This window comes from Hydra vulgaris, chromosome 01, assembly GCF_038396675.1.
Source record: "Hydra vulgaris chromosome 01, alternate assembly HydraT2T_AEP".
Classification (NCBI taxonomy): domain Eukaryota; kingdom Metazoa; phylum Cnidaria; class Hydrozoa; order Anthoathecata; family Hydridae; genus Hydra; species Hydra vulgaris.
The window spans coordinates 38,413,853-38,485,941 of NC_088920.1; the positions used below are offsets into that span (position 1 = coordinate 38,413,853).

At 28.2% G+C, this 72,089-nt stretch overlaps 4 protein-coding genes across 6 annotated transcripts in view; all 4 read left to right on the forward strand.

Annotated features, from left to right (window-relative positions):
• Positions 1-608, forward strand: part of LOC100211470 (A-kinase anchor protein 14) — a 14,046-nt gene extending 13,438 nt beyond the window's left edge. Inside the window, exon 4 of the mRNA XM_065788107.1 lies at positions 284-608. Within this exon, the coding sequence (XP_065644179.1) occupies positions 284-371 (88 nt within the window). The 3' untranslated portion in view covers positions 372-608. The remainder of the gene's footprint in view (positions 1-283) is intronic.
• A 14,436-nt stretch (positions 609-15,044) lies between these two features.
• LOC124810221 (low choriolytic enzyme) lies at positions 15,045-46,679 on the forward strand. 3 transcript variants are annotated; one of them, XR_010635835.1, is made up of 7 exons: positions 15,045-15,194; positions 15,273-15,425; positions 21,748-21,871; positions 24,686-24,864; positions 32,063-32,150; positions 44,619-44,729; positions 46,061-46,553. XR_010635835.1 is itself a non-coding variant. In XM_065788109.1 (6 exons), exons 1-6 carry the CDS (start codon positions 15,134-15,136, stop codon positions 46,554-46,556), a joined length of 1,101 nt encoding a protein of 366 aa, XP_065644181.1. In that variant the 5' UTR covers positions 15,045-15,133; the 3' UTR covers positions 46,557-46,679. The 3 variants fall into 3 exon arrangements, 2 of the variants coding, with proteins under 2 accessions (XP_065644181.1, XP_065644182.1); XM_065788109.1 differs by lacking the exon at positions 44,619-44,729 and having other exon boundaries at positions 46,061-46,679; XM_065788110.1 differs by lacking the exons at positions 44,619-44,729; positions 46,061-46,553 and adding an exon at positions 43,709-44,380.
• Positions 46,680-70,543: 23,864 nt separating this feature from the next.
• On the forward strand, positions 70,544-71,284 carry LOC136074384 (uncharacterized). Its single transcript, XM_065786696.1, has one exon. It carries the CDS (start codon positions 70,544-70,546, stop codon positions 71,282-71,284), a length of 741 nt encoding a protein of 246 aa, XP_065642768.1.
• Positions 71,285-71,311: 27 nt separating this feature from the next.
• LOC136074385 (homeobox-like protein HDP1) overlaps positions 71,312-72,089 on the forward strand; it is an 846-nt gene continuing 68 nt past the window's right edge. The window contains exon 1 of the mRNA XM_065786697.1: positions 71,312-72,089. This exon is cut by the window's right edge and continues 68 nt beyond it. Within this exon, the coding sequence (XP_065642769.1) occupies positions 71,312-72,089 (778 nt within the window).

The window sequence follows — 72,089 nt, forward strand, 5'->3', positions numbered from 1 at the left end:
TATTGATAAACGTGTAGTAATGTATTATTTTCTACCTTTTAAGGTAGAAAGTTATACCTTTAAAATCATTATTTTTAATATAATTTTCTACCTTAGAAGGTAGAATATTATACTTTACTAAGGGTATATCACATATTCTACACTAAATAAAAGAAATTTCTTCCTTTTTTTTTAGAGTGTAATAGTAAAAAAGATATTAAAATAATATTTACGACGGGCCTATGATAGTTTTAAATTTTGTTTTAAGAAATGAATAACAATAATGAAATATTTTTTATTTTAGACCTGGAGATCCATTATCATTTTGTGAGAAATGGCTAAATGACATCATTGAATCAAAAGTTTTACTCATGGATGCAATAAAGTTTTAACTATATTGTTCGATTATTTGGTACGCAAAAACTTAGCACAATTTTACGTTGTTTTTCAGAACCTATAGATTATTTTGCAATCTGAAGAGCTTCAAAAAAAGTTTCTTGCTTCATACGGAGAGAATACCAAAATTTTTTATAGAGGACCGGTATATGACTTGATGTATGTACACTATCTGCATGTTTAATGCGGTAGTGTTGTAGTAGTAGAGCGCTCGCCTAATAGGCGAGAAGTTTCGAGTTCGATCCCCAACACGTCCCTGGTAGTCCTGCGCTCAACTTATTTCTCCGCGCAGTGGCCTTGTTCGTCAAGGTTCGTGTTTCGGAGTTAAAGAGTTGAGAGAAGGTTGTAACCATAACTAAAAGTAGCCTTCATGGCCTTGGGGAGGTGAATTAAAATAAAAAAAGATAAAAATGTTTAATCTAATTAAGTAAGTCAATGTATGTACACACCCTGCATGTTTTTTTCTATTTAAAGTTATCAGCAATACATTAATAACAAAAACCAGATAAAAATTTTATTTTCTACTTTTCATATTAAAATTATTTACTGGTCATTTTAATAAATCTGCTGATCATTCTATTTAATTTACTGTTAGTTTCATCCGTTTTACCGGGCAAAAATAATCCAATTAGCTAAATCTGCTAATAATTTGATAAAATTTAACACAAAAAAGTAGTTGACATCAATAAAAGCAGATGATAAATATGTTTTGTTAGGCGACCCATTGATAACCAAGAAAATATTAAGAACACAGGTAGTTTTTTTTAAATTCGGGCGATGACTTTTTAACTTTTTTTCTCAAAAACCGCTGTCTGGCCCACCGGGAAATTTCCCGGTGCGTCTCTCCCTATCCTTGGCGCCTCCTCCACGTCACAATATTATTAATATATTTTATACATGAATAATAACTACAAAATCATTTGGTGTTATCGCTTCAGGTGCAAATTCAAGATCCTTCATTTTATGACAATGCAATTAAAGTATCGTGTATATCACAAACTTGATAGCAATTGGCTTTGACACTTCTTAATTTTGCTTTTAAAAGCGTGTCACAGAGTTTCTTTAAATACAAAAGTGTTTGCATTAATTTAAATTATTTTCTTCTTTTTGAAATTATTTCAAGGGGAAATAACGCACGCTATATATATAAATATATATATATATATATATATATATATATATATATATATATATATATATATATATATATACATATATATATATATGTGTGTGTGTGTATATATACATATAAATTTATATATATATACACACTCACACACATTTAAACGAATGCTTGCAGCAGTCATTTTCATTAGAAAGCAAGCTCTTTCGTACAGAGGTAATCGGTATCAATCTCCCCACAGTTTGCACCATAAATCTATTGATCGGGAACTTTTAGGAACTAATATTTTCAATTCAAGAAAATCAATAGAGAAAAAAATGTTTGGTACGCAAAGGGAAGGGAAGCTCGCGTGGACATGGAGGTTTGGTAACAATGTTATCAAAGATCACAATCAACAATATTCTAGCTTCTAGAATTATATAGCCAAGTAAATTGGTGATTAGAAATTAAATGTTCAAATAGTAGTCAAGATAAGTCGGTGATTGATCAAAAGACGATAATCTAGCAGTATGTACATGAAGAGGACGTGAAAGAGCGATTGTTGCTGTAAAAAAATTTATTGATGCAAAAGGTCTAGAACTATACCAACTATTGAAATCAGGGCTTGAACGCAATGATTTAAAAATGGAAAAAATTGTCGGCGAATCCTTTGATGAAGCATGCGTGGTGATCATGGAGTTTAAAGTTACATTAACGATGTTTTACCAAATGCTGTATACATTTGGTTTTACGTGCCCGTCCTAAACTTTTCCACAGCAGATATTGTGATAAACCTATAAGCTATCAATAATATAATTGAATTTTTGCATAGTACAGCAACGCACTTCGGCAATTTTTGCAAACGAATGAATATTTGAACGGATGTTCTCGTTGGACAAGAATTGTCCAACTAGATCTGTAAAACTGAAAAAGATGCAAAAAATCGGTGAAACACACTGGTGGTCAAAACAGGTGGCGCTTGAACGAATTCTTAGAACTTATGATGCTCTAAAACGGGAATCTATGCTCGTTTGCAAGTTTTTAGTAGTATAAAGATGTTTTCAAGATTCAATACAAAATCAACTTCGAAGTCACATAGCTGTATGACAAATGGTGTCGATTCGATGTGCCTCTTGTAGCCTTTCTTCTACGTGGGTACACCATTTTGCGACAAGCTTTCGAATATTTGCAAACATAAGGTCTTGACTATTTGAGTGCTCCGAATATAATGGAGTTAGCAAAACATAAGCTACAGACTATCTTTCAAACATGTTCATTCGAAGACGATTGCATTTGTTGAAGAAACCAAAACCCTCCTTGATGCGAGTGAATTTAATTCATATATTAAAATAGAGTTACATGTAGATCGAGTTTATTAAAAAAAACGTATGGCAGGGGAACTTGCCTTTGATAACATACTAGAGAATCTTTTTGATTGTTTCAGAGTGAAAGTTTTCCGTAAAGTAATTGATCAGATTACCACTTGCATAAATGAGTGTTTTTCAGTTAACATGGAAATCATTAGAGACACTGCATATTTAGATCTCAGATGTTTTAAAGAAATTGTTGAAAATGGAATTACAGAAAGCAGTCTTGTAAAGATTTCTCAGCTATCTAATCTTTGTTCTGACAGATTGCGGTCTAAATTGCATAGCTTTGCAATAAAATTTGATGGGCTCTCAAAAACACTAAGAGATAAACTTTCAGCGAGTTCTAGTGACGGTGATTCAAAAGAATTAAACACAGTCTCAGAGTTGGATTTTATAAAAGCTACTGAAAATGAGAATGACACAGATTTTATAAAATTTTGAACGTTGTGTCGGGTTTTGTAAAAAATGTTTAAAATGTTGCAAAAGCATTTTATTCAAGTATTCCTTAAATGCAACCGCTTATTCAAATCTTTTTCTGGCTTACAAATATCTATTAACACTTTCATTCTTACAAGTGACCTGTAAACGGGAATATAGTAAATTAAAAATTGTCAAAACTAGACTGCGTATCTACTAAGGTAGATAGCAACAAGCTTGAGATAGTTATGTTGATGTTGACCGAGACGGACATTTTGAATTCAATTGCAGTTGACGACGTAATTGGCTATTATTATTATAATATATAAACTATTTCATGCATAAGTAACATGACAGACTAAATTATATTTTAAGCCTGAATGAACTTTGAAATTTTGAAGTGAAACATTATTTTACCTATTCATATTCAAATTGAAAAAAATCTTCATATGGATAAATATTGTAACTTATAATAGATAATTATCCCTACCCAAACCATTTTTTACCTCTTTTCCGCCCTTGTAGCACCCCTCCCTCTTCTATTCCCGGTAGAATTTGTAGCTCCATTCCGTGTCTGACTTTACGATGTGTTACAGGAATTCAACCTGTGGGTTGAATTCCTGTAACACATTGTGATTGTTGTTGCCGATACAACAAGTACAACTGGTAAGAAAACAGGCGTTGTTTTTCAGCTGCTTAAAATGTTCAAAAAGAAACCACAAACCTAAGTTCATCAGTTGCCAACATCATGTGCTGAAATTTCATGGACGGTGAGCTTAATGTGTTTCAATCAGTCAATTTTTAAAAAAATTTGAAAAATGATAATTTAGAAACCATAAGAAATTAGAGTTTCATTTTAGAAAAACGTTCCGTGCACATAAAATGAAGGGGCTCTACCAAAATCACTGCTACATTTTAGTAAAAGTTGTAATTTTTGATTTTTTTGGAAAATTTGGAAGGTTGGCAAATGAAATCAAATGGAAAAATGTCAATAAATTGTTAAGTACTTAGTTTTTGGCATAAATTTTGCTACAGACACTCCGTCATTATATGTTGAACATGTCCTGAATATTTGAAGCAAAAAAGTATAGCGATTAAAAAGTTATTATTTTTTAATAATTACTATATGCACAAAAAAAGTGAATGCTGAAACAATAAAAATTTTATAAATAAAAAAAAATATCAAAAACTTCCAGATGAGTAGGGTTTGTAAGTTTCCAGTTGTTGCTCTTCTTCTTACCAACCCATATTAAAGACTTTTAAATGCATTCTTCTGCTTTTTTTTCTATAGTGTCTTTTTTATTCATACTGGTAATGCGTTTTTGATCCCTACAAAATGAGGACACTGCAAATTTTCCACCATTCTCAAGGTTTCATTACTCTCTGAACACCAGCAGTTCCCTCATTAAAGTACAACACAGCTGAGTTCTCTCTCAATTCAAACAAAACTTTGTGAATAAAAATGTTTTTTGGGGATCTGGATCTTATAAAACTGTTGATTCCCTCATTAGAATTCTGTGTTTGACAATGAGTGCATTTTTTCAAAAGGTTGTCATCACTTAATTTTTCAAACTCTTTCTTAATAATATCGTATATTCATACTGGTAATTTAACTTTTGTTGTGTAATTGCTATTACCTGCAGAGTTTCCCTTCTTCCATTTACAGCAGCTATCAGGACCCACTGGACATGATACGTGGCAATGAAACTGATCCGGAAAATTAGTGCAATGGTAAAGAACTGCGCAAATGTTCTTTTTCTTTTGGTATACCTTTTCATTTTCACTTAATGAATTATTAGCTGCAGCCTGTCGAATAGCCATACCAAAATAGTTTTGTATTCTATTAACTGCACATTCTGTCAATTTTCCTTTTCCAGTTAACCGACTACCAAGATGTTTATCTTTTATTTGGTTAGGTAGTCTTGTACCAATTTGCTTCTGGATGTAACCAACACACTCTAATTTTTCCGGTTTGATTTGAAACTTTCCATATGGATTACTGTTAAGAACATCATTGAATGCAGAGGAATCCTTATCTCCCAAAAAATATTTAAAATCAAATCATTTTTTTCTACAGAGCAATTAAATATCTTTACAACTCCAGCACTTTTTATTGCCCCTGACAATGCTGTATGATTACGTACAAAAAGTGTTTGCAATTCGTGCAAAGTCCACTAAAGCTTGCCCAGGAAAAAATTTTTTATAGAATTTCTATAAACTTTTAGAACATATGATCTATAGAAATTCTATAGAATTCTATAAAATTTCTATAGAATCTCTGTTAATTTCTATAAAAAATTCCAATAGAACTTATTTTATAGAAAATAAAGTTTTATAGCAATTTCTATAGAAATTAGTTGACATTCTATAGAAATTTTATAGAATTCTATAGAATTTCTATAGACCATATGTTCCAAAAGTTTATAGAAATTCTATTGAACTTTTTTTCCTGGGTGTCCTTTGCCAATATCACGGAAAGCTATAACCATTCTAAAGTTTATCAAAATAGTTTCTGCCTTTGTTTGGTACAGCTTTTTAAACATTATCAGATGTACATGTGCAATACTGAAATTTACATTTGTTACATTTAAAATTCAACTGTGATAAAATCCACTTTATTTATTGTCATCATCTGTAACAACAATGCAACTGTTACATTCTAGACAACTGCCAATATTATAAACAACTTTTTTTAAAACAGAGACGTTTATTTAAATGTCATAATTTTCTGCATTACTATTATTATCAACTTTTGTTAAAGTAACTTTGTGGGCACTAACTGAAAAAGGCTCAAAACACCTACAAAAAAACAACAAAAACGAAACACCTACCCTAGAAGTTCTAGGGTAGGTGTTTTGTTCCACTGGTTGCCACGAAAGGCTCGTTTTCTTTTTAAACTTATTCTTTTTTTGCTTTCTTACTATATATTATTCTAATATTTTAAAATATATAATAAAACTGATAAATTGTACTAAGTAATATAAATAATACGAAGCTTTTCAAACACAACAATAAATTATCACAAGATAAATTATTTGATGAATCATACAAAAATAGCAACTTCTATACACTGTTTTATTTCATATCTCTGTCAAACTATGCTGGCTACTAAACTAATGCGTAACTAACTAAATTTGACAAAAAGAATAAAACGAAGGCCAAGAGACAGGGGAAACAAAAACCAAAGTTTGTGTTGCTAAGGGCCGTTGCTATGGTCAAATTGTCTGATTAAGTGTAAATAAAGTAGAATATCTCAAAAAACATACAGCTATGTTGAATTACTTAATTAAATCAAAAAAATCTCAAAAACCAAAATTTTTTTTTTTTTGGTTTTTTATTACAATATTTATGATACAGATACAAAATAATATAAAAAAAGAAAAACTAGATATCGTTGAGAAATAAAGAATAAAAATAAATATAAAGAACGCGGATACTCAATGGAGACCATCAGGTCTTGTTACAGAGAAACTGCTATTGAAAAAATAAAAACTTTTTTTTTTTAATGGTTTCTTCCTTTTGTTATGGTGTTTACGGCTTGCATCAATCAAATTACTGTGTCTTCCGAACAGCTCATGCGAAGATTATTTATTGTCCATAATTTTTTAGATAAATATCTTGCGCGCACTGAATCTAATTTGTCGAAAATAATCACTGAATCTTATTAATCGATATATATTATTCACTATATATCACTGAATATAATCAATATAATCTCATTTCCAAACTGAATATAATAACAGATTTCCAGATTTTTCAAACGGTTGTGCAAAAGGACATATGATGGTCAGACGATGTGTTTAAGCCAAATTACCAAATTTCCGTTTACGCTTCTGACAACAAAATCGCCAAGCCACTGCCAATTATATAAATTGCCGTTTACGCTTCGGAAGACAAAAACCCCAAGCCACTGCCAAAGGATGGTTCACTTCCACACGTAGCCTACATACATATATTGGCAGATACGCATACATCCATTATTTTTTATTTCCTTATTCTTATATATATATTTTTAATACTTTTGTCTTTTTTTTATTTATCTATTTTTTCAATGTTTTTATTCTTGTTATTTATTTATTTTTGTTCAATTTCATTCTATTACAAAATTAAATTTAATAATAAAAGTATATAAAGTTCGTAATATAATATCATAAATTAAGATAAAAATAAACTTATAATATTACAATAGCAGTGTTCTAAAACTTAAAAACTAAAACATGTTAAATAATGCGCCAGTTCAAGCGAAGCTCTGCCATTATCATTATTGCGCAAAAAAAAGTCCTGGAACGAATTTAGAAGGGTAAATATTTAATTTCTCAGTTGCGAATTAGTAATAAAATATATAAGACGAAAGTTTACTGTGCTGTTATGTACCAATAGTTCCTATAAGCTAGAAAAATTGAAAGATAAAACGTGTTTTCAACACGAAGGGAAGATACTATCCGAGTGTGGATGTGAGGCACCATTTCGAATGTATTATTTCCCAAGTTTTAAAAGAAATAGCTTAAAAAGAGAACAATAGATTAGTCAGCTTAGACGAGAAGGAAATAAAAAAGGAAGTGCATGGAAACCCGGAACTGCAGATAGAGTATGCTCCAATCATTTTGTCGATAAAATTCCAACTGTTATGAACCCTAATCCAACAATAAATATGGGTTTTGATCAACCTGAACAAAAAAAAACTAGAATAACTTTAATAAAGCACCCAATCAATTCTTTACCATGTTCTAGCAAAATGCAACCTGTAGAATCTTTGTTGACTGAAATAAATATTGTCACAGAGTTTTCAAGTGTTAGTTTTAATGCAGATTTTATCACCTATATTATCAGACTATACGTATTCATTGAGCATACCACATCTTAACAAATGTACTTTATGTGAATACAAATCTTCACTTATCACCTCTTATGTGAGTAAAGTAAATACCCTTACTAATCAGTTTAAAAAATTGAAATTAAAACAAACAGTCAAGCCTAAACAAAATAAAGTTGTATGTTTGCTGTCAGCAACTATCCAAAATGTAAACTCAACAAATCATACAATAAAGCGTTGCATGTATGACGTCAGCAACTATCCAAAATGTGAAAAAATCGTTAAACTTATTTTACTGCTTTTTAAAAAATCTTTTTTTAAAAAAGCAGCTAGTTATTAGCTTAAAACTAAATTCTCAAAGTATATTACACTAAACCGCTGACCATAAAATATTGCTTAGAAAGCTCAAATACTAGATAATCAATAGCAATATGCTAAAATGGTTTCATATTTACTTATCAAATTTGACTCTGAAGCAGCCGTGGCGCAGTGGTAATGCACTTGCCTCAGAAAAAAAGAATCCGTGGTTCAAACTCCACCTCTGGGCAAGTTTTGCGACATCGGTCATCAAAGTTGATGACCGATGGCCTTCAAAGTGACTATGTTGAAATAACCTGTGATGTTTCACAAGGCTCTATTCTAGGTCCTCTTATGTTTTTTAAATAATATTAATGACTTAAGTAAAGCAGCTAATCTTTGGAGTATTATCACGGCCTACTTAATAACAGGCCTGAAAGACGCGCGCAAAAAAAAAAAAAAAAAACTGTAGGCGGATAATTTGAAAACAAATATGTCGATTTTAACAATTTTGTAAACAAATAAGTTGAGTTAAAATTTAAAGTTCGCTATACTAGCTGCTAAGTTGCTTGTTTTCAAATGTTGAGAGCTGTTTATTTTAAAATCTTTTTACAATAAGATAACATTTCTTAATCGATTAATTAAAAAAAACACTTTTCTTTTATAATATAAATGATTTCTTTTCAAATTTCACAAATTTCTCAAAACATATTTTACATACATTTATATTTCTGCTCCGCTGTGATCATTTTTGTGACAATTTAAGTACTTTTAAAGCTGGTTCTTTTGTCGACCGAGGTGAGTAAAGCTTGCTATAGTTGTTAAATAATATGTTAGATAGTATTTTTTCATGAAGCTTATCTATGTTTTCAAATCCATAAAATTCTGCTATCATCATTGTTATGTTTATAAAACTTATCCTACAAACTGATAACATGATGTGATAAAAAAATACGTAGCAATAAATCACCCATTGACACATATTGTCTCCAGGTATCTTCAAGCCTTCTCTGTTGATTTCTTTAGTAAATTCCCCAAATTCTTCGTAATAGAACTGTGTATCATACTCATCTACATCATTTCTACTGATGTATCCTGCAACATAAACTAAGGCCATTTTTACAGACTTAGACAAGGCTAACTCCATATTTGAAAGATTATGAAACACATTAAAGGCATTGTCATCATTTAGCGAAAATCCACATTTCAAACAAGCATGTTCACAACTTGTTTGAATTCCATCAAAATCTGTGTTTAAATCAAGAAGAAGTTTTATTTTCTTAATGTTTACTTTTTGTAAAACTTGTTGAACATTAATAAAATATGTTCCACCAGAACCTTGACGTAGCTTACTAAACATTTTTTACTTACTAAACAATGGGATCACTTGAAAAATTTCCTAGACATACATATTCGTGTGAAGTGCTGAGGAGATGCTTAGTTAACTCAACCAGTCCTCTACTTGTGTATGCAAGAGCAAGAGCAGTATCCTTGGTAAGTTGTTTTACTCTTTGTCCTTGTTTTTTAGGAACCATTTTTCAAACATACTTGCTATATCAAGTAAAAATTCTAATCGTTGATCGTTAGGGTCATCAAAGACAGCCCTTTTTAAGTCTTTAGTTTTAACATCTTTGAACTGACTTTTTACATTTAGGATTTTAAAAAAGTCTGCAACTTTTTCTATAAAATCAACAGTTCCACCTGAATCCTGCATTTCTGCATGAATTTTTAATGCAGTTAATGTTTCAACACAAAAAATCTTAAGACATAAAGCAACATTCTGTCGTTCTATAGGTTTTGGTCGGATAGAAACTTCATTAAGCCTTGATAGTTTCACAATAGAATTATTTTCTAACTCAACCAGTTTCTTCAAGTCAACCCACTTTGCAGTTTTTTCAAGGCCGCAGTCAAAATACTTTAACTCTTGCATTTTTTCAGTTAACCAATTGTTTCTAAGAGATTTGATTAAATGTACATAATAGTACATAGAGCAAAAAAATGTTTTCAGTTGTGCGCCATGGAGAAATCAAATTGAATTTTTTAAAGAATGATTGATTTACTCTTTTATTATCACATAAAATTGCAACAATAATGTTGTTACATGAACCAATCAAATTTAACAGATCAACAACTTGTTCATATTGAAAATCAGCACTTAAACAATACACTGGCAATGCTTTGTACAAAAACTTCTTTCCTCCAACTAATGAGCAAATCATAAAACTCAAAACAGTGGTTGCAAAATGTTCTGGAGTATTTACTGCTTTTCCAAATAAGTTACCCCCTTGATACATTAGTTGTGGTTTTACATAAACTTCATCGATTATAATAATTACATTTTTTTGACGAGGATCTTCTAGTTGCATAAAATATTTGTTGAGGAAATCAAAATCCTCTAGCTTACTAACCTTAGATATAAGTTTACCAAGTGTTACAATACTTGGCATTTCATAGTCATCTCTAATACGACTGTAAAGAGATCTTGAAATTGAAAAATATTCAAAAGCCCTACACACTAAAAATTAAAGGTAGAAATTTTTAGTTAAGGTAGGATATGTGATATACCCTTAGTAAGGTATAATTTTCTACCTTATAAGATAGAAAATTATACCTTTAAGTTAGAAAATTGTATGAGAAATAATTGTTTTTAATATAATTTTCTACCCTAAAAGGTAGAAAATTATACCTTACTAAGGGTATATCACATATCCTACCCTAAGGTAGAAATTTCTACCTTTTTTTTTTAGTGTGTACTTAGAATTTCTGGAGAATATTTTTTATTACCAACAAATGTTAATGCATGCATGCAAACAACTTATTGTAGGACAATGTTTTTTTTATGATCCATTTCAAAAGAATGTAAATATCTAATAGCTTCTAAAATTTGTAAGTAAGATGTAATTTTATGTATTTGATTACTGCACAGTGGTTTAATAGAGCATCTAGATTCAAAATGAAAACCTTCAAATCGCATATCCATTTTAACTTTTAAAAGAAACTTTGGAATAGCAGCGGTATCAATATAATCCTTACTTTGGACTATTAAACCATCATCCACTGTAAAAGATGTTACTGGAAATGGAATAATGCTTACTTTTAGGTAAAGATCATCAAAACAACTAATTTCATACAAATCCAAGTGAGCTGAAATTTCATCAGGTTTCATGTTACGCGTAGATGGTAGTGATTTTGTCGTTGTTCTTTTTGTTGGTGGAGGTGTAGGAAGTTAACTTTGAAATACACAGATGAAAATAGTTGGTGGATTTAAGGGACGAATTTTACTATGAATGTGACAAGTTTCATAATTAACTGGCCAATGATTTTCACAAATGAATGTATTTGGACTATTCGGAATGTTTTCTCTTGGAATAGATCTAATCCATCTTTCTCTTTCTTGAAAATTACGGTTTTTGTTTGGTAATCGAAAAAGTTTAACTTTATGTTCTTTATCATAGTTACCTCTACAACCAGTTACACAACATTTAAAGGGCATGCTATAGTAATTTTTGTTTTAAAAGATTACATTTTGCTAAATATACAAAATACAAATAAAATAATATTAATTATTAAATAATTACAAGCAATTGATTTTAAATATACATTGTATAGTATATCATATGATATATAGATATAATGCAGTAATTTATTTACATAATATGATCATATTATGTAAATACATTACTGATTATGTCTATATACATAACTGATTTATATATATATATATATATATATATATATATATATACATATATATATATATATATATATATATATATATATATATATATACATATATATATATATATATATATATATATATATACATATATTTATATATACATATATATATATATATATATATATATATATATATATATATATATATATATATATATATATATATATACATATATATATATATATATATATATATATATATATATATATATATATATATATATATATACATATATTTATATATACATATATATATATATATATATATATATATATATATATATATATATATATATATATAAACACTAAAAAAATATATAAACACTAAAAAAAACACAAAAACTTTCTCCGTTTTTGTTTTTACAAACATCCGCCTACAGTTTTTTTTTTTTTTTTGCACGTCTTTCAAGCTTGTTATTAAGTAGGCCATGAGTATTATGTTTGCTGATGATACAAATTTGTTCTTATCGAACAGTACAATCAATGAACTGTTATTCTGATATGAATAAAGAACTTAAATGCGTATCTGAGTGATTTAAATGTAGAAAATTGACCTTAAACTTTGATAAAACCAAATACATTATGTTTCACCCTATATCAAATAACGTTTTTTTACCAACAACCCTGCAAAAAATTCTTATTGATTAATTTGAAATAAAAAAGGAACTTTTTTCAAGAAAGTCAATAAATTATTTGAAGAAAAACATTTTATTCCAACTCTATTACTCGTTTATACATAGCTATAGTAATTATGCAAATATTGCTTAGGGAAGTGCAAGCAAAAGTAAGTTGCGTACTCTTTATCATCGCCAGGAACACGCAATGCACTTGTTTTGAAAATCGTCTTTTGCATTCAAAGTTTTTATTTATAAGTATTAAAGTACTTAATATTTATGAAGCGAAAAATATTATGTTTTATGTTTCAATGTAAAATCAATCCGTCATTACAAATTTTTAAAACTTAATTACCTTAAAAACAAAAAATAATTATACACTACGAGGTGATGACTTACTCTATGAACCTTTTTGTCGAACAAAGTTCAATCAGTTCTGTATTGTAATCGTGCACCTAATCTCTGGAACAAAATCGTTTCCCCTAATTTTGATTTATCAATTACTTTCCCGGTCTTTAAAAAGAAATTGAAGAAATTCATTTTCTTTAATAAGAATATTTTGAAATTAAAAATAAGAAACTTATATAAACACGCTCTTTGGTTTTTGTATTTTGTCATTTTTATTTATATACATAATTATTGTTGGATTAAGTTATATTTTATTACAACGTTTTATGGCTCTGGCGACAAGATCATTAGATCTTTTATCAGATACCAAGTTTTTATTTAAACTAATCTACTTCTTTCTTTTTTGTTATTTTTATTTAAATTTGTGTTGATATGGTGATTTTATTAATTATTATAATTTTTTAAAAGTATAAAAATTTAAATATTTGTAAATCTAAAACTTTATATAATAAAAAAAAAGAAAATGTATAATAATATATATATACAAAATTTATGTATGTATGTGTGTATATACGTATGAGTGTAAGTGCGTGTAATTATATTTGAATGCGTATACATATAAATAAGAAATAAATAAAAAAATTATCAGACCGGAACACACTTGTCAAAACAGCAATTTTTCAGTATCTACGTATAAATTATCTAGTATCTTCTTTGTTTGTCAAGAATTTGAGATGATTTAAAAGAAGAAAAAGAGCTTGAATTTTTTAAAACTGAAGATTTGGATAAATTCATAACAGCCGAAAAAACGGAAAATTAGAACAAATTAATAAATCGATATTTTTCTGTTAAAGCTTTCATCGATATGAAATCCAAAACGAAACTCAGTTGATAGACGTTAAGGACTATGATGCTGGAGTTAAAAAAAATAGTTTAAAATTACAAACAATACTCGAAAGAAGCAATAGAAGTTAATTAACACACAAAACTCGAAACACACAAAACTCGAAAAAAAGTATTAAATAGATCCTTTTACTAAAACACTTACTAATTAAAAATTCCGTTAATAAAAATGATAAACTCTACTTTACTCACGTAAAATATGTCACTGAATTTCGACAAGTAAAGTTACTCAATTTCTGCAAGTATTATTTATAAAACGACGCCACAAATTTCGAAAAGAATGGTCGAAAGAACAGTAATTACCGAAAGCAAGTTATAAAGATAAAAATGTAAACAATATTATTGAATATATTAAATTAAAAAAATTAAAAAATTAAAAAAAATTTATATATATAACACAAATTTTTGTTTGTTTATTGCATAAAATGGACGTTAAAGTACAGTATTTTCGGAACTTCAAAAATTAAAATCCAACAAATATAAATAATTGTATGAAGGACGGAGAGGGGGTTAGTTTTTCAGGGTCATAACGTTTGAACATCATTTGTGAATTTTTTTTTTGTTTATAACCGTTTTTTAATTGCGTACGAATTCAAACAAAAAAAAAGTTCAACAAATCTCGAAACTTGTAAAGTCAACCATTAAAAAAACCTGTTTTCGTCTAAATTTATTGATTAAACTTTCTTTCATAGTCTGAGAAACCTAAAATTAAGTTGTGATTTCTCTCTCAGTTACTTCCTCTCACAAGAAAAGTAAGAAATACTTATGTAACAAAGAATTCAAAAAATTTTGAATTGTTGACGTTGCTGTTTCACATACAAATCAGATACGATGTAGAACAGTAAACTATTTTTCAAAATGTAATTTTATTTACCGTAATAATCGCAACATGTTCTTGCTTATTGGATCTGTTTTAACATGTTCTTGCTTATTGGATCTGTTTAAGTTAGAAACAAATTTATTTTAGCTTTTTTTTTTTAATCAATTGAAATTAATAGATTTAGGATTAAAGCATTAAAAGAAAATAAGTACTCTATAGTTATAATATTTTATAATAAAATAGTAAAATAATAACAAATATGTTTTTGTTAACAACATTTTAAAATGATCACAGTCGAATAAGTATTTGAATATCTGATAAAAAATTATTTGTAATATGATTGATACAAGAAGAAAAAGATTGTTTTGTTTGACTTTTTTGGCATGCTTGTTTCACGGTATGTAGTTAAGTAATCGCAATTCTTATATGTAATAATGGTGATAACAAAATATATATATATATATTTTTAAAACAGTTGAACATTATGAAAGTAAAAAAATTCAAATTACAACTCAAGTAAGCCTCTTAAAAGACTCAATCCTTCGAAATGAATCAAGTGACTGGTTTGGTGCGAGAGAATGGCCGGATGGGATTGTACCGTATAAGTTTGATACAAACAATACTCTTCGTAAGTTTTGAAATAAATAAAATAGTATAAAATTGATTTTAATTTCTAAGAAGTTTACTTTTTTTACTTTGGAGTTTTTTTTGTACAGTTTCACAATATAATCTACAAGGTTGTTCAAAAAAGTTTCATAATTGGAATAAAAAATAATAACGTGCAGTTTAATTTGTTAATTCGGGATTTTTTTGTGGATCTAACTCGGTGACACGGATTATGTATCATTTTTTAAAAAATTTTGGTGTATCCAAAAATTTTTTTGGTCTATGCAAAAATATTGTTAAACATTTATATTAAAGTTTCATAGTTTATACAAATAGTATATAAACCTAAAGGGTTTTAGTCACTTCGAGTGAGAATCACTTTCAACCTTATAAAATTGCTGATAAATTAAGAAAATAACAAATTAAATTCGAAAATAATAAATATTGCAATGAAATGTTTAATTTACAAACATCATAAAAAGGAACGTTTTATTTATCTAAACTTTTCATTTCAATTAAAAAACAAAAATTATGTAAATAAAAAATTACAACATGCGAAATAACAAAACTTCCGCCCAGATATACGTATATTTATTTACTTAAGACAGTAAAATTAACATATTTTAAAATTTACATTAATATATATATATATATATATATATATATATATATATATATATATATATATATATATATATATATATATATATATATATATATATATATATATATATATATATATATAATGCATTACGTTTTAATATATAATACGTTTATAATATATAATACATTACGTTTGTAAAATTTACATTAATGGTTTTTAAATTAATAAAAAAACCATTATACAGATTACAATTAATAAGATTACAAACTGCGATTAATAGATTGGTACCTAATAGGGTACAACAAATTACAGAATGCGTTAATTTTGAAGTATAGTTTGAGGCAGAGATTAATTTTGAAGTATAGTTTTTTGACCTTTTCAATAAGTTTAGTGTTACTTTGCAGTATGGACTCCAGACTGAGGACGCATATTTTAAAACAAACTAAAAACGCATATTTTAAAACAAACAATAAAATTAATAATAAAAAAAGTATTAAAACTGTTTTTATGATTAATGCTATGATAATGTTGTATGTTCAATTGAGATTGGTCTGGAAAATATCTTATGTGGATGTATATATAGAACAAGTGCTGGTGATATATCAAGTTGCCAGAAAATAACTAAATCTATTCGACATGCTTATAAAGCTCGGAAAAATGGTAAATAAACGGGAATTCTAATCTGTTGAGATTTCAATTTTTCAAATATAAAATAGTTCAATGATAGTTCATGTAAACTTGAAAATGATTCAGATTTGATTGCCTCAGAATTTATAGAATTTTTAAGCGATTTCTTTATATATCAAAATGTCTCGTTGCCAACATTTCAAGTTAGCTTTGGGTTTGACACAAATTTATTAGACTTGGTCCTCACAGAAAAAAGAAATTGGGTTTTTTCTTTGAATCACTTACCTCCCCTCGGTGGAATTGAACATGGACACCATATAATTAATTTCAAGTGTTTTTATAAAAACAACAATATTGATCAAAAACCAAAAATCAAAACAAAATTATTATATATTAAAGGAAATTATAAAGAACTTTCAAAATACTTTACAAGTTTTGATTGGGAAAATGAGTTTAAAGATTTAAATGCTAGTCAAGCTTATAAAAAATGACTAAACATATATCATACTGGATGAGGTAAATTTATTCCAATTATTAGTTACAATACAAGTAAAAAATATGCTCCATGGATGACTAAAGAACTTCGAAAATTAGTTAAGTTAAAAAAAAGGTTATGGTACAAATGCAGACATTCGAGATTTAAACAAACTGACATGGTAAATAACTATAAAACATTGAACAAAAATGTAAAAAAAAGAGTCAATAAAGATATAAGAACTAATAAAGATATAACTCCAAGAACAACCCTAAAACTGTTTATGCATATGTAAAACTGTTTATGCATATTTAAAACTGTTTATGCATATTTAAAAGTGTTTATGCATATTTAAATAGTAAAATAGTTATAAAAGATTCAATTAAAGCACTCAAAACCTTTGATGGTTCAAACAAATGAAGTAAATATTGCAAATTGTTTAAATGTGTATTTTGTTTCAGTATTTTTAAAAGATGATTATTTTAAATGAGGTATTAGACCATGTATTTTTTCCTTAAAAGTCTAATTTTTATTGTAGCGATCCAAGTTTTAATGACACTGATGTTGAATATCAGTTAGTAAACCTTAATGTTAATAAAACTATCGGTGTTGACAAAGTTCATCCTCGTTTTCTTAAAGAATGTTCAAAATCACTTTCTCATCCTTTATCACTGACCTTTAAAATTTCATTTTATAGAGGTGTTATACCAAATGAATGGTTAACTGCACACATAACTCTACAATTCAAGAAAGGAGATAACTTATATTCTTTAAATTATCGACCAATATCAATAACATCAATAGTATGCAAGGCTATGGAGAAAATTATTCACAATGTTATGATGAACCATTTGACTTTAAATAAGTTAATAGCAAGTGAACAGCATGGATTTATTAATGGTAAAAATTGTTGCTCCAATTTATTAGAGACTTTAGATTTTATAACATGAAAAATTGAAATTGGTAATAATGTTGATATAATATTTTTGGACTTTGCAAAAGCGTTTGATTCAGTCCAATATCCTACAATGGTGTAAATCATTTCTCAGTAATAGGAAACAACGAATAGTTCTGGGTGAGTTTGTTTCAGATTGGCAGGAAGTCACAAATGGAGTTCCCCAAGGTTCTGTCCTCGGTCCACTCCTGTTTATCATATTTATAAATAACTTAAAAGTAAACATACTAAATAAACTAGAACTATTTGCAGATGATACAAAAATAATGTCAGTAATTAATAATGAAGTAACAACAATGCTCTTCAAAAAGACTTAAATAAGTTAATAGACTGGTCGAATAAGTGGTCTGTTAAATTCAACAGAGAAAAGTGTAAAACAATGCACATTGGTAATTCGAATCTTCAATTTAGTTACAAATTAGGAGATCACATTTTGCAAAAAACAGAAGTTGAAAGAGATTTAAGTGTGATAATATCAAATGACCTCAAATGGAAAAATCGTGTTATCAGTGTAGTAAATAAGGCAAATCGAACACACGGATTTAAATATCTTGATGTTTCCATGTTAAAGTTATTATACAAGTCAACTATTAGGCCACAGTTTGAATATGCAGCATCTGTATGGAGCCCATTTTGTACTAAAGATATTAAGAGACTCGAAAATGTACAGCGTAGATCGAGAAGGATTGAATCACTGAAAGGTATCTGTTATGAAGAAAGGAGAAAAATATTAGGTTTACCAACCTTACAAGAAAGGAGAAGAAAAGGCGGCTTAATAGAGATGTTTAAAATATTAAATTCAACCGAATATATTAGATTTGAAGAGCCTTTGAGTTTTTATAACAGCGTGCCCAGATATCGTCATAATAAAAGATTTCATCGACAATATACTAAGAAATTATGCAGGTATTATTATTTAACAAACAGAGTGGTTGACGATTGGAATTTACTGTCACAGGATGCAATCGATTTTACAAACAAAGACACGTTCAAAAATAGAATAGACAAAATTTGAGCTTTTGATATCAAACTCTATTTACAAACTTTTTTTACGAAACTAATTTTATTTACAAAATTTTACATTTAACGGCTGCTACAGTCAAAACTCAACGTAGTTTTGACTCACCAAACTTAAATAGTTTGTACAGCAATTTTTATATTATATTATATTATAATTATGATAATTTATGAATGACCACATAATAGCGCCAAGTACAAAACTTGCTTGGGTTGTAACAAGTTTTGAGTGATCTTTCTAATTCAGATTATTTGTAATTTGAACATTATTGTCATGTTTAGAAGCAGTTCTAGCGAGTAAATAAAGGAAACCATTTTCCTTGAACATTGTATTATAAAGAGTGGATACTTTATGTGTCGCCAATGATTTTCTGATTACCATTAATTTGCATTTAGGAGAACTTATCTTCATTATTCGTTTTACTAACCAGTTTATAATTTTATTCCTTTTTGCAGCATAATTATTGCTTCAATTTTTGATAATTTTGTAACCTTGTAAGGTACAGATGTGAGTGAGTCTGACATTTACGGTAACTTGTTTGTCTCCTTTTTTTCAAAAGCGGAGTGACGTCAGTTGATTTCAAAGAGATAGGGAAAGTTTAAACCATTTTAAAAGGATTTAACATGTAGGTGTAGTAGCCGTAGCACAATGAATAAAGTTCTGGCTCAGATTCAAAAAGTTCGTGGTTCGTTGCCGGCTCTGACCCTTATGTAAAAATTGAACTTCTTGGTTAAATGCTTCTCCACGTTGCATTGTGATAAGACCAATAGGTCTTTTTAGGGCACCTTAAAAACTAGTTGGAAAAAAAGTTTAAATACCGGAGTGATGCTAATGTAGTGAATGAGGGTGAATACTGTTACCACCTTTGGCCTTAAGTTTTAATTCAATATTTTGCAGCTGCTCATTGATTACTAACATCAAAAAGAATAATTGAATAAACATGTTTAACCTTAATATTATGTTATTTAATATTAGATGAAAAAAGAGTTTCCAAAATTGTACTAATATAGGCTAACGATAGACATAATGGTAGTAAGAGTTTGTAATTAAACAGTAAGGCGACATCTTGCGTGACAAAAAAATAATTTTTAATCTCAATATATGTTTCATAATTCAATTTTTAATTCAATGATCAAATTATAAATTGGCAGTGGACAATGACTATTTATGGAACTTTTGTTTAAAACTGAGTAAAACTAATTGTTTAGCCGTTTTGCAATTTGAACTTAACTAAAAGTCACTTCTCCAGATTAAAATTTTAATAACTTGATTTTAGATTTGGTTTTATGCTAAGTATTTGTATTTTTATAGTATTTTTTTTAGTATTTTTTTAGTTTTATGTTTTTATCTATGAGTATAAAAGTTTTGAGCTAAATTAAGAAATTAAGAAATTTGTTATCTCTAACTACTGTATTGTTTGTTTTTAACCTCTTTAGAGCCTAAATTTGACATGAATATGATGAGTTTAAATGAAATCAATATTTACCAGCAATTTTGATGTATGCTTGATTTCGAAAATCTTTTAAAAATTTTTAAAAATTATTAAGAAAAAGTAATGATGGGTACCTAAACTGTGAAACACTTTTTAAAAAGAAAACAATTAGGGTAAAGTTGTTAAATACTTTCAAGTAGAGTGTACAACATCGTTTAAGTTTTTTTAGAATTGCAATTGATTATAAAAATAAATTATCAACATATATTAAAAAATAATTTAAACCTGGAAATAAAATAGAATCGCATGGGAAAACTACTTTAAATTTAAAAGTAATCTAATTAATTCAAATCGAAGCTAGAGCTGATTTTTATTAGATTTACAGTTTAGACTTTAAAAGTTTTACAGTTTTTTGGCCTTAAAATAAAAAACTATAATATTCTATTAAAAAAATCGTTTTTGTCTGTATATATATTTGTAACAAAAATTTTTTGAATTTATAAAGAATTATTTTTTGAGTTCTCTACAAAAAATTTTGTTGCTGGATGTTCGTTTTGTATTGTTACAATTAAAGAGAGTTTGTTATTTATTATTACAATTTATTGCTGATAATTGTTTGTTGGTTCCCTATTTTTTTGAATCTAATTTATGCGAACATTCAATTATTATTTTGTTGCAAAGATTTTTTTTTTTTGAGAAAATTTCTTTCAGTATGTTTTCTCAATCATTCCAACTTTCTCCAAGCAATTCATTTGCACCGTAAATTTTCAGATTATTTTGTGATATAATTTTTGAAGTCTACCACGGAGTCGACAAGTTACATCCATCTCACAAGTTGCATCCATCTATCTCACAAGTTACATCCCCCATCTTGAAACACTGCACTACTTATTATGAGATGGCAGAGAGCCGTTATGATTATGTTTCAACTTGAGGTGTACGGTGGAGTTCCTTGTTTATTTTCTGATTGTTTTTTTATTTCTTTTTTCCTTCATTAATTCTTTTTGGAAGTTTTGACTTTCTATTATTTCTATTCCTTTTAAATCTTTTTCTATATTGTATATTTATGTTCTGTCGGCAGTTAAGTCATATAAAGTGTTATTATTTTAATTTTTTGTATTAATCAGAACTACCTTATTATTTAAATGTGTACAGATAGTTAAAGGTGAAGATAAAAAATATATGTATAAAGTTAGGAGAACTAAAAAATTATATATACATTTTCAATTTTAGTTGAAATTGAAAAAATGAATGTAAAGGAAGCAATGGCTCACATTCAAAATAAGACTTGTATCAAATTTGTTCCAAGAACAAATGAAAATGTCTTTTTGACTATAGAAAGAGTGAACGTTTATCCGTAAGTACTTTTTGATCAAAAATAGTTAATGTAATTTATCTAATCAAAAAAGAAAATAAGAAAAACTTTACCAGTTGACGATTTTTTAATTGTAAATGATATGTGGGGACTTAATTCTAAAAAGCGCTGCAAAAAAAAAAATAAAAAAAATAACATAATTGTGACGTCGAATTCAGGGGGAAAAAAAAGAAAATCAGGAACAGATTGTTTTGATTTAAATTTTTTTTTTATTTAAAATTATCAAAACTACATCAAGTGAATTTTTAACAAGTATTAGATAAATTTTTACGAATACTTCGTGTAAAAACAGGGTGATTTCCATTTTAAGATATTGAAAATCTTTTTAACAAGATTAAAAAAGTTGTAAACATTGTAATGACAACTTGAGATCGAAGCAAGACACACCGCAAGATGAGTATTTATTGAGTAGGTACTTTTAAAAAACTTTCTTGAGTTGTTAACAGTAACAAGTTCTTATGATGCGCATGCGTATTTATATCTACAAAGCTTGACTAAAAGTTTGTTCAATAAAAAATTGAAAATATATTACATCAAAAAAAAGCTGGTCGACCATCAGTTGAATTGTTTATTTTAAAAACTCATTAAGTGCGCATTTTTAAATTTTCGGAAAACTAAAGAAAACTTCCGAATTTTAAAAAGGTTTCTGCAATAAGCTTAAGAAAAAATGCAACTCATTAAAAGGCTTGATAGTTCACGTCTTGATAGTTCAAGTCATGATAGTTCAAGTCATGATAGTTCACGTCTTGATAGTTCAAGTCATGGTAGCTCACGTGTTTCTGGAGAAGACAGTGCCACTTAAGTCGGCCATTCATAATCTATAAAAGTATCATTTTTGAAAAAAATGTCACGATTTAGTTAGAGTTTATTTTAATTTAAAAATATGATTAAGAAAAATTGTTGATTGATAAGCATAAAGTCATTTTTACAGTTAGTAACATAAAATTATTAATGTTAACTAAAGTATTAATTGGATAATCCAAAGTTGAAAACTTTTTTGTATCAACTATTATATTGTTCAGAACAATATAACATTTAATTTTTAATTTAAATTTTTTTCTTAGTTGACGCGTTGATAACTTAAGGAAATGTCAATTGTCAACTTAATGTTATTTAGTTAAAGTTCCAAAAAGTTCATTTAACTTTTTTAAAATTTTTACAATGCATGCTGTTACTAAAAATATTCTTATAATTTCTATTGCAAAATGCAAATCGCAAATCCAAAAGAAAATTCTACACAAAAATAATAAAGTCTGTTGAAATCAAACTTGATACTCATGAAAAGTTATGGAATCTATTGAAATAAGATTTGATTAAACTTTTAAAGTTATGAAAAAGTTTCTTAAATGAGCGAACAACTTCGTCTGTTATTCCAAATAACAGAAACAGTTTAACACACATAAAATGTTTCAATAGAAAAAACCATTTATAAAAAAATATGATAAAAAAAAAATACTTAAACCGTTGAAACAAATTCTTTGATTTATTATTCTTTAAACAATAACACCGGGTGTTGATAAATTTTTAAATTTTTTTATTTTGTAATTATTAAAGCAAAAAGGAATTACTAAAATATGCATATAAAAGAATAACCAAGTTAGTCCTTTAAAATATGCAATAAAGTACGCATGCAGTAAAACCACTGATTTAAGTTCCTCTCCTCCTTGTAAGCATCTGTGTGCATTTACGTACGCAATTATTTACTACAAAACCAACCCCCTCTTCTCCAACACATAAATTTTTCAAAAAATTAATAACAAAAAAACTTTTAGTTAATTCTACATATTTCTGTTACATATCACGATATTGATTTTTTTTAAAAATAAATCAAGTTTTAGAACAATTAGAGAATGAGAGATAGTCAAATTGAGTACGTACTCACTATTTTAAACACCCTCCTAACTTGTTGCACAAGTACGTTTTTGGGCAACCCTCTCTTCTATACATCCGTACGTACTTTGTTGTAGGTGAAGACCCCCTACAACAAATCATTGGTTGTGGTAATTATAATTTTCAAAAAATTAAATTGTCATGTTTAAATATCATTTTAAAGATCTTAAAAATAAGTTTTGTCAGTATAAAAATCTAAAAATGTTAAATCTCACAAGACCAAAGTTTTGTCTGATGAGATCATAAAAAGCTCAACTTGATTATATACAAAAGTTTATAATCAAAAGTAGATCAGCTAAGATATTTGGTTAAACTCATGTTTGATGATGCAGAAAGTTCAATTACGTGACTCAAACTATTCAATTAAGGAATAGAAGTTGAAACTACAGCATATATTTTATTAACACTAAAACAATCGTTGCATATTTTTTAATCTTTCAAAATAAAATAATGTTGGTTAAACTAAATAAAACGGTTCTAACAAAATCTCTTAAGTTTTATTTGAATACGCTTGTCCAGTATGGTACCATGGTGATGGGCAGTATGGTACCATGGGGATGGACATCCTCATGGTACCACACTGTAAACATTTCGACTTTTTTTGGAGGGGTATGAGAATTGGGTGTTTATAATTACAACTTTGCAATAATTTCAACTCTGGCTTATTTCAACTTTAGTTAAATTTAGTTGCTAAATATATTGTCAAATTAAAGAACTTGAGATGAAAAAGTAAAAAAAAAACAGGGAGTCAGTTGTTGCACTAGCACTTCCTTGATTTTTACCATTCGTAACGGTAAAGAAAAAACAAAATACTCATAATTATGGTTGTTATAAGTTTTTAATAAATATATTTTTAAGTGTGTTATTTTGTATTATAAAAGCTGAACTTAACTGTTTGATTAATAGCTGTTTTACTCCTATTGGTTATGTTCAAGCAAAATCAGCTAGAATGATATTTGGAAATAGTTGCACTCAAAAATTGGTTATGATACATGAATTGTTGCATGTTTTGGGCTTTGAGCATGAACATCAAAGAGTTGATCGCGATATCTATATTACCGTAAACATGTCTAATGTACAAAAAGGTAATTTATTCTAATAAATAAAACTATTCTTCAACTATTGACTTGATGCTAATGAAACGTCACCAATAAAATTGCATATATATGTATGTGTACATATATATATATATACATATATATATATATATATATATATATATATATATATATATATATATATATATATATATGTATATATATATATATATATATATATATGTATATATATATATATATATATATATATGTATATATATATATGTATATATATATATATATATATATATATATATATATATATATATATTATATATATATATATATATATATATATATATATATATATATATATATATATGTATATATATATATATATATATATATATATAAATATATATATATATAAATATATATATATAAGCTATTTGATGACCAATCAAAACGCTAAAAAACAGATTTTTTTCAGCTTTTGATTGATATTTTTATTCCATCTAAACCACCTAAAGAACATATGAACAGTTTATTTTGAAAGTAAATATGTTTTTAATAATAATTCTTCGTTTGGCCTTCTATTAAGTTTTGAGAATCATAAAAACAAGAAAATGTTTGTCGTTTTTTCTACAGCTTGAAATTTAAATGATGAATAAGAGCATAGAGAGCGGTGTTGAGTTCAACTCAAACTGTTTTCTTCATTTTTGTCAAAATGAGTTTTGTTCTGGCTTCTTTATAAAAAATCTTCTTTTTTCTTGTTCTCTTTTGGACAAAATTTGATAAAAATTATAATATCTTAGGCCGGAGTAAATCAAATGTGCTTCATTAATAAAGTTGGGTCAAGAATATTGCATTTGGTGAAATTCTCAAAAATAGTTTTTATATGTTTTATTATCTAAGGAGATGCTTTTCTAGTTTTATCTTACACTGGTCTTCATATGTTTGAACTCATTTTAATCACTTTCCATGATATTCAAATTAATATTGAAGATTGCAGAAAACCAACCTATGAGAAGAGCAGTAACATGTTAGGTAAATATTTTGGAGATCAATACAAGTATTCTGGAAACAAAGAAAACAGCTCCGTATAATCCTTGTATTGCTCACTTGCTTAATTTATCTGGTACTGCAGCTGCCGAGTCATGTATAGATGCACAAAACTTTTTTTATGTGTTTATTGTCTATACACCTCTTTTGTAGAATCCACTTATAGGTAGACTGTTTTGAATAATAAAGTAGAAAATGAAGATGAAAGTAGACAAAATGCATCTGAAAATAAAGTGTGTGCACATCTTCCAAAACGTTTAAGTGACACGAGGGGAAAAATTAAATATATTTTCATTTTTAAATTTATTAAAAAAAGAATATTATTAAATTTAAAGTTTATCAAAAAGTTAATTAAACTTAAAGTTTATTAAAAAGTTTAGTAAATTTAAAGTTTATTAAAATTAAATATTATTTAATCAAAGTTTATTAAAATTATTGGGAAATTCACTCATTTTTAGGTGTCTTCTTATTAGTTATCTTTTGTAATGATTGACTAATAACTCCCTATATATATATATATATATATATATATATATATATATATATATATATATATATATATATATATATATATATATAATATATATATATATATTATTATCGATTGGTATAATTTCATTTGGGCATTATTAATGATTTCTATAATTCACTAAGGAAATTTGTAATGATTGCCTCGAAAATAATTCGGTTTAGACATTATTTACGCACGCAAGAAATCTCGAATAAAAACACATAAAAACCTTAACTTAACTAACTTAAGTAAAAGATGTTACAAGAGTATAGTGATACGGTGATACAAGAGTAAAAAACGAATAGTTTCAAGAGTATATAGGTTATCTAAAAAATAGAAAATCCACAAATCCAAACGTACTTCAAAATAAATCAGTAAAGGCAACAGAATTACTCAGAAAGCAAATAAATGATCTGTTTTTGTTGTCTAAAGAAAAATAAAGTGTCAGCATTTGGACTCTAAACCAGCCCTAAGCGATTTGGTGTAACAGTTTGTAGAACCAGTGTGTTTCAGCTCTATAAACATCTACCATCCTGGTCTCTGCCAATCATATTGCACAGTTCTTTATTTCAAAAGAGTTGGTTTTTATAATTTTATAGAAACTTTAAATGATATCAAAGTTACTTAATTCTGAATAGTGCTTATGCAATTAATATTAAAACAGAAGTAAATCAAAATCAAAAAATCAAAAGTTAAAGAAGGAATTAACGCATTAAATGTAAACGGCAAACTTGAAACAAATTATTTATCAATAGCGCATTCGTTAAATAACTATTTTAGCTCTGTTTTCACCAATGAAACTAGTGACAGTATGCCATTCTTTAAAAATAGGACAAACATTATTTGTGATGATCCTACATTTTCACCGGACACAGTTTATATAATCCTGAAGTCACTAAATCCAAATAAATGTACAGGAGTAGATGGAGTTCACCCATTTCCTTTAAAGTGTTGCGCAGATGCGTTCTCACTTCCTTTATCACTTATTTTTAATAAATCTTATGACACTGAAATAATTCCATCGATGTGGTTAAATGCTAATATAACACCGTTATTTAAAAGTGGAGATAAATCGAAACCATCAAGTTATCGACCAGTATCACTTACTTCAGTTATAAGTAAAGTAATGGAACGTATCTTAAAAGCTACATTTATGTCGCACTTAGAAAATAACAATCTCTTGACTAAGGAACAACATGGATTTTCTAAAAAAAAAAAACTGTTGTACAAACCTTATAGAATTTATGGATCTAATAACTCAAGCAATGGAAGATAATTTACCAGTAGATATCATTTTCCTAGATATGAAAAAAGCTTTCGTAAGTAACAACGTGTCGTCTGCAACGGCGGATTTTCAAATTGTTCTCCAGTTACAAGTGGAGTACCGCAAGGGTCTGTCTTGGGTCCGTTAATGTTTATTGTTTATATAAACGACTTACCGAATGAGTTATCAACGAACTGTAAAATGTATGCTGATGATATTAAACTAATTAACATAATTAGATCATCTTCTGACATAGAAAAGACTCAAACAGATCTAAACAAATTAATAACATGGTTACAATTATGGCTATTAAAATTTAATGTCAGCAAATGTAAACGCATGCATATAGGTAGCAAAAATACTAGGCATATATACACAATGTATGATTCAGTGCTAAATAGAGTTGAACTACCAGAAACAAAAATTGAAAAAGATTTAGGAATTATGATTTCAAACGACTTAAAATGGTCTAGTCAAGTTAGTTATGCGTATGGTAAAGCTAATAAAATGTTAGGAATAATAAAACATTCATTTAAAAACTTAGACATAAACGCATCTAAATTATTGTACACCTCTCTTGTAAGACCGCATCTAGACTACGCAAATTCAGTGTGGTGTCCTTACTTAGAACAAGATAAAAAAAAAATTGAATCGATACAACGTAAAACAACACGAATAAAATGTCTTTAAGGGAAAAACTATGAAAGTAGACTAACCTACTTTAAATTAACGACTCTTGAAAAAAGACGCGAACTTAATGACTTAATCCAACTTTTCAAAATAGTAAAAAAATAGATAACTTAACATTGGAATACCCACCAGATTTAATAACTTCAAATACGAGAGGTCACAATTTGAGGTTTCATAGACAATTAATTAAAAATCCAAAGAGGTACTATTTCTTAACAAACCGTGTTATTAACAGCTGGAATAATTTAGATCAAAACATTGTAGATTCTAAAACACTTAAACAATTTAAATCAAAGTTGGACTTATTTTTAACATAAATTGGCTGTTAAAGCCTAGATTACCTTGGCTCCGTACATTGTCATTGTACATGTACACAGTTATTATTAAATAAATAAATAATAAAAATAAAATTTTAAATTTCTAAAAGAAATTTAACCAAGATTTAAAACTAAAATCTTAAAAAAAAGAATTTTTGTAAAACATATATCTCATTTTTGTATTGATAAGTTTATTATGAAGACCTTGAAAAAAAAATTCCTGCTTCTTTATAATATTTGAGAAAAAAGTCATATGTGATTGAAGAGCTTCACAGTAAAAATATTCCTCTGCAATAAATATCTTTCAACCCCAGCGGGCATTTTTTCTAAAAAAACATCTTTTGAATTCTAAAAAGACGTTCAGAATTTTGAAAAAACGTTAAAAAGACGTTTATTTGAACCAAATGCCGACTAAGACACTACGTTCAATGTTAAAAATAATAATGATCTTCTAAAGAACTGTAAAAAGCATTATGACAGAATTAAGGAAAGATCTCAGTCGACAAGGTATCACACAAAAGTGTATAATTGAGCGAACTTGTGAAGTAGAAAAATAATATAATAATAAAATACAACATATGAAAGAAAAAATTTAAAAAGAATAGTTTTGTTACGGTACCGATAGCTCTTGTAAACAAAACTTGCTTTCAAAGAGAGATTCGCTGCAAATAATTATCAGAGTTGACATTGATGGCGGTCAAGTTTCTTTAAAGGTTATAATCAACGATCTTAATAAAAAGATCTTCATGGAAGTAGAAGAAATGAAAAGAATACTAGAACAAATTAAGTTAAAATTCTAGCTGTTGTTGAAAGAATTTATAAAAACAACTTTTACTTAATTCAAATCATAAGCCGACTGAGCTAAACGATATAAAACTTCTGATATAAAACTTATTAATTTTTTTTTCTTTAATATTTTCAGTCCAAGTTCAAATAAAGATTTTATATCACCATTATTTTTGAAATGATTTTTTTTCTAGTTTAGTTTTGCTTGATAATAACAGTTCCAATATTTAGACTTATAGATGTAAGTTTCCCTACTGTTATTGTGAGTAGAAAATCAATTAATTGGATAGACCCAGGAAAAAAAGGTTTATAGAATTTCTATAAACTTTTGGAACATATGGTCTATAGAAATTCTATAGAATTCTATAAAATTTCTGTAGAACCTCTGTTAATTTCTATAGAAATTCCAATAAAACTTTTTTTTACTACTTTTATTTTATAGAAAATAAAGTTTTATAGCAATTTCTATAGAAATTAATTGACATTCTATAAAATTTTTTATAGAATTCTATAGAATTTCTAAAGACCATATGTTCCAAAAGTTTATAGAAATTCTATAGAACTTTTGTTCCTGGGGAGACTTTAGACCTATAGAATCAAAATGATAAAAATAATAAAAAGCTGAAGGAAAACCTTAGAAAAAGATGTCGTTCAAAAATGATATTGCTCCTTGCCATTTGGAAACTAATGTTTTGTGGAAAATGGATAGTTTGATTTAAGTCTTTGTGACACCCTTATAAGTCAAATGGAATCAGAAAATGTATATCTATATTTTAAAATAATGCAATAAAAGACTTTAAAATAATTTATTAACTCAAAAATGATTAGAAAAAGTTATAATTAAATCTTTTAGAGGATTGTTATGTATTTGCTAAATGCAACGGAGAATTATACCCTGGAAAATTTTACTTATTTGTTTGAAATATTCAAAAAGTGCGCATTCAGCCTAATTATTGTATCTTTTGTAATTATTGCAACTAATATATTGTACTTAATAATTAAATAATTTTTTCTATGCGGTTGAAAAAACTAAGTAAAATTGGAGCAAAATGTGAAAAACGGGGCTTAACTGAAAGTGGTCACTACCAGTTGAGCAACGCCTATCCCCGTGGACAGATAAAGTTGATTTTAAAGAAAAAAAAGAAATTTATTCAGTTCTAGAACTTTGTCAATAAATTTTGTTTTAAAACTGCTATTTTATTGGACGGTTCAATCACTTTCTGTGATTGAACCATTTGTTAATTGTTATTTTTAATCCAATCCACTGCTGGTGGTCTATATGGTTTCTCTAAATGCTGGAATGTACCATCTTTTACTTTGACAAAATATCAGAAAATTTTCTTGAATTTACTAAACTTTTAAAGATCTGTACCTTTTCAAGATGTAATTGAGAAAATGAAAGTTGTAGATAATAAATTGCAATATGTAATTGAGAAACACACTATGTAAATAAGAAATCGTTATATGTATTTAAGAATACATAAACTGTAATTAAGTCAACTCAAAGGTAACGTTAAAAATGCGATTCGCATTCTACCTGCATTCGGTGCTGGGATTGTGGAACAAGGAATGCAGTATTTTGAAAGAATTGTGTCTGCGGCAAAAAATACAATAATGGGAGGTGGTTGTGCACGTTCTGTACAGTATACGACTTTGCATTAAGCAAAGATTTTAAATATTGAAGACTTCCAAGTTGGTGTTTAATTAAACATTGCAATGATTTTTAATGACATTGTTTAAATTCAGTTTTAATATTTATATTTTTTTTGTAAATAAACTATTTGTGTTTAATTTAATATTCATCTAAATTCTCAATTGATTTTTCCAGTTACCGCCAGAACTGGAAATGCCTGTTCACGACTTTTGTATTTTATTGATAATATATAACTATTTATCGAAAACCAACCCATATGGCCACTTTGACCAAATTAGGATCCAACATTAAATTAAAAAATTAAAAATACAAAGAAATTTATTCTGAGAACCTATATAGTAAACTTTTTTAATTACAACTATTATGTTCTCTTTTCTTTTGATTTTTTATTTACAACTTTTATGTTTTACATTACATCTTACGTTTTTTAATTATAACTTTCATCTTCTCAATTACATTTTACGTTTTTATAAACAACTTTCAAGTTCCCAATTTCATCTTGAAAAGGTGTGATCGAAAACTTGACACAAACTCAACTCTATAAAGTTTATGAAGAACTCTATGTTTGTTTAAAAACCTTATCTCAATCATTTTGTATAAATCGAAAAATTATTTTAGTTTTTATTAAAAGCATTTGTGTATATAAATTACATTCATTATAAAAAATGGTATTAAGTAATTATTAGTATTTAATTTTTTTGGATTTGCAGCAACTCTGTTAGAGGAATTTTGAACCTAAATGTACAAAAAATATCAAAGCAAGTGCATAAAAAAATTAACCAAATAACTACAAGCTAAGATATGTTTTATTCATTTTTGGAAACAAGCGATTATATTCAACATAATATTTTAAAATAATAACATTTCTAAATTTTTTGTTAAATACTTTTTTTTAATTGCAAAAATTTAATGATTATTTTTCTAAAAATATTTCAAATATACTTTTTAATATTGTTTAAAAGGCTTTGAACATGAATTTATTCGTCATCAAATCAACTGGACAACTTATTATACACCATATGATATTAACAGTGTCATGCATTTCGGAAAGTATGTTGTTGTTTTTTTGTTTTATTTTCTTACTTTCTAATAAAACGGTTATAAAGTTAAAACTGAAAATATTTTTTTTTTGAAGTAGTACAAATATTAATTATTAAAGAAATTTACAATTGCAAATATTAACAATTTTACAATTATTAATAGCATAATATATAATATTAACTAAGAAAATAATAAAATTTAAATGAATAATAATAACCAAATAATTATTAATAATTAAACTAATATTACTTGCGTAACAAATATTGAAAAATAAAAAATAAAGAGTTAAAAAAGTTAATTAATTTATTTTTTTGACAAGTTTTGATTTTAGTTTAAACAAACATTTGGGAAAACTTGCTTTTGTTAGTCATTTGACATGAAAAGCAAGTTGGGTAATTATTGTTATCGCTGCAATTTGGGTAATTGTTGCTTACAGAGTTCCCCGGTAAATAATGTGTCATTGTATTTTGACAGCGTATCATTTTTTTGACTATAATTTAAGATTTTAGAAATTTATTTAATATATTCAATTGTTTAATAACATTAAATCAAAAAATCAATAAATATTCTTATAATAGTCATACAAATCAGGTTATCCGATTTTAAAAGAATACAGGAAGTATTTTTCACTTTGCGTCAAACTTAATATCCAAAAAAATTCAAATGCCGAGAAAGAATAGTACTGTACCAAATTATAATAGAGAAAGGGTGATTTCATCATCTGAAAACCAAATGACACCAAGAAGAATATCTCAAATTCTTCAAAGTTCACCAAAAAAGATCAATCTACTACAAATGTAGCAGTTTTGTTTTAAAATAAAAGCTTTTAGAAGAATAAATGAACACAATCATATTTTAGATTGACGCGGATTGCACAATTTCCTTGAATCAAGTTGCAAGTAAGCTATTGAAAGAATTTGATTTTGATTTCAAAATTAACTATCGAATAATTATTAGATGACTTCCACTACTTTTAGAAATTGATTTAAATTATTTCTGAACGTCAAAATTCCAAATAAACTATTGAGACACGAAGGGATAATGCAAATCAGTGACGGATCTAGGGAGGTGGGGTGGGGGTGGGGGGTGGTGGTTAGAGTTATACAAATTGACGACCTTTTTTTTTTCAGGGAACGCAAATGTGGTACAAAATACAAAAATAATTTATCATCTTTACCTCCCCCCCCCCTCTCCCACCGCCACTACCATCAAAAATTCCTGGATCCGTCAGTCACATTCAGTTTAGTGCTCCTCTAGCAATGTAGGGGAGAACCTTAATGAATGGGACAGTTTTCGTAAAATGCATTTTTTGAGGTTGATAAATTTGTTTAAAAATTACTTTGAAAATAGTTTGATAACTATTAACTCTCGTACTATGATAAACAAAAAAAAAAAAAATTGATTCCGCATATGGGTATTGGTAAAAAGAGAGTTTTATTGGACCATGGCATTTGTCCCATTCATTAAGAACTACTCATTGAATGGGACAAAAAAAATTATTGAATGGGAAAAATCTAAAAAATTAATAAAAGAAGAGAGGTTCTAAGTAAGTTTCAAGGCAGTCAAGCAGTAAGGGTAGTTTCTACGATTAGGGAACCCAAAAAAGCTATAAATATAGCAGAATGTCTGCATATATTGACAAACCTAAAATAATTTTATTAAAAAATATATGTATATTAAAAATAAATTAAAAACACAAATAATTGCTTTTAGTGAAACAAAAAGCGTTGTTTAAATGCTTGGATATAATTCCCAGTAATGAAACATTTCCAATAGAGAAATGAGTCGTTGCCTACAGCATCCCTATGCTAAATTATAAATTAGAAATAAATAAACTTTATACCATATAAAGTATCTAGTTTACTTTCAAAAAACTCAATAACAAAGCATCTTATTAGATATTTAAAAAATTCATTTTATTTATGTTTAACCAAAATACAAAAATCAACAATTATTGCTTGTTGCAAAGTACATGAAATAAAAACCAATAAATCAAAGAAAGTGTAGAAGATATTAACAGTCAACTTCACATAGTTCGCATTCATAATAACGCTTCTTGCTGTTATTATTACAATTACCACATATCCACCATTGACAAGTAAAACACTGAATCCAAGCAGGCCCAAAGAAATTTTTCCAGTTGCATTTGCATATTTTGCAAGTATTTTGTTGTTGTTGGTTTACGGGTTCATTTTTTACAGATGACACAATTAAAAAATCTGCATCAGAGTTTTCTGTTTCTTTCACTCTATTGAGGTCAATTTTTCTTTTTCGATTTTGTGTGTTAATTTTACCAGTTTCAAAAATTTTCCTTTTATCTACTGTCTTTTCTGGAGTTTTAGTTAATATAGTACTTTTACCCTGCTGTCTTCTTTTTTTAGAATCTTTTCTTGGGGGTGCTTTAGGGTATGGATGAGTGGTTTCTGGATTAACTATTTTGATTGATGATTCTGAAGAATCAACTTGTTTATTTTTTTCATATGATTGTTGATTATCTGGTTGTTTATTTTCTGGTTGCTCGACAGGAAGAGGTCTGTCACTAACACTAGATGATATGAAATCACTTTCCCCGAATATTTGTCTATTAAGTGGATAGATCCCACATTTAGAAAATCCACTGCAAGCATTTTTTATTGTGAATGACATATTATATGCTCTGCATGCTAGCTGAGGTAAATTATATATGTTAATAATTCTCCCTGGATTGGAGGCCAACCATTCATTCTGAGCCAATCTAAAATAAGATTTAAAAGGACCAAACACCGAAACATCCAAAGGCTGCAATCTATGACTGCAGTGTGGTGGAAATGTTAATAAAATAAAAAAGTTTTCTTTTGCAAATGTTATTGTTTCAAATGAAATGTGACTTTCGTGGTTGTCCATTAATAACAGCACTGGATGATCTACAGATGGCTTAGCATGGGAAACAAAGTGCTTCATTGCAACTAAAAAGTTCTCACTTGTCGTCCAACCACTTTTGTTACACAGCCCTAAGCTTCTTGTTGGGGCTCCACTTATCATAAAATCCTTGTAGTTTACTCTCGGAAATATAAAGACAGGTGGAACTGTATTACCCATAGCATTCACAAAAGCTAACATTGTCACCAATGAACCTCTTTCTGCTGAAACAGCTTGTGATACCCTCTTAGTTCCACGAGTTGAAATAATCTTTGGAGGACCGGTTACTGTTAATAATCCTGTGTCATCTGCATTAAAAATACATTCTGGTTTTATATTTTAATTGAACTTCTGACAAGTTATCAAAAAACATTGATACCGTATGTTCATTAAATGCAGTTGCACGAGCAAGACTAACTTTTTCTGGCTTACATAGTGATAATTTTGGATGTCGTATCAAAAAACTTTCCAACCATTGCTTTCCAGCCATTTTATTTTGGTGCCATGACTCTGGAATACTGTTAGAATTTAATGCAATTCCGTACTTGTAGGCTAACTGCCTAGTTTGTAATTTAGTTAAACCATAGCACATATTTGAAGATGTATGCAAATAATCTGCAATAGCACTTTCCTCGGACGCATGAAATATTTTTCTATTTCCAATGTTTACAGTGTGTTTATAGCCTGGCAGCTTTTGATATCTTGCCATTTTAACAGCTCTACCTAATGCAGATTTTGATAAACTATATATTTCAGCTGCATCTCGTATGGAAATACCCTTAAGAACACTTTTGACTGCATCTTCAACATCTAAAGAGTTTTTACGTATTAATTTTGTATTTAGTTTCATCTAAAATAAAATTTGAAACTTCACAAAAAACCAAATATATGCAAAATGCAAATATTTAAATACAAACATTAAATATATAATTAAAATACACACAGATATACACACACATATATATGTATGTATATGTATGATACATATACATACATATAGTATATGATATAAATACATATGTGTGTGTGTGTGTTTTAAGGTTCTACGGTCATTTAAAAAAAAGGGCAACTTTGAAACAACCACTGATGTCAACTATTTTCGGAGGGCTATTCTCAAAGTAGTATAGCAAAACAATTAAAAATATCAAGATGTCTCATGCAAAATGCTTTACTTGTGTTCAAGACTATTCAAATCGCAAAAATTATGGTAGAAAATGTGTGAGTACATCACGAGAAGACCATTTTTTAAAGAATGTTGTTAATAGTGAGCCCCACACAACATCTGCAAGGTTATCACAACTTGCTATTGAAAGGGGACTTACTATTAGTTCGAGAACAATTAGAAGAAGGTTGTGTTATGACTTTGGTCTAGTTGCAAGAAGACCAGCTAAAAAATCTTTATTAACTCCATCTCAATTTCAAGCTAGGATTAAATTTTGTAAGAGTTTAAAAGACAAGACACCGGAATGGTGGGAACGCGTAATGTTTACAGACAAAAGTACGTTTCAACAGATTAGAAGCACGGGCTATAATTATGCTAGAAGACCTGTGGGAGAACACCTGAATCCAAAGTATACCATAAAAACAGTAAAACATCCTCCTTTAGTCATGGTATGGGGAGCAATCACAGCGCAAGACCGATGCGGGTCGCACATCTTTAAAAAAGGTGAAAAAGTCAATGCACAAAAGTATCTAAGTGTATCAAAAGATAAAGTGAAACTGCACACGGAAATTACTAAAACCAGAATTTTCCAGCAAGATTCAGCACCTTGTCATACAGCTAAAACAGTTAAGAAGTGGTTTACTGATGATAAAATTAAATTATTGGAATATAATGAAGCAGAAAGTTGCATCACATCAGCCAAAATCTGAAGAACATCTTCAAAAAGTTAAAGAAGTGTGGACTAATGAAATCACTCGAGAGTTTTGTAAAACATTAGTACATAGAATCCCAAGAAGAATACAAGCTGTGCTTGATAATAAGGGACATCCGACAAAGTATTGAATTATAACATTCAAGTCATATAAAAGTTTTTTTTTATAATGACAAAAATTTTCTCTTGAACTATTTCAACTTTTGTTTTTATTCATAAAGTGTACCTTTTCTATCCTAACAAAGTGAAAAATCGACTCAATATACTGATTTTGACTATTGGACTATTGGTCTGATGATGCATGTTCTATGCAGCATGATTTTAAATTATTAATTATCTCAAATATAAAAGATATCAAGCTAATTTGCAATTTATGTGCTAGGCAAAGTATAAAATGAAAATTTTTAGATCGATTTTATTATCTAGTTCATAAAACTGAAAAACTTGACAGCATTACTATTTCACTACTAATTAGAACTCTGTTACATTCTGTATAGGCATGACACCTACAGAATGTGATAGAAACATGGCCATTGCAAATCAAAAGTGTCTGTCAGAAACACTATACGATCTCACAAAAACTATAATAATTCAATATTATATACAAACATGATACAAGAAAAATTTCTGAAATTTGCAGAGTTTCAAAGCCAAACTTCTTGGTTGTTTGTTCATTTAATACATGTTCACTTAAAGAAATTAAATGATTAAAGGCTAGTTAAAATTGAGTTATATGGAAAATTGGAAATATTTAATTTTATGTGTGTTATGATCCTTATGTTTAGATCAAAGATCAAAGTGCCTGATAAACTGAAACAAGCATACATAGCTCTGTTGTCTCTTTTTTGTTAAAAATTTCAAAACTCATTAAACATTTTCCAACTGGGCAAAATAAGACATTTGATATTCTTTTTTCTTATTTTTGAAAAATTTATTTTATTTGTCTTTGAAATTAAAAAAACACATTTTTATTAACGGTGTGTTCACAATTGGTTTTTGTATGGCTTAAACAAACTTGATACAATGTGATGGTACAAAGACATCATGAAATCATTTATCATAAATAGATGAGGTTGGGGTAGAGAAAAGGTTGCAATGATATTTTGTATAAAGTTAAAAGAAAAACATTCATATATTTTTTTATTTGAATTTTTTTAATGTAAATAAAGGGGGGGGGGGGCAGCTTTATTACCCCATCACACACTTAGTACGTTGTGGTTGTATATTACAATGTGTTACCATCAACCTTCAAAAAAATAAGTGCTCTAAAAGGTTACAAGCTAACGTGGTTTATGAGTTGATTGATTTACAACGGTAAAACCACAGATGTCCAAAATGAGTGTCTTGTTTTCAAAAGAACACTGTGAATAAATAACTTTTGTATTCAGCACAAAAATTGCATTTATATATTGTGTTAGGACTAAATAGTCATAAAAATATATTTTTAATTAAATATATTATTAATAAGCAGATATCTAATGTCACTAAACACTAAATTTCATTTTTCTCAAAATGAGAAAAATGTGACATCTGTGGTTTTACCCGTGTGGTCTTCATATATATATATATTATATTATATATATATATATATATATATATATATATATATATATATATATATATATATATATATATATATATATATATATATATATATATATATATATATATATATATATATATATATATATATATATATATATATATATATATATATATATATATATATATATATATATATATATATATATATATAGTATATAATATATATATGTAATATTCGCCATCTTTTTAATACTCTGTTATCAACAACATATCTAATTAAACATTTATACATATTTATACATATTATAAATTTCATACATCAACATATCTAATTAAATATTTAAAATTAATTTCATTTAATAAACTATTGATCGACACAACTTTAAAGAATACTAAAGAAATAATTTTAATAGAGATTTAGTTCTCTCTTTACTCTGAACATAATATCAATTTGTAACTAAAGCATTGGTCACACTTGTTTAGAACCACATTCTAACATCAAATTAAAACGTATTTAAAAATAAAATTATGTGTCACCATAACGAAGTTGCCGAAATATATTTTTCTGCTTTTTTCACATCAGGCCGTTTGGAAATGTCCCATTCAATAATCATACTTTGTCCCATTCAATAGGCTTCCCACTATATCCACAAATGACAGGACAGGCTAAAAACAGTAATACCTAACCGCAAATGCTTTACAAATTTAAAAAGTAGAGACATTTGGGTGTTTAAAAATGGAGTTTCATTTTCCATAACTTTAGTAATCGCTGCAAAATCAGACACAGAAAATTGTTTTTAAAAATTACTTTTTGTTCTTCAAAACACAATAACATCCAATGCCATTATGTTTAGACCATAATAGAAATAAAGATTTGGTCTGTTGAATGGTTGTGTCAAACACTTCTTACCACAGTAGTTTGGATAGCCAACCGTAGATGCTTCTAAGCAAATTTGATTTTGTCCCATTCAATAATTGTCCCATTCATTAAGGTTCTCCCCTACTCAGAGGAAGAAATGATTTTTGGTTGAAAAATATGTTTCACTACGGGTTCCTCGTGAGTATTCTTAAACTAAAACACAGACTAAAGTAGTTTTTCCCTCAATTTGTTCTCAACATAATTTCCATACGCTGTGCTATGAATTGAAATGGCATTGTTTTTTACAAATCCAGTAATATAGTATTCATTAAACTTTTTACTGACTATATTTTGGAACTGAAATTGAAACTACGAGAAGTAGACATTCAAAGTACGATATTTGTTTCGGAAAATGCTCGCTTTCATCGAATTTTGAGAATTCAAAATGTAATTATGGATGGGCAAATAAACTTGTTGCACATACACACCATTTTTAAATCCAATTGAAAATATGTATAGCAAGTGGAAAGAAATTACTAAAGGGCCAAATCCACGTAATGAGGCTAAGCTTATGGTTGCAATTTCCGACAATTCATATTTTGCATTAAGTACAGACTGCACTTGATACTCCTGTAGTATGTTGTCTTTGCAATACATTCTACAATGCCTCAAATGCAAAGAATTTATAATTAACAAAGTACTTGAAAGTAAAGTTAAAAGTAATAATGATTAGTAAAGTTTATTAAAAAATATTGTCAAAAATCAATGAAATCTTATCAAAAATTGAAGACACGTTATCAAAATACACCGATACATTGTCAAAATACAATAACAAAATGTCATATTAGGCTGGGAAACCTTGTAAGTACAAAGTTACGCTAAATTGAATTTGCAAAGGTTGCGTAACGGAGTAACGGAGTAATGCAACCATTGTGAAAACAAAGGTTACGTATTTTCCAAAACTGCTATACTTTAGAATATTTTACAATTTTTTTGTATGAACTATCAAGTGATAAAATTTATTACTAACAAGCAAAATCAAAATGTTTTTGTAAACTATCAGAATAATTAAAAAACATTACCATATAAATATATGAAAGCGTGGACACTAGGGTGGGCTAGATTTTAGCCTGTTCTAGTGTATGAGAAAACTCAAACAATGTTTGGAAATACTCAATAAATTTACAAAGTACATCTAGCATTAAATTTTGATATGTTTAATTTATAAAATCACATGAAGAGCTATAAAGCATTCACAGAACTTTACAGAAAACCACAAAAAAGATGTTTTAAGGACAAATTTTTTTAAATGAGATCAAAACTAAAGCTGAGAAATTAAATATCAATCTTCATGTTTTCATGACATAAAAATTGTTGTGAAAACCCAAGGTCATCAAATGTTAATGCCTGCATTTTGGCAAGCTATGCGTCATATATATGGATTCTCTCGTTAGTTCTCAAAAATGTAACAGTCCTTATTTTATGTTTTTCTCATAACATACCACTGTAATTAAGATAACATACGACTGTAATTAACATAACTTTTTTTTTTTAAATAATTCACCTCCCCAAAGCCGAGAAGGCCACTACAGATGTGGAGGCTACTTGTGGTTATCACCCTCTATAACTCCGAAACATGAACCTTGACGAACAAGGCCGCTGCGCGGAGAAACAAGTTGAGCGCGGTTCTACCAGGGACGTGGTGGGAATCGAACTCGAAACCTCTCGCTTACGAAGCGAGCGCTCTACCACTACACCGCTACCGCATTTACGACTGTAATTAGCATACCACAGCATACGACTGTAATTAGCATAACATACCACTGTAATTAACATAACATACCACTGTAATTAACATGACCATTACTGTAACTAACTTGATTACCACTGTAATTATAATATCAGGTATCAGCATGAAAACCATCTGAATTTGTGCGGTAATCTACGCAATTTAACTTTACATAAGTTTTACAAAACTTGTGTAAAAAAAGACATACATTTGCATTAATTAAAAACATATATACTTTTATTTGTTTACATAAATACCAAATACGAAAGAAAAATAATTTAGAATACCAAATAATTTTTTTTTTGATTGTCTTTACAAAATTTGTGCAAAACAAAGAGCACTTGGTACAAAAAAGAAGTGTTGATCGCACCCAACAACCCTCCACGGTACGGGTTTGATTTATATATATATATATATATATATATATATATATATATATATATATATATATATATATATATATATATATATATATATATATATATATTTATATATATATATATATATATATATATATATATATATAATAAATCATAAACTTGTTATTGATTTTAAAATTATTACTGTAAGTGCTCCCAAAAAGTTTGATGCAAAATTACAAAACATGTCAAGATTTAAAAATATCGTGTTTTATTTCAAAAATACTTACTTATTTTGTACTATTACGACATTCAAGAAATATATATATATATATATATATATATATATATATATATATATATATATATATATATATATATATTTCTTGAATGTCGTAATATATATATATATATATATATATATATATATATATATATATATATGTATGTATACATAATTACAGAATGCATAGTTATAAGAAATGTACTCTTTACAATTTTACAATCTAAATTTATTTATTCTAAATAACACAAGGCTACTAAAAATTTGCACAAAATTTGAACGTTCGAAACTCGTGAACAAATTCGAATATTTCTACAGTTCGAAGTTAAGTATATTCCCTAGACATTTTTATTTCATAATCTGATACTGATTTTGGCATTTAAAATTATATAAATAAAATGGATAAAAATAAAGAAAACGACAAATGAAAATTTATTGGAAACTTCTATTTAGATAACATAGACAAAGAGAAAACATTTTCAGTGCATCATTTTATACAAATGAAAGTTGCAAGGCGAACAATTTATAATATTATTAGAGTTGACAACAGTATTGACCTTAAAAGAAAGTCGGGAAGCGGCAGAAAACCATAGAAAATGGACATAAGAAAAATTACTTCACTCATTAATAAAGCTGAAAATAAAGTTGGAACCTCCCAGAGAAAACTTGCTTTAAAATATGGAATTCATAGAAGTTATGTCTATAAAATTTTTGACATGCATGTACTTAAATATTTCAAAAGAAAGAAAGCACCAAAAAGCTCTGAAATTCAATAATTAAACAAAAACAACGACCGTTAAAACTTTCGAAAACTTTTTTCCGACCGTCAAATGAGTTTGAAATTATCATGGATGACGAGCCCTATTTTACATTGAGCAGCCAAAACACATCAGGAAATGATGGCTTTTATAGCCAAGATAAAGACGAAACTGAAGATAATATTAAATATAAGTTTAAATCAAAGTTTCAAGCGAAAGTTTTAGTATGGATTGCAATCAGTAGATTTGTTAAATCAAAGCCTTTCTTTGCAATTAAGAATAATGCCATTGATGCAAAAATATATTCCAAAGAATGCATTGAAAAGAAACTTGTTCCCTTCATCAATTCGTATCACAAAAATATAAAATATATATTTTGGCCTGACGGTGCAAGCTGTCATTATGCAAAGTTAACAATTGAAATTTATAAGAAGTTTAATATAACCTATGTTTCTAAAGATGATAATCCACTAAATGTACCGCAATTAAGACCCATTGAGACATTTTGGGCTCACCTAAAACAGAGAGTCAATTCCAATGATTTTAAAGCAAAAAATATTAACCATCTGAAAAAGAGAATTCAACTTAAGTAACGATATTTCAGTCCAGAATACTTTGAAAACCTTCTTTTGTTCGCTTAAGACTAAAGTTGGCTACACTGTTGATCATAGGACACTTTCAGTTATAAGATGATCTATTATTGCTATCTTTACTTATTTGATCAGTTGTGAAACAATAATATAATTTGAATGGCAATTATAAGCAATTCTTTTAGTAGCCTCGTGTTTCATTTTATGGATATATTTTTAATGATAAACGTTTTCCTCAAATTTGAGTTTTTATTTGGTAAATTGGTAACATTAATGAAAAAAAACCCAGCTTTTTTGTAATAAATTTGCAACTACATTTTTTATTAATTAGAATAACTATTTTTAATTTTTAATTTTTTTTATTTTTAATTACAAGGAATAAAAACATGGAGTAAAAACATGGAGTAAAAACATGGAGTAAAAACATGGAGTAAAAACTTATTACAAAAGAATAAAAAGTGAAATAATTTATAAATAAAGATTTAACAAGATGCAAGAAAAAAATATTTGCATATAAATACTTAACTATTAAATTTTTATTTTCAAAAAACTATTTTCAGGTATCCGTTTACATATGTAATTATAAATAGAATAATTCACTTTTAAATTTAGGTTTTTTCGCACATAAAAAATTCGTTGTCCAGTTCATATATTATTCATATCCACAGAAGAATTAAACCATTAAAAAGAATTCATTTTACGTTTCTCTGATTAGTTTAAAAAAATTGTCAAGAAGCATGAAAAAAATCAATTGAAAATGTGTGCGAGAAATGCAGAATCAAATCTCAGTTTACAGGGTGGACAACTGCTCACAAGATTGACAACAGAAATGTGGTTTCATAGAATAAAGAACCAATGAACAAAAAATTTCTTCAACTAAAGCTGCGACAAAAGTTTCGTCTTTTTTAGTAGAAATCAAGAAAACATTTTTAGAGTTTTTACAAGTTTTACAAGGCTGGGACAACTGTACACATTAGGACAAGACTGGAACTCTAACATAATAATAGCTTAAAACAATTCTACAAGAATTAAGAAACATAAGCGAGGTTAATGGTAAAAGTTATGTTGATAAGTGAAGTATCGACATAAACATTGATGAAGCAATGGCAAAGTATAATACTTTCAAATATATATATGCATCAATATCCGGTTGATAGTATCAGGTCTCTCTGAATTGCCTGTACTCTATTAAATCTACATCACTCTTCGTTGACGAAGATTATCAAAAATTTCAAGCGATCAAAAATGACAAAAAAAAGTCATCTGGATTAAACATTATTAAACGTAGGCTTGTTGAGAACATTATTTTTTCAATTAACTATTTTGTTTCAATAAAATCTTGCAGAAAACAGTTTGTATGAACTAGTAGGAAATCAAATTTACTCTATAGTGATTTCTTTCATTAATGTGTCTTATGTAAGATGTATTTTACATAACCGAAACATTAAAGTAATATTAAATGTTTCTTATTCTATTAAAGATAATTCTTATTTAAAATAAACTTTGTAAACTCAATTTTTAGATTGTTTAGTGCCTCAGGTGTACGTAATAATTGTGGTAAAACCATATTAAAGCACCAATAAAATATGATTGTTGTATGTACAAACGACAAAAAAATTTTCTGGGGCTCAGGGTAAGAAAATATTGTTGAACTTAGATATAAGTAGAAATAAAATTGCATCATTTATTTTATAGTTTTAAATGACAAAAAAAGATATTAGCTGTACAAACACGGGCTCCACCCCCTCTTATTCGGTCTATATTTAAGTATGTATGTATGTATGTATGTATGTATGTATGTATGTATGTATGTATGTATGTATGTATGTATGTATGTATGTATGTATGTATGTATGTATGTATGTATGTATGTATGTATGTATGTATGTATGTATGTATGTATGTATGTATGTATGTATGTATGTATGCATGCATGTATGTATGTCAGGGGCGGATCCAGACCATCAAGTAAGGGGGGGGAGGGGCAATTTTGAAGCAACCCCACAAATTATTTTTGTATAATTTTCGTTTGAATATTACTCTTTTTCTGTCATACTCTTATATATATATTACTCTTTAATTTTTTAATTTTAATCTTTAATTCTAAATAAACTACTCTATAATATATATACTACTATAATGACGTTATATATTGGTATCTCAGGAGTCCGGTTTAAAATTTGTGCGGCACAACTTAATTAATTCATTTTTAAATTGTACGTTGAAAGTTCACATCGGAAGTTGAACTATGGCTGTGCAAATGTATAAGGATGAAAGATGAGGGAGGAATCACATCACTACCTACTGATCTTTCTGTTGTTTTTGATTTGTGTGACCAGGTGCAATATCCAATCAGTCACAAGTTGTTTCAAATTATCAAGTCCTGTAATTTAAATGTCCTGTAAGTGTCGCCAGCGCAGAACGTAGCCAGTGTTGCCAGTGCTCAACCTTGTGAAGAATTTGAAATTGGCTGAGAACACAAATGACAGAAAACAGACCAATGGGTTTGGTCTTACTTAATGTGCTCAGAGAAGTTATTAACTGTGATAAACCGTTTTGCAAAGACGGAAAATCGTAAATTAGAATTTGTAATATGTTGGTAAAATAATCGACAAAATAAGTATGCTTCTTTTATAAAAGGCTACAAATACTAAACACAAAATCGCCCCCCTTATATGTTTTTTCAAATCATGTAAGGGGAGCAATCGCCCCCATGGTCTCCCCTACGGATCCGCCCTTAATGTATGTATGTATGTATGTATGTATGTATGTATGTATGTATGTATGTATGTATGTATGTATGTATGTATGTATGTATGTATGTATGTATGTATGTATGTATGTATGTATGTATGAGCGTATAAATAATAACAAAGTTATACTAACTAAATTAAATCTGTATATAATTATAATTTTTTTATTTTTATTTTTTTTTATTCTTTTAAATTTTTTTGATTTTTTTAGCTTTGATTATTCAAAATATCTAAACCAAAGTATTCACAAAAATTATCATAGTCAAACACAAGAAATAGATTTCAATAAAAAATACATGACTATCTATAACAATCACGATTACAAAACATTCTTGGGCAGTAAATCTGGACTAAGTCCCGGAGATGTTGATAAAATTAACTTGCGGTATAACTGTAGTATAAAAGTTCTGCAATCTTCTGCAACCACAGTGCAACCATGGGTTATTACAGTGCAACCAATCATTAATACAGTGTATAAAACATTATTGCTTTTAGCAACAAAAAGTAACGTAGTAACGTTTAATGTGGAAAACTCTACACCAAAAAAATCTGTGACTTTAAATAAAAACTATAATCAAATAGAAAATACTCTTACAAACTTTAATCATACAGAACCAGATCTAACAATTTTTACTGTTTTCCTAATAGCGCTGTCATTAGCTGTATTTTTTTGTTGTTTATTTATAAAACATTATGCAGTATTATAGTTTTAAAAATGTTTTGGGTAAACCGTCTCGTTTGAGACAAACGAAAGTACAAGGAAGTGTTTCTATACCTCAAAATTTATTCGATAACGTAAATGAAGGAAAACTATTGCTTTAATTAGTCAATGATGTTCAAATATTTTGTAAAAGTTCAAAAACCCAGTTATTAAATTTACAATTACAATGAATTAAGTAGAGTCACGGTTAAAGCTAATATAAAAAAACAGTGAATAAAAACTGAAGGCGATCATATTGCAAAAATTCATTTTAATACAAATGTTTATTTTATCATTTTTACGAGTAAATCGTATTTTTATATTATTTTAATATAAATTGTTAAGAACAATAAAATTTTCAATAAGTTAAAACCAATGACACACGGCAAAAACTCGTCTATAAAAACATAGAGAACTATATATCTAAATAATAATTAGTCCTGAAATTTGATTAATTAAGCATCTATAGAGAATTAAATTTTACTATATTTTCATGTATATATATATATATATACATATATATATATATATATATATATATATATATATATATTAGGGTGGTTCAGATTTAGATAAAAAATTTTTTTGGAATAGAGTGGAAGCTTATAAGGTGCGCAAACCCTCCTTTTATAAATACCTGCTCTTTTTATAGATGACATTCAAATTAAAAGAGTAACGGCTACAAATTTTTTAGAGGTTTTTATTGATGAAAATCTGACATGGAAAAAACACATTGAAAACTTATCCTCTAAAATTTCCAAAAGTATAGGAATACTATTTAAAATAAGAAGCATGCTAAATAAACATACTTTAATTCAGCTTTACCACTCTTTTATTCATTGCCATCAAAACTATGCTAATGCGGCTTGGGGTAGTGTAAGTAAAACTAAATTAGAACCACTTTATCGCCAACAGAAACATGTTGCACGACTTATTAATTTTAAACATCGATTTTATCATGCTAAGCCTATTTTAAACGAAATGAATATTCTTAATATATATCAACTTAATATTTTTAATGTATTGTGTTTTATGTTTAAATGTAAGTCTCGCACATCTCCAATTTCTTTTCACAATTTATATTCTTTAAAAGTTAAAAATAAATACAATTTGCGTAATGAAAATTTTATTCTTCAACCAGTTTTCAAAACTAATTTTGGTAAATTTTGTATTTTATTTAAAGGAGCATTTTTATGGAACAAAATAGTGTTAAAACTTTTTGATTCTCTCATGAATGGAACTTTTTCTTATTTAAAAGAAAATTGAAAGAAATTCTTTTCTCAGTTGAAAACATTCTAATATATTTTTAAGTTTGTTTTGTTTTTTATTAATACTCTTAGGAAATATTTTATCGTAATTTATATATACGAAATCTTTTATCTTAACTTATGTATATATATATATGTATATATATATATATGTGTATATGTATGTGTGTATGTGTATGTGTGTGTATGTATATGTATATATATATATATATATATATATATATATATATATATGTATATATATATATATATATGTATATATATGTATATATATATGTGTGTATGTGTATATGTATATGTATGTGTGTCTGTGTATGTGTATGTGTATATGTATATACGTATATATGTATGTGTATTTGTGCGTATTATTTGTATGTGTATATATATATATTGATGTGTAAGTATATTTATTTACATGTTTGTATGTTTAAATATGTATAAATAATTATATTTGTATTTATGTGTGAGTATTTGTCAATGAATTATTAAAGGATTATTTATTATTTAAAATCTGTTTAGGCGGGTCTCGATGACAAGATCTTAAGATCTTCTGCGAGTATCCGCGTTCTTGTTGTAACGTTAACAAAATCGTAATTCTGACTATACGTATTTTATTCATTCTTATATTGTAAAACTTATTTTGAATAAATAAAAAGAACAAAAAAAAAAAAAAAAAAAAAGATTTTTTTTAAAAAGTTCAAGGGTGAAAAAGTTTAAGGAAGAAACTTTAAAAAAAGTTTAAGGGTGGCACACAGCCCAAAACTACTTTTTTATTTTTACCCTTTTTGACATTTTTCAACCCCATGCGTGCCACCCTTAAACAATATTGAATTCAATTTGTTTTTCAATATAAACTCTCACGATGACCAATATAAAAATAAAATTCTAAAAAATTAAAGCACTCTAACTGTATTTTTTTTCTCAACGCTGCAAAGCTTATAGAAAAGTCAAAAAGTAGACAAAAAAAATGATTTTCCCTATTTCATGGATCGCGGCAACTTTTTTTGGTGATTGAGATAGATAACTTGCAGACATGTAGCAAACTTCAAACTTGGGTATGTTTATCCTTATATCAAATTAGGATGCTTCAAAATAAATTGGATTGACTGGAGCCTGGGAACTACAAAACTCCAAAACTTGTGCCCCCCTGCCCCAAATATGAGGGCATTATGTTACCGAGATTTACACTACTGATATTTTAAACTAAATTTATATTCATCAACAGATTTCAAATTTCATCTAATAATACTTTAGCATTCGAAAAATATGACTATGTAAAGATTTCACACTTTCCAAAATGTTAAAAACTTTACATTGTCATAACTTTCGAAGGCTGAAATATTATTAGATCAAACTTGAAATCTGTCGATGAATATGAATTTAGTTTTAAATAACATTTGAAGAGTACACGGGAAAAAACGGCACGTTTAAAAAGTTTTGAGAAAGTATATGTTAATCATTTATAAAAGTTTTCCTATAAAGCATAGAAGTAAATTAGGAAAAATTATTTCTTGAATAATTTACCTGGGGTTTACATTTTTATTAAAATATTTATAACTTTTATTAAAAATTTTTTTTTCCTAACTTTATACAAAGACTTTTATAAATGATTCATAAATGAGTCATTTTCTCATTCCGTCAACTCCGTTACTGAAATTTTGTCCTGTATAGTCCTGCATCTAGGACTATATTGTTATACTCAATATTTTTTTTTCTTTTATATTAAGGCTAATCGAGGACATAATTTGGTGCTTTAGACATTCTAATATATAGTATTTTAATACATGTATTAATTTACACCTTATCCTGTTGTAGCTCTTGTCAAAAACTTGCTGTCCCCACATTTTTTGTCCACTCCGTTATTACATTCTAAAATAGTCACAGGTTTGTAGTTTTTACTTATTTATTGGTTAAAATAATGAAAAAAAGTCCAGTTCTATGGAATTTATTAACATTTAAAGTTATGTCGTGCTGCAAGCATTATTTATATAAAAATGAGAGCCTAATTACCTTATTTTAAAAATGATATTCTTATTCGAAGTCTACTCCGTTACGCTTTTTTATTCCGTAAAGTTACAAATTTTTATATGGCGTGTTTTAATACTCCTTAAATCTTTTGGACAATATAGAAATAAAAGATTTGAAGATGTTTTCCAATGAGTAATAATGAGATATTATTGATTATGTATAATTATGTCTACTCTGTTACTGTCAACTCCGTGATTTCCTCTTAATAACGGAGTTGATAACAACACAACGGAGCTGACATCACGAAGATAAAAAAAATCAATAGCTCTTAACTAAGCAATTTTCTGCATTAAATAAACACGTCAACCGTTAGGGACTTACTACAGCGATAAAATATGATTATCTTGCAGGGTTAAATATGATTGCCATATGTACGCTGCGTTCTTTTACTTTCAAGTTATTGTAAGAGTAATTTGTTAGTATTTTAGTATTAGGATTTCATTTATTGTTTGGTTTTTATTTACATTTGACTCTAATACGTTTGGTTTTTAAAATAAATGTAAATCTTGAAATCGTTGGCATATGCGGCGTGAGCAGATGAAGGTTAAAGTGATATCAGAATTATCAGAAAAAGAAAAACGAATTGTTCGTCGTTATTGGCGCGTCCAGAAAGCAAAAATTAGAGCTGCAAAAAGAAAGATTGAAACATCGTTATCAGAGTCGCCGGAACGCGAGTTGAGTAGGAATAACGAACGCAAACAAAGAGGTAGAGCAAAGGTTGCTTACCAAAAAAACAAAGGCTTATAGAAAAATACAAACATTAACGGACAAGTTGGAAACGGCTAATTGTTCAGCCCAAAAATACAAAAAACGTTGGTAAGGCTTAAAAGTTTCCTGCTTGGTTTACAAGCAAATTCACCTACAACCGCTGACAGGTCATCTACTTTTTCTGTAGAAAACGGTTTTCTTACAAATGAAACAAGTAGGATGTCAAATTTATTAGCAGGTAATAAAACCCCAAACACTTCTTTTTCATCAAAAAGTAAAACTCCAAACAGCGAATGCCATCGTGGTAATGCATCGCTTGATTTGATCAGAGTGATGACAATTCTAGAATAATAACTGGAAAGAAACAGACTGTAACAAAAAATAAAGATAAAAAACAAAAGTGACTACTACACAATTCATTAATAAACCTTTATGAAAAATTTAGCGCGGAATATACGAGAAACAACATTTCATATACAACGTTTACTCGTTATCGCCCATCTTTTGTCCGCAAACCGTCGGCTAAAGATAGAGATACATGTCTGTGCAAAAAACACGAGAACATACAATTACTTTGTGTTAAACTTATTAACCTGCGTGTTTTGAACGAAAAAAATATTGAAGAAGTAGTGAAACAAGTTTGTTGTAGTACTGATAGAAGAGAATGCATTTTCAGAGAATGTAACATTTGTTTTAAGTCTCGTGTTCAATTTCAAGCAAAAGGATTGCTAAAAGAATAAAGTAGTATAGTTTGGTTCCAGTGGAAAAAAGAAAAACAGGAATGCGAAAAAATGGGAGAAAAGAAAACAACAAATGTTATCAGGAAAAGTGTAAAGCGTGGAACACTTAAAGATCTTAAATTAAAATTCTGTGAATCGATTCGAAACGAGCTATCCAAGCATGTTTTTATAATAAGACACCAGTTGAATGTACAAACAATTAAAAGAAATAGTAAATGTTAACGAAGCTGTTATACATTTAGATTTTTTTGAGAACTATGTGTGCAACAATTTTGCTGCAATTCAAACTTCAAATTTTTGAGCAAGTAACAAACAAGCTACATTGCATACAGGAGTAATTTATAAAATAGATGGACATCAGTCATTTACAACTATATCCGACTCTTTGAGGCACGATCCTCCTTCTATATGGGCACATATAGAACCCGTGCTAATTTCACTCAAGATAGATAACCCACAAATTACAGATCTTCATTTTTTTTCTGATGGACCAACCACACAATATAGGAATAAGCAAAACTTCTTCTTATTCTCTACATTGATATACGAATTAAAATTTAATTTAGCCAGTTGGAAATTTTTTGAAAGTGGACATGACAAGGGAGCACCAGATGCGATAGGAGGATCTGTGAAACGTCAGGCAGATCAATTGCTTATTATGGGTTGTGATCTTCCAGGCACTATTACAGGCACCATGAAATTGCATCAGCTGCACACAGACAGAAAATTTAATGTTTTGTATCGAGATTTAAGTTGCTTCAGTAAGAGGGCTACATTTTGCACATGCTACAATTTAAAGCGATATATGTTTTCCAAAAACACTGGCACGGTAAAAAAATATTTTTGTATTTTATTATTTTGCTAATTTATTTGTTTCTATAATATTTAAATTTATTTTAAGTACTGAATTTCTTTTTAATATTGCAGAATTTTAACAGTGATGAAAGTATTACTTCGGCCAATGCAACGGATGTCAATGATTACCAATTTCAAAATTTAAGCAAAAATATCATTGATCTGGTTAATTTCGATGAAAATTTAAATATCTTGTTGATTGAAGCAAATGATGTTGTGAGCGACCACGACTTTCTTCACATTAATGATGTATGGTAATGATCCAGTAACGGAGCGGACAGTATTTGTACAATTTAAATCCAAAAAAGATTTTTGTCGAGTTTCTTTTTTTAAAGACGCTTTACCTTTTTTAAAAAGACAATATACTGAATTTATTTGTATACTAAGATTTTCCCTTTAATTTAAAATGTAACTTACACTGATTTGCTTTTAAATAATAAATAATTAGCTAATAAATTACTTAAATGTCAGTAACAAGGCAGACATTGTCACATAAATTAAATTTTTTATGTGATTAAATTTGGCTAATATACTTAACATCTAGGCTGTAGTTATAGTACCCAGTATATTTCATTACAAAAATAGAACTTGTTACAATAATAATAATAATTCACAGATGTAGTTACATTTATGTTACGGTAACGGAGTGGAAAAAATTATTGGGCCTCATTACTTGATGATATCCAAAAACATTTAAATAGCAGATTCGTGCAAAACCAAATCTATTTTGTACATCCCAAATGATGAAATTTAACATACTTGTTAAAATTTTATAGATAAGCCAAACTTTATTTTCATGCAACATTAGTTGCGACAAAACCGTCTTATGAGAAATTGACTCAAATACTTTCTTAAAACTTTTTAAATGTAACTCGCCGTTTTTTACCAACAACTCTTCATTTGAATAAAACTTGGTAACTTATTGCCCTCACATTTGGGGCTGGTGGCACAAGTTTTGGGGTTTTGGTAGTTTCAAGGCTCCACTCACTGCGATTTTTTACAAAGTATTCTCATTTAATATAAGTATAAACATACCCAAAATTAAAGATTGCTCCATGTCTGAAAGTTATCTATCTTTATCACCAAAAAAGCTGCTGCAACCCCTGTACTTCTATGGTATTTTTCAATACAAAATCTAGCCAGTTAAATGGAATCAAAATAAGATATTATAGTATATTATATTATTTTCGATGTTAAACTTAGAGATAAATCTAGATGAAGATGGTTTACCCTCCCCTATTGATATACCTTTATTTCGAGCTGCGTGAGGAGGAGGGGGAAGAAATAAAAATAAAAATTAACGTCTTATTAGACTCAAGGTACTAGCTGTGTCTGTCAAATGATTTTAATACCGATGAAGCTCCAAGAAGATTTATATCCATGAACCTCATCATCTGCAACAGAGCTTTCATATCCTACCCAATATTTTAAAAATATTAGATTAAGTCATCATCAAACAATTAACTAATAATTTTTTACGCTGTTTTCTTATTTATAATTATTATTTTTAACCTGATATGGGGCAGTAATTGGCGATACTGCTCTAAGAAACCACTGAGTGTAAAAGATGCCGACAAACATAGCAATATCACAAATCTCTTATACATTTTCTTCTGATAAATTTTAAATGGTTTCATATAGTAAATAAATTTTAAGGTAATACAACGCTTTTGTCATGCATCTTGCATAATGCAATAGACCAGAAACCTATTATCTATTACATCTCTGTAGAACTGTTTAGCCTCAAGATGTTGTTTATTTATCCAAGCTTCTGAGTGAATCCTCATTAATGGAACTGTGCCTTTTTCAAGATCCTCCCAGACAGATTTTAGATGTTTAAAGAGCTGGTTCTTTGAACCAGACGTTTTACTTCCTGGATATATCATAATAAAGTGGGTAACATGTCTTTCAAAAATATGGCGTCTACAGGCAAGGAGAAGTATTGGCGGCCCCAGCTTAAACGCCATTCTCGTTATAACTCCTTGGCTTTCGATGATGGAAGCAGTAGTATCCAAGCTTATTTGGTGATTGAGAAAATCTCAGTGATTAAAGCATGGGAACTACCAAACCCCAAAATTTGTGCCATAGCCAAAATGTGAGAATAATAAGTTACCGAGTTTAATGCTATTGTTATTCTAAACTAAATTTATATTCATTGACAGATTTCAAATTTCATTTGATAATATTTTAGCGTTTTACGATTTTTTGGGCTGAGGGGCACAAGTTTTTTTATAGTTCCCAGGCTCCAATCACTCCAATTTCTTTTGAAGCATCCTAATTTGATATAAGTATAAACATAAGTTTGAAGTTTGCTCCATTTCTGCAAGTTATCTATCTCAATCACCAAAAAAAGTTGCCGCGATCCATGAAAGAGGGAAAATCATTTTTTTTGTCTACTTTTTGACTTTTCTATAAATTTTGCAGCGTTGAGAAAAAAAAACAAAAAACAGTTAGAGTGCTTATTTTTATTTTTATATTAGTCATTGTGAGAGTTTATATAGAAAAAAAATTGATTTCAATATTATTTAAGGGTGGCATACATGGGGTCAAAAAATGTCGAAAAAGGATAAAAAAAAAAAAAAAAAAGAGTACTTTGAGGCCGTGTGCCACCCTTAAATTTTTTTTAAAGTTAAAAAAAAAATCTTATTTATAAAAGAAGGGTTTGCGCATCTTATAAGCTTCCACTCTAGTTCAATAATATATATATATATATATATATATATATATATATATATATATATATATATATATATATATATATATATATATATATATATATATATATAGCAAATTTTTTTAACAAATATGGGTGAATGTTCCAGGTAACAAAAGAAAAACTATTCAAACTAAGGTGAGTAAAATATATTTATTATTTAAATTTTGACAAATATTTAAAATTTTTTTTCTCTAACACAGAAGGCCTTTCATATAAAATCTTCAGCTGTGTATGAGATATACAAAACTAAAAAAACTCTTTATATTGAACTTCCTATAAAAATTTTTTTAAAAAAGGAAGTAATTAAGGTTTATATAATGAACTATAATTAACAAAATTATAGCATAACTCAAAGTTGCAAGTTATGCTATAGTTTTGTTAATTATAGTTCCTTATATAAACCTTAATTACTTCCTTTTTTAAAAAAATTTTTTAGGAAGTTCAATATAAAGAGTTTTTTTAGTTTTGTATATCTCATACACAACTGAAGATTTTATATGAAAGGCCTTCTGTGTTAGAGAAAATTTTTTTTAAATATTTGTCAAAATTTAAATAATAAATATATTTTACGGAAGAACCTTAAACATTCATTTTATACTGCTGATTAAGGTGAGCAGTGTGATGTCTTACTTAAACAGCCTGTTGCCGGGGGCTTCAGTGCATATATCGACTGGAAAATAGCCTGACTTGCAGTGGAGTGTTGCTATATCAACTGAGGGTTTGGGATGGGGCAGCAATCTTTTCATTCATTATTCTTTATTTACTAAAAAAACCCGTATCGATTTAGATAAGCAAAAAAAGTAAGCAAATGCTCACATAAATATGCTATAGTATATGCTATAGTATATGGTATATATATATATATATATATATATATATATATATATATATATATATATATATATATATATATATATATATATATATGTATATATATATATATATATATATATTTATATATATATATATATATACATACATATATATATATATATATATATATATATATATATTTATATATATATATACATACATATATATATATATATATATATATATATATATATATATATATATATATATATGTATGTATATATGTATACATATATAAATATATATATATACATATATATGTATATATATATATATATATATATATATATATATATATATATATATATATATATATATATATATATATATATATATATATATATATATATATATATATATATATATATATATATATATATATACCATATACTATAACATATTTATGTGAGCATTTGCTTACTTTTTTTGCTTATCTAAATCGATACGGTTTTTTTTAGTAAATAAAGAATAATGAATGAAAAGATTGCTGCCCCATCCCAAACCCTCAGTTGATATAGCAACACTCCACTGCAAGTCAGGCTATTTTCCAGTCGATATATGCACTGAAGCCCCCGGCAACAGGCTGTTTAAGTAAGACATCCCACTGCTCACCTTAATCAGCAGTATAAAATGAATGTTTAAGGTTCTTCCGTTAAATGTTTAAGGTTCTTGAGGCCCCCTAATGATTAATAAAGCAAATTTCAAATCATGAAAATTTACTAAATTAAAATCATATTGAAACAGTAGAAAACCTAAAATAAAACAGTAGAAGTATATGTTTAGTAACAAAAAGTAAATTTAAAAATATTTAATTAAAAGTAGACATGAATCAAAATCTGTAAATTTTTAAAACCTTTTAACAAAAAGACGCTTTTTTTAACAAAAGTTCCTAACATAAATAAATAAAAGATAAAAAATTTTGTAAAATGAATTTTCATTAAACTAAGTACAGCAAAATTGAAATATGTGTCATGATGTGTGATTAAGTTGCACATTATGACACAGATTCATAAGCAAATTGCTAACGCTAAGTTATCAAGCACATCGCTACAATTATAGTCCAAGAAAAATAATATTTTTGTTTGACATATGTCTTTTAATCCTTGAATAAGTTTGTGGCAATATTTTTGACCATAATTTTGAATCTAATGGTTAAAAATCTAGCAGTAATTTTTTTAATCAATTGAACAACGTGTAAGTCTTTATTAAAATGGTCTTGGTTAAAGTAATTATCCAGTGTGTAACAAATCACGAACAACAGACCCTGCAATGTAGCATAACACACCTTGTTGAAACATGCTTATGTTTTCCTCAATGACGTATAAATATAACTAGATGTGTGACCTAAGTTAAAAAGTAAAGCAAGCGTCTGCAAAAATCTTGATTTCTGAAAGCGTTACTTAAGAATATTAGAATCACATTAACTGAACTTAAGTTTTCAAATAGGCTTTAGCTGTTAGATTTTAAGGAGCAACTATTTCTTCTTGAAAAATTGAAGATATATGATAATTTCGTGCTATTTATACGGATGCACAAATCGGCAAAAACAAGGCGCGTCGTTGCACAGATATAATGAAACACTTATACTAATACTAACTATACTAATAATACACTTATACTTAAAGTGTAATACTATTATCAATTGAATAAGTTATTAATTGTATATTCTGCAATATTTTATTTTATTTTGTGAAGTGTGCATTACTATTTCATTACTATATATATATATATATATATTATAAATAATATATATATATATATTTTTATATATAGTATATATATATATATTTTTTTTTATATATAATATATATATATATTATATATATATATTTTTTAATTTTATATATATATATATTATTTTATATTTTATATATGTTGTTGTTTGTTTTCGCGCAACTTTTTTTTGTTATCAACGATAAAAATGGCAGCTGCAAGTTTATGCAATAAAAATAGCAGCTGCAATTTTATGTCTGACTAAAAGCAGTTATTCATTTTTCATACTTTCTACTTTGAAACGTGAATATTTATTTCCATGAATTGATTTTAACATTTCTGTCTTTGTATGAAAAATATGATAGCATTTAAAATGATATGATTCATTTTTTAATATAATAATTTTATATAAAGCTTTTTATCAGAAAGTATAATAAAATAAATGCTAAACTCTGATATGAAACTTTTGCGCATGTTATTACTTCCAATTATCAGTATACTAAAGTAGGATCAGAATTAGGTTTGTAGGAGTAATAGGCCTAATTAAAATATATAATAGGATTATTAGTCTTATTCTTTTATTATAAGACTCTTATATCTTATCACATTTATTAAGAGTGATAACTTTTATAAACATTGAATCATTTAAAAATTACGGTAAATTATAGTATCTGCGTTTGTTTTCCAGCACTAAATATTAATAGCAAAAGATATAAATTACAATGTTGTGTAAGCAAAGCAGTATTTAATAACGACTATAAAACCAGTTATGAAAGATCCGTTCATGGTGGTAGAAAGGTTCATATACAAACAGTGGGAGCCCCAGAGAATCCTTTTGTAGCCTCCTTAGCTTCAATAAAACGAACCTCAGAATGCTGGTATTGATGTCGAAGTGGATAATAAAATACAAAGTAGTGAACATACAAAGTTAGACTTGATAATAATTGAAACATTGACTTCAACATGTGGTATATCCATAGAAGAAGAAACAACATCTTTTAATAAAAAATTTGAAGAGGTTGCAAGTTCCAAAATTCAAGATAATGATGCAAAGGGAGAAAACCCGGGTTATGTTGTAGTCCAGGAACAAGCAGAGAAATTTACAGAATTAAATTCTAAATCAGATCAATTAACCCAGTTTCATGACCGAGATGAAAAGGATGACACGATTATTATTAACTACTGAAGATACTACTGAAGTAAGCAGTGAAACAACAAATTGGACTTCGCTCATGGGGAATAAATAGATAATCTTAAAGATTGTAATGACATTTATAAAAAATATTGTAAAGAAGAATTAGTAAATGAAAAATTCGCTGCAATTTAAATTTTGAATGCAACAAGTTCTGTGGTGGAAATGTCAAAAAATGTTTTGAAAATGGGAAACCCTTTTATAAAAAAACTCGATACCAAAGCTTAAAACATTATAATTGACAAATTAGATTCATCAGAATTGATAAGCCATGAACCAGGTTTACGTCCACATACAATTACGGATAATCAAAAATTGTATTTAATCCAGTTAGGGCCACACCAACCAAAACTTGATAGTTTCTCAAGTGACGGTAAAAATAAATTTAATCCCCAGTGGTACAAAGAGTTTGAACATTTAGAATACAGCACCCAGAAGGATGCCACATTTTGTTTTCTCTGCCGCCTTTTCCCCAAGGGTTTTGGAAAGAAGGAAAAACTAAAGATGCTTGGATAAATGTTGGGGTGGGATCTTGGTCTAAGATAAAAAGCTATGGGAAAGACAAACTTGGAAAGCTTCAGGCGCACTTTACCTCTCAAGCACATAAAGTTGCATTAAGTGAATATTGTCACTTTCTTATGAAAAAAGGGCATATAGATCACCTTATTGATAAATCCAATAGACTTGCTCTAATAGAAGAGCAAAAAATAGAGGTGCAGAATAGAAAAACTGTCGAATTTCTTATCGATACATGCAAGACTTTGGGAAGCCAAGGGCTAGCGTTTAGAGAATTGGACAGTGCTAATCAAGGTAACTTTGTTGCAGTTGTTAATCTTATCTCTCGCTACAATCCCACTCTAAAAGCTTGGATTGAAGATAGAGCCCTTCGTCCATATAAAGTTACATACACGAGTCCATCGTCTCAAAATGAAATGATTAGTAAAATTGCAACTGAATTAAAGAGTAAAATCATTGATGAAATTAACAGCTCCAATTTTTTTCCGTGATGGCCGACACTACTCCCAATATGTCACATAAGGACATAATGAGTACAGTTGTGATAACAGCCAGTGAATACGGTAAGATTCGGGAAAGGCTTTTGAAATCCGTCGAATGCACTGATAAGACTGGAAAAGGGATGGCTGAGCTAATTTTATCTTCTTTACATAAAGAAGGCATTGACACATCAAAGATGGCTTTTCAGTCGTATGATTACGCGAGTTCAATGTCTGAACAATTTAAAGGAGTAGAAAAGTATATAACAGAAGAAGTTGGCCATAATGTACCTTACATACCTTGTCAAGATCACAGAACAAACCCTGCTCTTGAACATGCCTGCAATGTTAATGCTTTAATACGAGAATTGTTTAATGTCCTCGAACAGTTGCATGTTTTCTTCACATCAAGCACAAAAAGATTTAGTCATTTAAAAGAAAAACTTGAAGACATTGACATTTGTAAACCTGTCTAGAACAAGATAGACCGCACGAGTAAAATCTGTTAAGGCTTTAAATCAGTGTTTGGAAAAGGTTATTGATCTTCTTCAGAGCATCTCAAATAATAAGATTTTTGATACTAACACGAGAACTAAGGCAATGGGACTTCTGAAAAAAGTAACAACTTTTGATTTCATTACTCTTTTCTTCATGAAGAATATCATTGAGAAGATAAAAATATTAACAGAAATCTAAGAAAGTCCAAACTTCAATGTCATTGACAGTATTAATGTAATTGAAAGTACTGCCAAGAACATACAAAACATTAGTAGCGATACAGATGCTATGAACAATTTGATTGAAAGTGCAGTAATATTTTCTAGGAAATTATACATTGATGCAGAAAACGATTACGAACGACACCATAGATTAATAGCAATGGAAATGAAAGCTTTTTACCGGAAAGAATTAAAAGAGGTCATTGACTCTCTAGCCATGGGTTTAACCGAAAACTCGGCAGCATTAAAGGAAATATTTGCCCCTATCACCAAAACTTTTAGTTTTCCGTTAAATAAGGATAATTTGAGTATTGAAAACTTAACAAAAGCAAGCAAACTTTTTCCTCCTGGATACAAGGATCATATTCCAGACGTTCATGTGCTGAAAGGCTAGATGGAAATTTTGATAGATATCTGTTTAGAAGAAGGTGATGAAGATTTTAACTCATCAAGAACACCAGCCAAGATGCTGCAAGACATTTTGTACCATGTTGTGAAGTTAAAGGATATACTCAAACATGCCCATAAACTACGCATTTTTGTAATCACAGCTGCTTATGATGTAGCATCAAATGAATGTTCTTTCAGTCAACTCAAGATTGTAAAATCACATCTGAGAAAAACAATGAGTGACGAGAGATTGGATAGTCTCATGCTACTGAAGTGCAAAAAAGAACTTTGTAAAGGAGTTAACCCCGAACATCTTGTTAAACGATGGGTTCAGTTGAAGAAACGTCATATTAAAATCAAACAGTAGACAAAAAATGATTGACTGATGATAAAATGTTGTGCGTATAAGTTTTGTAATAAGATAATATTTTCCATATTCCTTTGTACTAACTCATTTCCGTTAAATTTTAAACTGTTATATATGCTGCCAGAATGGTTTGTAAAGTTTATTGGATTTGTAAATTTCAATATATTTTTGGACTAATACAATTTCACTATGAATGGGTAAAACTTTTAGACGTTTTTTGAATTGAATATTTTGTATATATGTAAAGAAAGCTATGTTTGTTAATAGAAGTTAATAAATACTGGTAATTGGCAGTTCATGAGAGTGAATGTTTTTTATAATTCAAGAATTCAAGAAATCAATTTTTGTCCTATTTACAAAATCTACTGATTGTTATACTACACTAGTATAACAATCAGTAGATTTTGTAAATAGGACAGAAATTGGTTTCTTGAATTCTTGAATTATAAAAAACAGTTTTGAAAACTATGTTAAGCAGTTGGGAAAAACAAGGTCTTTTCTCCTCCTCCCCCCCCCCCTGGAATTTTCTTACGCAACGCCCCTGTATGTATATATATATATATATATATATATATATATATATATATATATATATATATATATATATATATATATTTATTTATTTATTTTTCTAAATATGCTTAATTGATCAAATTTCATGACTAATTATTATTTAGAAGTACAGTTCTCTATGTTTTTATTGATGCGTCTTATGTTTTTGCCGTACCTCAAAATGGCAGACGCTGGCTTCACTAAATTATACGCAAAAAGCTGACATGCATCAAGTTATATTATTACGTCATTGGATAAATTCAATTAAAACTAAGCACTGGCAAGGCGGTTATTTGATCAAAGAGCATGGCGCAAGGCGGTTATTTGATCAAAGATCAAGGCGGTTATTTGATCAAAGAGCAAGGCGGTTATTTGATCAAAGAGCATGACGCAATAAGCATGTAAAATTCGCCCCCAGAAAATCGCCTCTTAATATCAAAATTTCGCTTTTTAATCTATTATTAAATATCACCTTGATATCTACCGGAATGACAAGAAAAAAATTCAGAAAAAATTCTGGAAAAAATTGGTAGTATAAAAGAAAAATCGATTAAATAGTCCAAATAAACGGGTTTTTTTAATAAGTCTTCATTTTCGTAACTTTGTTTTGCTTTAACTCTTGGTTAAACTCTTTGCTTTGTTTTAACGCGTTGGTTAGACAATGTTCTAACTGATTTTTATCATATTAGGAGAATAGCAAATAAATCTTTTTTTCTTTTTTTACAATGTCTAAATAAAAATATTTCTTTGCTTATTTTTTATTTATTTATGTATTTTTATACATCAATCAAAATAAGAATACACAAACAAATAAAAAAAAGCAATAATATAAAATAATTTTAATGAAACATTAGAAAAAATTAAAAGATTTTTTTTTATTCTCCTTACATAAAAAACTTTCGTTAAAACGCAATAATCAGTGTTTTTATCTTTTTTGAAGCACGATTATCTGCTTCCGCGTAAATTGGAACCTTTAATAGTTTAAAATAAAGATATTTAATAATCTTTAATTAGTTTTTTGATTGCTAAACTTTAAATGGCAAAAAAAATATGCTCGATATTTGTAGTGTGCTGTCATGTTTCTTTAAGAACTAAAACAGTTTAGTGCAGTTAGTTCAAAAGAAAATATTGATAGTTTAAATGAAATCCGAAAGAAAGAATTGGATTTGATTAAAAAAATGATAAAATCTGTAAAAAGTGCCAAAACACTTCACAACGAAATAAAAAAATAAAAAATAAAAATATAATAATGAAGAATATGTAAACGATATTTGATCTAGCCCCGGGATTTCCGATAACGCATTTTCTTTTTCAATAAGCGATCTATCAGTATTTTCAGCTGAAAGTGTAATAAGCAACAAAGATAGTTCTAGAGTTTCAAATTCACAAGTTGTTTTAAAAGAAACAACTGAAAGAAAATTAAATCCTGATGATGAAATTTTTTTCGCACTCTTTCGTCTCACAAAAGCTGTCTTATTTGTGGAAAGAAAAACATATATAAAAAGTTGAAAAACATTTCTAATGTAGCGATTGTTGACATCTATATAGAAAAAATATGTTAATTCCGCCTGGTTCTAAGCGTTGCAGCATTCATCTTTGTCAATCGTCAACTCTATTAATCAAGCAAAGTATGGAGATGTTATCAATTGGTACAGCTCAAAAAAAAAAGAGGTTAAAAATATTTTCGAAACAATGCGTAATTCTGTACTTCGAAATTCGCTTTTTTACAATTTCATGGATAAAGTATCTTTGATCGAGTATAAATGTCTCAGAATAACTGGATTTACAAGAGAACATTTTATTGAAGTAAGCAAATCACATGATTTAATGAGAAATTCAATCCAGCGCACTAAAACCCAGGCTTTGGCAATATATCTATTCTGGCTCAAAACTGAGTTGGATCATTTGACAATATCAATGTTTTTTAATTTGGATCCTGAATTTAATATAAGTCGGTTACTTCAACAAGTCAGAGAGTCATATACCATTGATTTTATTCCAAATAATCTATGCGTGAACCATATCCAAAGAAATGAATTATTAAAAAATAAATAACAGCCGTATTGCTAAAGAGACTTTTCAAACAAGTGATGATCAATTGGTATTAATAGCAGATGGAAATTATTGCTATTGTCAAAAGAGTAACAATAAGCGTAAAACATACAGTGTCCAAAAAAAAAAGAAGCACTTGGTAAAGCCATTCGTGATATATTCTTCTAACGGATATATCTTAGATGTTTATGATCCTAAACATATGTCCATTAGTTTGACCAAAACAACGTCTCTATATTTGTTTTTGTTGTTGGTTTTTACTCTTTAATGTAAGCATATGTTGGCAAAAAGCCATAAATTATGATAATAAACGGAGGTGACTTTCAGATTGTTTTTTAGGAATGTTGCCAACAAAGATCTCAATATATCCTTTTTTTTATTTATAATCAGCGTCTCTCAATTATTAAAAAACTATTTAGAAGTTTTAGGATCTTGCTTGACAATAGAGGGGCCGGAGAGGTAATCTTATTGCGTCATGCTCTTTGATAGCGATTTTTGGAGAAAGAATCACATGACGTTTAATTACGATTGCAGTTTTTAATTAGGTAATCAAGTGCCAATATATTACAATTTTAAGTAATCGCTACTAAACTAATCAAAATGAAATTATTTTTGATTGACCAAAAAATAGTTGCAGCTATTGCCATTCAGTAAAATGATATATTGTATATAATAGATGTCTAACTTAGATCCAAAAAGTGATACCGCTTTTGCCCCAATTAGAAATGGCTTCCACAATATTAACTATAATGTTCTGCTCTTTTTACTAATGACAGATTAAATTTGTAAAGAAAAAAAAAGCGGCTTCACTTTTCGTTATATTAAACAAATTCACAACATCATATATATATATATATATATATATACATATATATATATATATATATATATATATATATATATATATATATATATATATATATATATATATATATATATATATATATATATATATTGATATTTGAGGCTGTTTTGTATTATAATAATAAAACAAAACTCATAGTCGTAAAAGAGTGCTCAATATTAAAAAGATACTTCAAATAGAGCGATATACACGATAAACTTCGTAAGATATTTAATCGAAATACCATTAAAATAAGCTACTCATGTATGCCAAACATTAAGTCCATCATTAATTCGCACAATCACAGGATATTATATAGCCAAGGTAAAGATGAGGGAAAAACATGCAACTGTGTCAATAAATCCATCTGTCCCATGAACAATCAGTGCTTGTCGAAGAACATCGTTTATCAAGCGACCGTGTCGTCAAATGAACCTGACTACAAAGAAAAAGTATATTTTGGCTTATGTGAAACTCCATTTAAATTTCGGTATGCTAACCATCTAAAATCTTTTAACATTAATAAATATAAAAATGATACCGAATTGTCTAAAGAAATTTGGGACATAAAAGTCAAAATGTTTACACCCTTAATTAAGTGGAAAATTGTAAAACGTTGTAATCCTTGCAACACTTCGTCAAAAATTTGCAATCTTTGTTTATAAGAAAAATTCCTTATTTTAACATATAAAGGTGATAACTTGTTAAATAAACGAAATGAGTTGATTTCAAAATGCAGACACAAGAATAAATTCCTCTTATCTTTTTTTGACACCGGTGATTAGCTGATATTTTGTTTTTTCTTAGCGACGTTAAGATCCCACTACACAGTATTTTGTAATTTTAGCGGGTTTTTTTGTTTTTGATTTTGTCTTCAATGTCTGTTGATAGCCGTATAGGAATTAAACTTAAACTAAAATATAAAAAGTTTTTTTTTCTTATTTAATATATATATATATATATATATATATATATATATATATATATATATATATATATATATATATATATATATATATATATATATATATACATAGCCTGAAAAAGGTTACCCAATGAGGTTAATTGTAAGCACCATTGGTACACCTACATATAACATCTCTAAATATTTAGTCAATATGGTACAACCCACTCTAAACTTAAATGAAACGCGTTTAAAAAATTCTCAACAATTTGTGGATACAACAAAATTATGGGAAATTGATAAGAATGAGGTTCAGGTCTTTGATGTTGTGAATTTGTACCCTTCGGTCCCGATTAAAGAAGCAATCATTATACTAGTTGAAAGATTAAGAAACAACCAGAGCTTTACATCTAAGTTAACTTTTGAAGAGATCAGATTACTTTTAGAACTTTGTCTTTCTCATTGCTATTTTTTATATGAAAATGACATTCATGAGCTCGAAAACTCCGGACCAATTGGGTTAGCTCTTATGGTGGTAGTTGCTGAGTGTTTTTTACAACATCATGAAAGTAATGTTCTTTCATTGGCGCTTAACAACAATATCCATGTGAAATCATTTAAAAGATATGTCGACGATATTAAATCAAAGTTCCAAGTAGAAGAACATGCGCAAAAGTTTTTAGATCTACTTAACAAACAACACAAAAGTATTCAATACACAATGGAATCTGCCGACTTAACCAATACATTAAACTATCTTGATGTTTCAGTTACCAACACTTAAACCGGTACATATAGTTTAAAATACATCGCAAAAAGGCAATCACTAATGTTCAAACTAAACCGAAATCATGCCATGACCCTAAAATTATCAATGTTGTCTTTATTGGTTTCGTCCATAGAGCACTACGTTTATGCACAATAAATAACATTGATGATGAGTTGTCGTTTCTTATCGATGTATTTGTAGAAAACGGTTATGAGAGAAAAAGTCTGGAAAAACTAGTTAAGTCTGCGAAAGTGCTAACAACAAAAAAGATCTCACGAAAAATCAACATTTCCTAATGTCTCGAAAAAGAATTGTGTCTTTACACTGGATCCCTGGAATCAGTCCTTAGTTACGAAGAGTTTTTAAAAAAGCAGGATACGCACCAGTGTTTAAGTCTCCAAAAATCTCTAAAGTCTACTTAATTCTAAAAATAAACATACACTACCATTTAATTCCTATCTTGGTGTTTACAAATTAGAGTGCTCTTGTGGCAAATGTTATGTTGGTGAAACTGGACTGAAAATATCGTCTCGGATATGCCAGCATCAAACAAGTGCAGCAAACAAGGTAAAGGGAAAAATTCAGCTGTAGCTGAACATTCCAAAATTTGCCAAGGAAATTTGCCAAGAAAAATAGTTTTAATAGGAAAGTTAGGGAAGCGTTGGAAATACAGCACAACGAAAGTACCTTTCGCGACAATGGTCTTAACTGGGATAATGACAATTATGTGACGACGTCATTTTGGAAACCTATGTTCAAATTCTTGCGTCACAAAAAACTCTCTTAAAAAACTCTCAAAAAGAAGCTCTTACAAAGAACATTGTTTCGTAAATTTAGACGGTTTTGTATAATATTATTTTTTATAACGGTTTTTAATATACTTGATAAAGAGGGTATCTATATTCCCTCGAAATATTATAAAAACAAATATATTTTTAACAAATAGAACTTAATTCATAAAAAGAAGTTTTTAAAAAATTATGTATATATATATATATATATATATATATATATATATATATATATATATATATATATATATATATATATATATATTTATATATATATACATATGTATAATAAAAGGTTTGGGATTTTAAATCATTTAAATCTTGTTAAAACCTATTTTAAATTGCACCTTTAATGTTGTTGTGGAAAGTTATGGAGCATTCTATGACAATTATGAGATGCTCGTTTAATAGTTTTTTATTAGTAATTACTTTTATGTTTAAACGGTTTTGTAAATTTTTGTAATGTAAATTTTTTATGGACGTATCGTGTTATGTATTGAGTTAAATTTATGTGAACATAAATTTAACACAATACATAAAAAGCAGAGTTTAATTTTTATAAAGAGAAATTAGCTAGTTTACGAAAAAAAAAAGATTTTCAATTTATTGTTGTATTGAAAGCAAGAAAACTTCTTCATCTAGTACTTTAATTTTTAATGTCGTCTAAATAACTTTTCTAAAATGCCGTTTTCACCTAGAAAATTGAATGGGTCAAATGTGTTTTGTTCATTTAAATAGTCCGCAAAAAAAAATGGAAAATTGTACAATATATGAGGAAAATAATCATTTCATACACCCTAATATTAATGTTTTACGCTAAAATGCGGAAAATTTGGACAAAAATGTATAATGCACATTTTTCCTTTTCCCTAGTGCCTAGTTCCCTCGTATCTTGTAAAATGAAGAACAATAATATTACAGATCGCATTTTTAAGCTTACAACATAGCTGACCTATATCGTAAGTTTTTTACAGCATAGCTGACTTATGTCGTAAGTTTGTTACAACATAGCTAAATACTATGATGCTTGCGTACTGAGGCAGAAGTTAGCTGAAAAAGTTAAATCGTGGTCTGGTATGAATGTCTGGTATGAATGATTCTGTTAACAGTTGTCTTGCTCAGAAAAATAATCAATGAGCCCCAACCTTTCAGGCCCTTTTTATTCATGTCTCTCTACTAACTTCTTCTAGATGAGTTTTCAAAATATTTAATGAAGTTACAATACAAGTATACACACACAAAAAAAAAGCTAAATAAAATTAAGATCTTTTACATACAATTTTAAAATTTAATGAAAACATAATTTTGAAATGCATGAGTACAAAACAAAAATATAAATGTAAAAATATAAGTTTATATAAATAATTATGAAGGTTTAGTAATAAATAGATTAGGATTCGAACTTCGAAAGTTTTCGAGCAGTTCTTTATTAGTAATATTTAGTGTGATTAAATATCCTAATAACACGATAAAGTAGAATAAACATAAATTTACTTCATAAAATGATCTGATTGCATTTCTCGTTAAACATTTCTTTATTTTTTTTTTTTTAGGTGCCCCAAGAAGACCTAACAGACTTGTCACAGAACACCGCGGAAGTGCATTTAACCAAGAAGTTTACGCCTCCTTCCTTTTCGTGACGCGAAATGTCTAAAGCTCGCTTCGAACCTCAATCTCCTGCTTATAGAGCAAGCGCTCTAACCACTGCGCCACGGCCGCAATTATATATATATATATATATATATATATATATATATATATATATATATATATATATATATATATATATATATATATATATATATATATATATATATATATATATATATATATATATATATATACATATATATATATATATACATATATATATATATATATATATATATATATATATATATATTATATATATATATATATATATATATATATATATATGTATATATATATATATGTAAGCTCCTTCATGTTTACCCGATAAGCAATGTCTTGTTTTCCAATATGCAAAATGATGTCAATTACTCTATCAAAAAGAAGGCGTTGTTGTTCCACCTCACTTTGTCTTTTACTGTTAAACAGGTGATCAACTTCTTTCTTTTTCTCAGCTGCAAAAAAACCATTAATGGCTGCAAAATGAGATTTAGAATTTTCATGCTTTTGAAGTCTATCTAACAGATGCCGTTTGTTACAACTAAACCCAGTTATAAAAGTTTTGGTCTTGTGAGAATGCCATACACGCACTGCAGAATATCTTTTCAATGAAGTGGAATATAATAGTCAACTTCGTTGGACTTGTTCACCGTTAGGCATATCTCTGTAATATAAAAGAAGTCATATCTGTTGTTAATTCTTCTTCAATCTTATTTGGCTCAGATTGTTCACTATCTGTCTCTTCTTCTTTAGATATATCATCTATAAAACATCCATTTCATTTCTATCCTCATCAATCAGTTTTTCTCTATCATGAACGATAGTTTCTGGAACAATCAATTCTACTCCATACTCACGTCCTCAATAATATTTGGGACAATAACTTCTTACAGATTTGTCAGTTTGCTATCATTTTTAAAGTTCGCACACAGAGGCGATTCTACGAACAAAACTAGGGGGGGAGGGTGAATTTGTAAAAAGTACCAACTGGCTTCTGAAAAAAAAAAGAAAAAAAAAGCTCCTCTAAACTAAAATTTACGTCTCTGTTTGCACATTTTTATCTCCAGGGCCCTGGTCTTATATAAAATATATACACATGACTCAATCAAAACAAAAAGTTTAATTTTTTTTGTTATAAATTGATTTTTTAGTCTCTTACTCAAGATAGTTTACTTTACCACTAATAAATAAAATATAAGGCTGCTTTACGATGTCTTTGTATATTTTATTAAACATTTCATATTTTAATCGTATAAATAACTACCATATTAATTATATTGTTTTTGCAAAATTAATGCATATTATTAATTTGTATTTTTGTGTTTTACTCATGCATCAAGATTGGGGCCAAGCACTTTTAAGCGTGATATGGGTTTGGGAAGGAGGAAATCCTCCAACCTCCCTGGCCATTCCGACCATGATTTAAGGCGATGCTTGTAAAAGTAAGGGACGAAGGCCAAAAAAGTCTTTTAGGGAGGCCACATCCTGGACCAAAAAAAGAAGGGCAGAGAAGAACAACAAAGGGAAGACTCTGGAATAGGAACTCATAGCTAGCTGCAACAAGTTGAAGGAGGAAGGAAGAGAGCAGGACTGTTCTATTAAAGTTGGTGAATTACAATTATTACGTATACGTGGTAAAAGTCACGTAGATAAACGTGATAAAAGTCACGCATTTATTTATGGTTTTTAATGGCTATTGTTGTTTTATAATTTTCATGGGAATTATAACTTTGTATTTATATACGATTTTTTGTAATAAAACAGAAGGTTGAAAAACGCTTAGATATTTGTTTTATATATATATATATATATATATATATATATATATATATATATATATATATATATATATATAAACGAATACAAGAATGCAACAAGCTATTTCGGCTATTATGCCACCAGTATTTGATGGCAACCATCAACGGTTTATCCGTCAACTGCGAACATATATTGCAGCAATGGACATTGACGAAGCAAAGAGAAAAACGATAACATTAACATGCTTGCCACCACAGATTTATTCTGCATTAGAAGATCTATGCTTGCTGGCATACCCAGAAGACGATTCAGTGACTTACGAAGAGATCGAGGAAAATATTATGAAGCTTTTTAAACCAAAGTCATCGTTAATACTACGCTTTGAATTTGCAACAATTAAAAAAGCAAGTAACGAGAGCGTGACGGAATTTTCACGACGGATTGCAAGAGCTGCTGAAGGATGCAAATTTACGGAAAGAGATGACAGGATGCGCGACCAATTTATCACTGGCTTTAACGATGGAGCTACAATCAAACGGCTAATACTGGAATCTGAAGAACTTACATTTGCAAAGGCTGTTGAGGTTGCTGTTATTTTGGAACGAGTGACTCAAGAAGCCCGACAGTTGGATGGTTCCGATAATGTGATGGTTGCAGCAACATCGCTACTTCCCCAAACAACTGATTTTGCCGGAACAAATAAAATAACATGTTTTAATTGTGGGAAATTTGGACATTATGCACGGGACTGCGAGGCAAAATGCAAGAGCTGTTTAACGATTGCAAGGTTTAAAAGGAAAAGGGAGAATTTGGAAATAATGGCATCCAGTATTCTCACTGAAACAGCATAGCCATCATTAAAAGTTAAAATAAACGGAATGTTCCGAACAGCATTAATTGATTCTGGATGCTCAATTACAGTGGTTCATGCTGAATCTACACGTGGACTTGTTTCAAAAAGTGAAAAATGCATCACAACTTTGGGAGGAACTGTACAAGTACTAGGTGAAATGGTAATCAAATTGGAAATTGATGGAATATATCGGATGGTTAATTCGTTAATTGTAAAGGACAAACCATTCGGGTTTGATTTGATTTTTGGAATGGATGCTATTGAAAAATTCGGAGGAGCCGTAATCTATGGTGATAAAAACCGTACCGTCCGAATGTTAGCATGTGACACGGAAAAATGTGGCGCAAATTATATAAGTAAAGAAAACGAAATAAACGAAAAGAACAAAATAAACGAAGAGAACGAAATAAACGAAGTAAACGAAGAGAACGAAGTAAACGAAGAGAACGAAGTAAACGAAGAGAACGAAGTAAACGAAGAGAACGAAGTAAACGAAGAGAACGAAGTAAACGAAGAGAACGAAGTAAACGAAGTAAACGAAGAGAACGAAGTAAACGAAGAGAACGAAGTAAACGAAGAGAACGAAGTAAACGAAGAGAACGAAGTAAACGAAGAGAACGAAGTAAACGAAGAGAACGAAGTAAACGAAGAGAACGAAATAAACGAAGAGAACGAAGTAAACGAAAAGAACGAAGTAAACGAAGAAAACAAAATAAACGAAGATAACGAAATAAACGAAGAGAAAGAAATAAACAAAAACAACGAAATAAAACATCAGGATTTCACGGCAAATTTCGACGGAA

Excerpts from the sequence above, each read along its gene's own strand:
- LOC124810221 (XM_065788109.1), top strand. The coding sequence starts at position 15,134 with ATGATTGATACAAGAAGAAAAAGATTGTTTTGTTTGACTTTTTTGGCA. Across the intron at positions 15,426-21,747 it reads TGATACAAACAATACTCTTC|TTGAAATTGAAAAAATGAAT; the intron begins GTAAGTTTTGAA and ends TTTCAATTTTAG. Across the intron at positions 21,872-24,685 it reads GAAAGAGTGAACGTTTATCC|CTGTTTTACTCCTATTGGTT; the intron begins GTAAGTACTTTT and ends TTTGATTAATAG.
- LOC136074384 (XM_065786696.1), top strand. The coding sequence starts at position 70,544 with ATGCAACAAGCTATTTCGGCTATTATGCCACCAGTATTTGATGGCAAC.